At 46.5% G+C, this 70,240-nt stretch overlaps 2 protein-coding genes across 6 annotated transcripts; one reads left to right on the top strand and one right to left on the bottom strand.

Moving 5' to 3' along the window:
• The first annotated feature begins 6,499 nt into the window (after positions 1-6,499).
• Positions 6,500-24,061, top strand: PRKAR1A (protein kinase cAMP-dependent type I regulatory subunit alpha). 3 transcript variants are annotated; one of them, XM_037128114.2, is made up of 12 exons: positions 6,887-7,027; positions 9,506-9,597; positions 9,852-10,040; positions 14,664-14,834; positions 15,623-15,714; positions 15,917-15,978; positions 16,851-16,897; positions 17,588-17,746; positions 18,938-18,998; positions 20,097-20,218; positions 21,162-21,243; positions 21,591-24,061. In XM_037128114.2, the coding sequence occupies exons 3-12, from the start codon at positions 9,864-9,866 to the stop codon at positions 21,761-21,763; spliced, it is 1,146 nt and encodes a 381-aa protein (XP_036984009.1). In that variant the 5' UTR covers positions 6,887-7,027; positions 9,506-9,597; positions 9,852-9,863; the 3' UTR covers positions 21,764-24,061. The 3 variants fall into 3 exon arrangements, with proteins under 3 accessions (XP_036984008.1, XP_036984009.1, XP_036984007.1); XM_037128113.2 differs by lacking the exons at positions 6,887-7,027; positions 9,506-9,597 and adding an exon at positions 6,500-6,626; XM_037128112.2 differs by lacking the exon at positions 9,506-9,597.
• Positions 21,590-58,959, bottom strand: FAM20A (FAM20A golgi associated secretory pathway pseudokinase). Of its 3 annotated transcripts, XR_005079974.2 has the most exons (13): positions 58,467-58,959; positions 37,163-37,347; positions 36,402-36,452; positions 34,896-34,974; positions 33,722-33,814; positions 33,139-33,254; positions 32,569-32,749; positions 31,418-31,527; positions 30,527-30,608; positions 30,006-30,065; positions 28,510-28,797; positions 26,557-26,674; positions 21,590-24,376 (listed from the first exon to the last, which is right to left on the bottom strand). XR_005079974.2 is itself a non-coding variant. In XM_053655608.1 (12 exons), the coding sequence occupies exons 1-11, from the start codon at positions 58,868-58,870 to the stop codon at positions 28,533-28,535; spliced, it is 1,626 nt and encodes a 541-aa protein (XP_053511583.1). In that variant the 5' UTR covers positions 58,871-58,959; the 3' UTR covers positions 21,590-26,674; positions 28,510-28,532. The 3 variants fall into 3 exon arrangements, 2 of the variants coding, with proteins under 2 accessions (XP_053511583.1, XP_053511590.1); XM_053655608.1 differs by having other exon boundaries at positions 21,590-26,674; XM_053655615.1 differs by lacking the exons at positions 21,590-24,376; positions 26,557-26,674 and adding an exon at positions 50,229-50,656 and having other exon boundaries at positions 27,824-28,797; positions 58,467-58,516.
• Between the last annotated feature and the right edge of the window lie 11,281 nt (positions 58,960-70,240).

Consider the following 70,240-nt stretch of genomic DNA (forward strand, 5'->3'; position numbering starts at 1 on the left):
TTTCTGCCAGAAGAGCAAAGTGCTAACAAAGTGGCCGTCCAGTGGAGTACCTAAGACTGTGTAAAGACATCACAGATGTATGTTCTACCAAGGACTCGAAGAACAACCGGCCTTCTATGATTTGCTGAATTTAAGTGCAGATTGTGGAGCGCCTGTCTGCTAATTACAAGAGATGATTTCACCCACCAAATCATGGCGGAAAAAATCCTAAGAAGAGCAGTGCTTTGTGCACACAAGCCTGTTTGTCTAGAACTAAATTAAGCTCAATAGAGATGGACACTGGGAGACCGTGATGGACTTCCCTTCCACCGGTGGTTGACAGCCCAGTGACCTCTGCACCAGCTGCTGCCGAACAAGGAATTACCTTAGACCTCAGAGTTACTCCAGGTCCTTGGACCGTATTATAATAATAGAGCAGGAGGCTTGCTTGCAAAAGAGAGAGGGCAAGGTAAAAAGAAGGCATCGGTTATTTCTAGTGAGTTAAGCCTTCTAAAAATATTTCTCTTTTAGTGACCACCTGTTATTTCGACACTTTGATCTTTTACTCTGAAACAAGACCTTCTAAACTCTCTTACCTCTCTCCCCGTGTTTATCAAAGGGAGATGCTGCCTGAACCGCAGAGGTAGAGACTTCGTTTTGCAGCCGCAGCTTTTGGAGACAAGGGGTTGTGGCAAATAAAGGAGGAAACATTCTAACTAGTCTCGCCAAGGCTGAAGAGCTACATTTTCTTCATTCGAAAAAAAATTGTATTCATTCTATGCATTCTAAAGAAACATACTTTACAAGAGCTCAGTGATCAAGTCCTGTGGTCCCTACCACAGTTTAGTGTTTTCAGTGAGCTGCTGATTGATCAAAAGGAAAGAAAGGGTTCTCTCAGGAGCTAGCCAACTTTGCAATCAATTTCACATTAGTCCGACTGATGGCTGGAGCAGGCAGAGAGGACCCCCTGAGATTTTTTTGAATGCCCGCATCATTATGGAATCTTGGAAGCATAATGGCTTTCCAGGGGATTGTTTTATGAAAATCGCCTGGCTGAAGTCTGCTACAGTATCAGGAGGCTCCAGCTCTTGATTATAAGGAGATTCTTAATTCTCTTCCTCTCCTCCTTCTCCCCCTCTTCCTCCTCCCCTTTCTCCCCTCCTTCCAACAGTAGAACTTTACAGCTTGAACATTTGGGTTTCAATACCCTCCCCTCTCCCTGGCCCTGCCATCCAAGGCTGATTTCTGTTCTTATTTATGTTTTGTTCTGATCTTAGTGTTTATTCTTATTCACATTTTAATACAGTTTTATTATAGGCTTATTCATTATAATGTTCCTACAGTCCTTTTGTGGATGCAGGGTGAGGATCTAGGGTGAATGCAAGAGGATAACTCTGAAAAGATGAGAGGTCAGTCTGGACGCCGGGCAGAGAGTCTCCAGCAAGCTGGTGGCTGTTTCTGCCGAGGCAGCTGGGTTCACTCCCTCTGCCCTTTCCTCCGGGATCCTGGCAGCTCCCCACGCAGTTCTTGGAAACCTGGCAATGACCCTGATTCCATCCCCTGCTGCTGCCCCCTTGCTTCCTGGACTGGCTCTGATGTCTGCTGGCGTCATCCCCCAGTGTTAACTCCCAAACATCCTTGATTTCAATCTCACTGACATCAGAGAACATGCTGGCATCCTAGAATCTTTCTAAAGCACACTCTGATCAGGTCGCTCCCCTCCTTGAAGATTTTCACGTGTTCTCAGATGAAAGCCCAAGTTCATTAGCTTGGCTCACGGTCCTGGTATACACCCCAGACCTACTCCTTCCTTAGCTACATGACTTGGGCAAGTTATTAACCTTCTCTATGCCCGAAACTCTTCATCTGTACAATGGGAATAACAGGAGTGCCTACTGCAGGAGGTTCTGGAAGACACAAGTTACGTAAAACACGGGGACAGTCCCTGGCACAAAGTAAGCACTCTACATGTATGTCAGCTTTATTATGATGAACTCTTCAGACTCACCTTTGGCCGGTCCCCCTCACACCATGTCTGGTTCCACATGTACTGAATTACTTGCAGCTTCCCAAATACCCAGCCTGCACCCTGCTCCCTCTTACCTCTGGGTGTTTTGCATGCATTTCGTCTCCCAGAGAAGTGTCCATCCCCACTCCAACCCCCACCCTGGCCCCCAACTCTTCTCCATTCTTATCTCAGCTGGGATGACACCACCTCTGGGAAGCCATCCCTGACTACTCTTCACCTCTCTCTGTCCCCCGTGTGTATTTTTCTGTGTTCCCTAGAGACCAGGGCCTGTGTGCGGCTCACTCTTATAGGAACGATTACAGTTCCAGGTTGACTAGGTGCTCATTAAACTCTGATTGAATGAATCCATCAGAGTGATTGATTCTAACACCTATATTTTTGATCTACAATGTGCCTTGAGTTGACCCAACTCAAAGCACATTGTAGATAAAAAATGCAGGCCTTAGAATGACGCACCTCTGAAATAAGATGATGTAATAAAGTTCCAATCACCTGATGTCAAAGCTGGAGTGACTCTAAGCTGTTTCTACTATTTTCTACTTGGTAGCACTACTTTATCTGGTAACCAACAATACCCACCAGGCTGTCTCAGGATCAGTCTTAAATTAGGGGAGTGTTTCAGGAATTTGTGCTTGGCCTAAAGTGCTAACCCCATTATATACCTGCCTAAGACTGAAGAATTGATGGGTGGTAAGAACACTGGGGGAGAGTGGGGGAATGCTGGGACAGGAAACGAGACTGTACCAAGGAGCTTCGAGGATCAGGTGGGTCTGTGGGAACCAGGGTCATGGCCAGGGGGCTAGCTGAAAACCCAGAATGCCAAACTCAACTCAGAGGGCAGGGGCACCATGGAGGCAGGAGAGGGAGAAAGGAGAGGCCAAGAGGGAGATAAGACCCATTCAGCAACCGTGGATGAGAAGAGGTTCAGAAATGGGGCACCAAATTCCATCCTGGGATTCAAATCTAGGAGCAGGCAGGGCTGGGGCAGCAAGCCAGGATTCAGTGCAGAAGGGCCAGCCACAGCTGCTTGTTAAGGCTCACCAATAACCACCAGGGAGACGATTACACGTAGGATGTTTATTTCACAGTGGAAAGGGCACTGGGGTTCCTCAGTGTAGGTGCTGGAAGTTGTTCTATGCTTTCCTTCAAGTTACGGAGGAGAATTTTTGGTGCCGGTGGTCCTCACAAAGCGAGGTGGCCCCTGAGCAGAGCTCCCCGCTCCACACCGCCACCTTCAGGTGTGCGTGGGTCAACGGTGGCTAACGTGTGGCCAGCCAGACTGGGCTCCGTGTGCAGTAGTAATTATTGTCTGGGTGACCATGGTCATTCTCAGTCTTCCGTTCTTGAAGGACATGAAGACTGTACCTTAGCTAATAGGTCATTTCCTAATTATCCAAACAGGATCCCAGAGACTTAATTTTTAAAAAATCCTCACTCAAGGATATGTTTTATTGATTTTAGAGAGGAAGCGGGGGAGAGAGACAGACAGACAATGATATGAGAGAGAAACATCAATTGGTTGCCGCTCATATACACCACAATCGGGGATCGAACCTGCAACCTAGGCATGTGACCTGACCTGGGATCGAACCTGCAACCTTTTGGTGTTATGGGAGACGAGGCTTCAACCAACTGAGCCACCAGTCAGGGCTGAGGAAGATATTTTTCCTTGGAAATCTCCTTACTGTTAAACCCAAGACTGCCACTCTTCCAGTTTCTCGGTTGATGTTCTCAATTTTATTCAAGATAAACACCCATTCTCTGTTCAGATAAGCATTTGCCAGTGAGAAAGAAGGAAGACTTTTGTGATTTGCATGCTTGCTGGAACTGAGTTGGGTCTGAAACCACTACCTCAGGGTCCACAGGACACATAAATCCTCAGCTCCAGTGCATGTCACAAATAGGTGTTGAGAGTGTGAAAAGTTCCAGTGGAAATGTTAACCATAAGAAAAACTAAGAAATGGGCCACCAAGGTATTCCCTCCTTTTATGTTTTTGGTTCTTAGTTCTATTTCTGCTTGTTAAATGCACCACTGATGTTCATTTTTCAAATTGTTTGCTGTTGTTTTATAGATATTGTGACAGCAATGAAGTTGTTTTGTTTTAAAGAGAAAAGTTTACTTAAAACTCCACTACCCTGGAAATGTACTTGGTTGAGCTTTCCAAGGCCACAGGCCAAAGGACAGGCCGATGGACCTTGGAGTCAAGGGCAGAAGGCCCCCGAGAGGGGAAGGCACAGGAACTCCAGTGGAAGCGTGATCCTTTACCGAACTGTCATTTCCAAGTTTTCTCATAACCACACGGTGGCGCTGGAGCAGCGTTCACAGCACGTGGAAACCACTGAGGCTGTTGGGTTTTTCAGAACAGCTGTCTCCGTGAACTCTTCGTCCCCAGGCTCAACTATTGACTGCCCAAATCCCTTTTTGTCTTTTAAAGCCCTAGCATGAGGAGTTGGCAGCTCGAACAAGGTTGAGCACGACCGATACAGGAAATGGCCCGTGGCTGGACTGGCGCCTGAACGCAGCTGAATGGGGACACACACACCCGGGGCTTTAGCAAGGAAGCAGCTGTCACTCAAAACACTCAGTTCAATGTCACCAGCTGTGTGCTTCCTTATTCTAAGGGTCTTGATGGTCTTTGGAAGGTAACAGTAATGGTGGGACACAGTACAACTCTGTCTTGACCTTGTAGTAGGAGTAGTTCTTTAGGAAGGGCTCCGGAGGAAGTGTGGGAAGCAAACTAACATTTATTTATGTACCCCACACTGTGCTGGGCACTTTATTTCCATATTTGCTGCAAAGGAGACTGAAGAAGACCACTGCCTGCACAGGCCTGAGCGCATCCCTCTCCCGTGCCTCATTTTCCTTCTGTAACAGTAACAGTAGTAATAATACCCAGGCCACAGAGTTATTAGGAGGATTAAACTAATTATTATGTGTAAAGCACTTAGACCAGGGCCAGGAACATGGTAAGCGCTGTGTACAGGTTTGCCACTACTTTCTTTACTAGTCAATTTCCCAGAGTCCTGCTTTTCCTCTTGTGGTTGAGGAAACCGAGGCTCATGGAGATGAAGTCAATTACCGGAGATGGCAGAGCCTGAATCCAAACTCAGATTTATCTGACTGAACTGCTTTCTTCTCAGAGCGGGACGGGGCCTGCTCAACGCTATCGAATTCCCTCCCCTGCTTGCCAGCTCAGGGTTCAGTTTATTAGCTCTTCTTTGTACTGACAAGGGTGAAATCCTATCTGACGGAGGTTCTGTCTGTAATCCCCCCATTCCACTCATCCCTGGCACAAGGCCAATGGTCAACTGTGAGGGGGTAAGGGGTTGTGGGGGGAGAAACTTCCCTCCTACATCCCTGCCGTAGCCATAATGAGTTTTTCTGATATTTCGGATGCATCCTCTATCAGAAAGCAGGGGACAATGTAACTAAACAAACTATTCTAATGAGGACTCTTACTATAGCCTAGTGGATTTAGGGGGACAGTTGGCCTCCTGGATCAGTGCTGACCAAAGGAAATATAACACCAGTCATACAGATAATGAAAACTTTTCTAACAGCTACATTAAAAATAAAAAAGGTGAAATTAACTTTAACCCTATTAACCTAATATAGCCAAAATATTACTATTTCAACCAGGAATCTCTATAAAAATTGGTGAGATAAAGTTTTAAACCCATTGTGTTTACACATACTGCCCTTGACCATATACCGTGCAAGTACACCAGGTACCAGACACAAGGATATGTGTACTCCAAGGGTCTTCTGGTTTCATTTAGCGACTATATGTACATAAAACTGTCCCCTGCCCCTTTCTTCTTCCAATGGACAGATATTCTGATGAAAAAAAAATGGCTGAAGGAGTCAAGTCGCTCCCCCTCCCCCAATCATCCTCAATGAGTGCAGTTTTTGAGGTCAGGAGAGATTTTTTCGTGTGGTCACAGAACGTTTTTGCCAATCTGCATGTTTTATACTTCTCACCAGGAGGGGCTGGGTGTGATGATTCTAGAAGGACTCAGGCCAATCTTAGACCCTCACAAAATCCTCCCCAGTGTCTTGTGCCCATGGGGGCAGTGTGGCCTCTACTGACGACAGCATCCTCCGGAGGGGAGAGTAGCCCGATCTGCCAAGCAGACACCTGGCAGGGCTCGGGTTTCCTGGACCGGATGGCCGGCCGGAGCTCGGAGGCCCGCGCGGCTCTGGCGGGGCACAGGATGCACTGTCGGGCGTGCACACCCCCGAGCATCCGCCTGCGCTCAGCCCGCGGTGCAGCTGCCGCAGATCCGCGGGGGCCGCCTCCTCCTCGGGGCCTGGAAAAGGCACGAATCTCCCCGCCGGGGCCCCGTGTCCTCCCCCTGCGGGCCCACGGGGTGGAGTTGCCCACCTGTCATCCGAGACGCCCCACGTGGGCCGGGGCGGTGGAGAGGGTGGGGAGAGGGTGGGGAGTGGGAGGGAGAAAAGGCAGAGGGTGAGGTAGAAAAGGGTGAGGCAGATCGTAGCGCGAGTGAGAAGAAGTGAGGAGGCGAGGAGAGAAGGGAGCTCCTGAAAGCAGCGCGGACACAGAGTGAAGAGCAGAAGGAAGACTACAGGGAACCTGAGGCATCCAGACAGGAGAAGGTAAGGAGGGACAGGTGAACAGGAGAGAAGCGCCCGGCTAGAGTGGGAAAAGGAGAAGAGACAGGAGTAAGTAAAGGGTTGTAGAGAAGTGGGGACGTAAGATGGAAAGGAGCAGAAGGAGTAAGATTCGAGGGTGAGGTGGGGCCGGAGTCTTTCCAGGGGCCGGAGAAAAACTGGGCCTGCTGCACTTTTAAGGTTGTCAAGGCGACGGCTCTGGCCAGAGCGAGGCGCATTGACGTCAACAGCGGAGCGCTGATTGGCTGCTCCGGGGCGGTTTCCGGTAGAGCCGTCGCGGTGCCTCTTTAGCAGAGTAGAGCCGGGCTGGGAGCGAAACGCTGAGCGAGCTCAGCAAACCGCAGACTCGTACTCACAGTCCCGTGCCCTCCGCCTCCCATCTCCAGGTAAGTGCAGTCGACTAGGGGCCTTAGCGCGGCGAGCTTCGCCGCCCCGCTGCCCGTTTGGGGGCGCTGGACCGATCCAAGATGGCGTCACGGGGAGCGACCTGCAGGGGGACGGCCGCACCCCCTGCCCCTCCTCGGCCGGCGCCTCCCGCAAGCTTCAAGCCCTGGGCCGTGCCTCCGACCCAGATTCTGCACCTCCGAGGCCCCTTAGACCCCAGGAACGGCTGCTCTGGTGCCGAGCTTCCCGGCCGTCCCGCCCCCCCCCCTCCGGTCCGCGCGCTCCCCCCCACTTCGCGTAGCTCAGGCCCCCGGCCCTGCGTGGCTTTCACCGGCCCTCTGAGGCCAACGCGCCCCCGCCGCCTCCGCCCCGCGCGCCGGGGCCTCCTCGCTCGCCTTCCCACGTTTCCTGAAGGACAACAACTCGAATTTTACCGGTATTAGCCATGGATTTCCTTGACGTTTCTGGCTGATCTTGAGACCTAGCAGTTCTTGTTTTCATCTCTACTGTCTCCTCCTTCTTCTCCAGAAATCGCTTTTCCTCCTTTCCGGGTTACCCTGTCTTCCTCACTACCCTCTACGATTTTAGTCTGGTGCCTAAATTTCCTTTTTTTCTCCTCTTACACCTCCCTCCCTTTTCCGATTTTTTTCCCTCCTCCAGAGCCGACCTGGCCACCAGGGTGGCCTTAACGATTAGTGTAGGATGAAGGATCTGCCTCTCTTCTTCATTTTGTGGCCATGACTGTGGCCTAAGTGAACTGAAGGGCACTCTCCCGTCCTTCTTCTCGAAAATGCGCGGTACCTGTTAACCCCTGCAGATCAGTTCAGGTGTGATGCCAAAAGGCTTAACTGCTTGAGAGAGTCCCAGAGGGTTGGTCTTCTCAGCACAGGAAAGAAAGCTAACACTTTCTCCAGAGGACTCTATGGAAGTGATCCTCGCTGGTGGGCGCGGGGGGCGCAGGGGTGGTGCAGCCTTAATTAGCAAGAGTGTAAGTGTTTAAAATATGTCCTAGCAAGTAATTCTCTTGAAACTGCATTTTAACACTACTGGGTTTCCAAAGAAAATAATCTGTTTTGTTAGGCGTAGAGACAATGCAGTGAAAAATTTTAAAGTAATTAAATAATCTTTGGAGGGAGAAGCTACATCGTGTAGCTTTTTAGACTGAGTACAAATACAGAGTCAATCTCAGTATATTTGATTATTTTTAAGGCCATGAAGTTCGGAATTCAGGGGTTCACATGGTGACCGCAGTGTCTTTGTAATACATTACTTTATTTCAAACAAAAAGCAGTTTCATCCCTTAGACCCCTTTCTCCTTAATCTTTGAATTATTTCTCTGGTCAGTTGATACATGGGTTGATATTCCTGCAAAATGTCTGAATGTTTTAAAGTGTAAAAGATCTGCTTTATCGTTGCTCTTGGTGGCCGTCAGTATTACTAGAAATGCCTAAAAGGCTACTGAAAAATAGCCTCAGTTCATATGATTGACCCGGAAACATGTCTGGTGTTGTATACATCTGTCCTTAAGTAAATGGCTTTTTTCTTGTTAGTGTTCATTTGTGAAGTAGCAGGATGATGTTTCTGCAGCCTTGAATGTGTGTTGTCTTGAATGTGTGTTGTCCCGAGCTGCATACTTCTCAGGGTCTGTTAATTAACCTGCTCTTCATCAACCCTTAGGAAAGTTGCCAAAACAGCATGAGTAATAGTGTAGCACTTTAGCCCTTTATTTTAGTATTTTTTGTGCTTTTACACGTGCCGTTTCATCTCAGTAGTTTTGTGTGCATTGTATTTGGAAAAGTCTGATTAGTGTTGATCTTAGTTTCGGACCTGGCTTATCTTCTGATGCTACTTGTTTAGTAATTAGGAATTAGAAGGATAACAGTTTATGATTCTGTTGTTGGATTACTAAGCTTTGGATTCCAAGGTGAGGTTAATTGTCCATTGTTACAGCTGTATTTTACTTCATATCAAGGTAGTTTGAATCCTCTAATCATTAAGTGCAGTGTATCTATTGACTCATGTAAATTTAAAACTCAACGTATTTTAATATTTTCTGTCCAGATTAAAAAAATGTTTTGACATTTTCCTGTCCAGATCTTTATAGTTTACGTCATAAAATGCATATTTTTTTGTATTAAGGATTTTCCCTCTTACCAATGGGTTAAATATGTTATCATTTAGGGCTAGAATCTGGTAAAAGACTCTGGAATAAAAGATTGCTTTTAAAACTCATCTGGGGTTTCTTTTATGCTTTAAAATTTTTGATTACACTAGTAGTTGGCTGATCAGATCCTTTCCCCCAGTGGTTTGCTGGGTGATATTGGGACAGTCCCTTGGGATAGGAGTTTCATATAGGGAATGTCAGATGTTCTTCATTGTGCTTACTTGCTTTCACTTAGATCCTTGCTGTGTGCCCTTGTAATTCTCTGTCCTGTTTACCATTTACACACTTCCCACGTCATTATAATTTTTTTTTGCAGGGGGAAAACTGAATGAAATTCCCTTAAGGGCTGACTCCTCAGCAGAACACCTCTGCCGGGATAGTGGCTCATACTTCCTCCCTGGAGCTGAGGTTACCGTCTTTTGCTGTTACGGCTATGGAGTCTAGATCCTGTAGCAGGAACTGAATGAAACACTTTGGAAGAATGCAGTTTCTCTACATACCTTCTTATTTCTTAGACCCTATGTCTCTTAAAAAAAACTATTTAGGAAGGGGAAAAAAAACTTGTGAATCAGTCCTAATGAATTTGTTAAGTTAAAGGCCAGATTGGCATTTGCTCTTTATAAATAGTTTACGTGAGCACATGTGCCTTTTTTTTCTTGTAGAGAACGAGAACCATGGCGTCTGGCGGTTCTTCAGCCAGTGAGGAGGAGCGCAGCCTCCGGGAGTGTGAGCTCTATGTGCAGAAGCACAACATTCAGGCCCTGCTGAAGGATTCCATTGTGCAGTTGTGCACTGCTCGGCCTGAGAGACCCATGGCATTCCTCAGGGAATACTTCGAGAGGTTGGAGAAGGTAAAAATAAATGTGGAGACATGATGAGATGACCCAGACCATTGTTAAATGTAATGCTATAGAATGTCACTGATTTGTATCTTTTGGAAGAAAAGGAATTCTGATCAAATGAGAAGTCGACAATAGAATTTCAAAACAAATGCAGTTAAGACATTTGGCATTTGTAATTTTTATTAGAAAGCAAATCTGTATGCTGTTTATTTGGCAAACAGGGTTTCCAAGCTTATGTTTTAATCAATACATAAAAAGCTGCTAAATAAAAAAATGGACCAGATACAGTTGATCAGAAGCAGTGTAGCAGTGCTGTGGAATGGGAAATTCTGTAGGACTTGAAAGCAGTTAACGTTTCTCTTCCTCAGCAAAGCAAGTAAACTTAATAAGCCTTATCCCACCTTTTAAAACCCAGGTAATAAAACATTTGGGTCCAGCTTGTGACTGATATAGGAAAGGTAGTGAAGTCCTTTCTTTTGTAGACTAGATCTCAGATGAACTGATTGTAGAGCAGAGATCAAGGTTGATGGTTGTCAAAATTGTACTTACAGTTTTGGGCAGAACATGTTTCCTCTTAAAAAAAAGTTAAACCAGTTTTTATTCTTTGTGTTTCATCCTCACTGTGAGTATATCAGTGTGACCAAAGTATATGTATATGTTTTTCTAAAGAAAATGATAATTTTGCATGAAAGACAGTGCTTTAATTAGTTTCCTCAAGAAATGATGAATGAGAAAAGTGTGGATAGCTACATGTTTTGAGTAGTTTGTTTGATTTGCTTCTGTAAATTTGTCAGATAAATTTACAGGTTTTCTTGCAAATATTGAAGTTTTGATATGGTTCAAAATGGCTATGAACTAATTAAGAGGCATTGCTTAGGTATATAATCATTATCTAATTGTATAATGGAAATATATATCCCATTGATTTGGGCATTTCTTAATTGATATATTTATTAGTGAAAGAATTTGTTAATACTAAGGTTTTTAAAATATTTGGGTAATCAGGCATTTTCTGTTTTGTTTTTTTTTAAGCTCTTTGTTAAAATTGGTGTTTAGTACCATGATTAGAATAATTAAAAATAACTGTAACAACAAACAACTAGTTTCTATTAATGTAGCCTTGCTGTCTTAGAATTGTAGTAGAAAGCATGGCTTTCTCTTTGTCCAAGCAATGTCCAAATAATGTTATACTTTCGAGCCAGGCTGCTGTGGGTGTTTTCGTTTTGAGATTAGGTGCGTTCCTGGAGATCGGGTTCTGAAATGGGTCACTGTAAGGTGATCCCGCTCCTCTTTGGACATCAGTAGACACGATCGAACGAGGGGATGAAGTTGGTGAGACGTTATGTGTCTTTTTATGGGGAGTGTTGAGTATGTGGTGTTGGTTTCAAAGCCTGTACTTACCATAGCACTGATTAAGCATTATCAAGGGGTAAGGCAAAAAATTAATAGTCTCTTTGCAGATGGGGTTTTTAGATTTAATGTGTGTTGGCTTCTTTACCTCTCAGGGAAGGTCACAGCTTAGTAGACTTTTCCTATAATGCAAGGGTCTTTGTTCACTTGCATGCATTTCTTTAGCTAGGACTTTAGGTAACTAGATTTTCAATTTTCCAACACGTCATTTGTTCTATACACTAGGTGTTAGGTTCATATGTCTGAAATCACAGTTGTATTTGTATGTCATATGTTCCTTCCCTGTTTTAACTAGGGGTCGTATTTCTGGTATCTTCAACTGCTCTGTGCACCACAAACTCTCACAGGTGGTCCATTGAAAGCTTCTGTGTTTTACTTCACACCATAATCTGGAATTCTAGTTCACGTTTATGATTTATTTATTAGAACCTTGCCTATCTGATAGATTAGAGGAATTTTAATAGCTACAACCATTGAGTGTTTCCTGTGTGCCAGGCACCATGTGAAGCACATAACACACACACACATTCATTGAAATGTGTGTGGTAGGTGATTATTACCATTTTACAGAGGTAGCGGGTAAAATTACGGGTGATAAAGTAATATGGCTCTGATCATATAGTGTAATAGTTTTTGTTGCAGCAGAATATAACCCTCAGATTTCAGTGACTTAATACAAAAGACCTTCCTTAGGTCTCAGTCATATGCAGCTCTTCTGGGCTCAGCGCATCTTGTCCTGACTCCACATGTCTTGTTCTGGGGCTGAGTGGAAGGAGCAGCCACACTACTGGAGCATGCTGTTCTCAAGGCAGAGAGGGGCAGAAGCTGGGGGGCAGAGCCAGACCATACAAGTGGACATGGTATGGAATGTCCACTTAACATTGCATGGTCAAAAGCAAGTCATAAGGTCAAGCCCCAGGTCGGGGGTGGCAACTCTACCTACAGGGAAGAATGGACTGGTAGGGGCAAGGCGGGAACAAATAATTGTGAAAATATTAAGTGTTCAGGACAGAATCTGAACGTAAAACAGTAGAACATAATGGGGAGGGGGATTTTGGAGTGTCGTTTTAATATGTGGAAGAATGAAGAGAGAAGAGACAGAATGACAACAGCAAAAAGGAGGATATAGAAATGTGTCATAATAGGTAATTAGAAATCGATCTTGATAATGGGTCTGAGTCATGATTAGGTTATATCTGATTGCTGTTAAAGATGAGAATCCATGAAATACTGTCAAAATCAAAATGCTTTTAGTGCTTCAAAATTATGTTAAAAATTAAATTAGAGTTCCAAATGAGATGCTATTTGTGAAATTAGTGAAATTTTTGTGAAATTCCAATGACAAATTTAGGGGGTGGAATTTGTGTTTTCGTTTATACTCTTACAAACGAAACTCTGGGAGACTTGAATTTTACATTTCTGTGTTAATGTGGAATAGGAAGACCTTACCGGTTATTGCAGTTAAAAGAATAAAAATGAAGTGAGTTTTCTAGCATGTATTTTCAAGAAATGGGTTACACATTTGCACATGGTTCATAATTTACAAAAGGGCGTAACAGTGAAAAGCCTCCTCATCGTTGTCTTCCTTGGATGCAGCCGCTGGTCCATAGGCATATGGGCGTCTGCAGACAAACTCATATTTAAAAGCTGTTTGTTTTCTGATGTGTGTGTGGTATTTCATTGCATTAGAGACACTATAGTTTATTTCAAATCATTCCATTAATGACCATTTTGGTCATTTCCAGTGTTCTTTTGCACTACTAAAAACATTGATACAATGAATAACTGTATATATGTCATTTCACATATATGGATATTTTAGAGTAAATTTCCAGAAGTAGAATGACTGGATTATTTGGTCAAGAAGTAGATGCATTTATAATCAAATATACAAATATATTAAATCTACTTTTGTTACATGTTTTTCTGATTGGGTGTTTTCTTAATTGAAAATTAGAAAATCTAGAGAAATGAAAAAATAAAGCAGGCCCCATCCTTCCAAAAAAGAAAAAACCAAAAATCAGTCATAATTGTGCTGATAGAAATCAACACTATTAATACCTTGATGTGTTATTGTTCTGGACTTTTTTTTGCTGCGTGTATGTAGTTCTATTATTCGTCTTGATGCCAAAATGAGGGCTGAGTACCACAAGAGAAAAAATAGGCATCTCCTTAATTTCATTTTTATAAAAAAAGTTTTCTGAAATAGTGAATGCTAGTAAGTTCATTTTGAATTTGAAAGATGGTTTTGGAAAATAATGGTAAATAAGTCAAATGAGAAATAGTGGATGACAAATTCTTGTTTTTTCATTCTTATTTTATATCTGTCATAATAAATTCATTTTTTGCTGCAGACCTGAGGAATTTCTTTTTAAGGCTCTAGATTTGATAAATCAGAATGTTAAGGGGGGGGGGAAATAGAGACAATTGTACTTGAACAACAACAGCAACAAAAGAATATTAAATAGTTCATCTTAGTTTTTATATGAATTACTTGAACAAAAAGTTTTTAAAAGTAGGTAAACCTTAAAAAATTTAACTCGATGTGTAAACACTGAGTAAAAATTTTTGTAACTCTGCTTGCAGAAGTATTGTTATATCTGATCTAGTTTAAGTTCTTGGTTACTGTCACATCATTTCATTATTTGTTTTTTTTCTGAGACTCCCAAGTAGAAACGAATTCCATGGGCTCAGGATTCTCCCCTATTGGTTTTTGTGTTTCCCTTGCCTGAGGTAGACTTGGCCTGCAGTTCTTGAGAGTGTTTAGCGAATGAATGAAGTAACCCAGTAATCTAGGTACTCTGGATCACTTTACTGTGCTGGAGTCCATTCTGGGGGGTGGGGGGGGGCTGGTCTCACACCATCTGCAGTAGCTACTAAAACATCAATTCCCTAGGAGTTTGTTTTGTAGCTTATTACCATTGCGTGCATTACGAATCCTTGTTGTCAATGTTACCATGACTCCCTTAATTTTTTACTTGCATGTTATGTGTCCTTGTATAATGGCTTTTGTTCATTAATAAGTAAGGCATTTGTTATCATCTGAGAAACAGGCCTTTCAGAATATTTCTTTTCAAACTCCACTCCCTTTTTTCCCATTGGGAATTGACTTTCCCCCTTCTGGTAAGAGGAAGAGATTTGAAGTGACTTACCATTGGAACAGGAGAATACCGACTTCACATCCTGAAAGGTCTCATTTTGCAAATGTGTGATTTTTTTCAGGAGGAGGCCAAACAGATTCAGAATCTGCAGAAAGCAAGCACTCGTGGAGATTCCAGGGAGGATGAAATCTCTCCTCCTCCCCCCAATCCAGTGGTTAAAGGCCGCAGGCGACGAGGTGCTATCAGCGCTGAAGTCTACACCGAGGAAGATGCTGCGTCATATGTTAGAAAGGTCGTTTTGGTGTCTGAACGTTTGGGGCAGTGTTTTGGGGATCCACATGGTAGTTCTCTAGTTTCCTTTGGTGAATGTGAGTGTGGTTTTGCACAGTAAAACATAAACGTGATAGGTTGTATGTCACCCTTGGGTACTGTGGTAACACGCCAGTGGAGAGAGTAACTGACAGTGATTGTAAAACAGTGAATAACTGCATATTGGGAGTCTTGCTTTTCCATGCTATTGTTTTGCAGTAGTAGGAGGCAGTATTCCTTTTTCTCTGGAGTCATGGTTTCCATTTTTTGACATCCTGTAATTCATGTTGTGGCTTTGTAAGCTTTTATCCTATATGTAAGCTTTATCCTTAATTGGTTCTTCCTTAGAATCTGCCTGCCATTTTGAGTTACTGTTAGCTTGAAGGGGGAAGAGATTTGTCCTGGCTAGAGGCTTGTGGAACTAATAGTTCCTCGTCACAGTTAGAAAAAATGGCTATCATAAAATGTTCAGTTTTGTCTTAGAATAATGACCTTGGTTGAGGTGATTTTGGTTTGTTTCTTTAGTTATAGACTGGAAACCAGATATCACCATCCTTTAAATACTAGCCCACAGGTCTGGGAGTAGGGTAGGCATGGGGATTAATTAGTCAATGTTTGTTGAGTACTTTATTGGATCAAAAGTAGTATGTGTGTGTTATGTTGAAAATATTTTGCTCAAAGCAGTCCTTTAAATATTATAATGTGGCTTTCTATTTAATTGCATGCAGGTTGTAAGTATGAAATATTATTTGACCTCCTCTTCTTGTCTAGGTTATACCAAAAGATTATAAGACAATGGCTGCTTTAGCCAAGGCCATTGAAAAGAATGTGCTGTTTTCACACCTTGATGATAATGAGAGAAGGTAGGTACACGTTCTTTGTCGTACTGCCTTCCTGTATAGTTGTGGTCCCAGACTGGGGTCATCATTGTTGCACATTGAAGGCTCATCATTCACCTGATGACAATTCCCACTGAAAATCTAGAAGCTTGAATGTTAAGGTTAATGTTTGAAGTCCATGGAAGAGGCACATGAAATGTAACACAAGGCCTTCTGTCCCTTGCAGTGATATTTTTGATGCCATGTTTCCGGCTTCCTTTATTGCTGGAGAGACTGTTATTCAGCAAGGTAAGGGCTGCTGCTTTGTGGCTTGCAGTGTTATTCTGGGAGAGGAGACAAGACAGTGGGATTTTTAAAAATGGAGTTTGTTTTCTTCTCTCAGCCTGCCAGTTTCCTTTGGTTACACTGTGGAATTGTTGTGTTTCTTTTTAAAGTTAAAATTGTCTGAGCCAAAAGACACATTTTCTCCAAGGGACTAATATTTTATAAACAAAACATACAATTTTGTTTACAATAACTGTTAAAGGAAATTCCTGCATTTTTATTTGAATGTTGAATGGAATTTTAGAATCACATGTTCTTTATATTACTATTAACCACTTACAAAGTAGGAAATAAGCAAAACTATTTTCTTCATCATGTAGCTCATCTATTTATGAAGTTTTATACCTTCTAGTGGTTCTTAACCTTTTTGCCTATGAATACTAACATGGATCTAATCTTTTGGGTCTGCTCCCCAGCCCCCCTTTTTGCCTTTGTTATGTACTCTTGATAGTTTCATGGGTCTTTATAATCCATATTATTTTCCCATTTGTGACAGTCTGATATTTTGTTAGTTATTATTTGGGTTCTTATTTTGTTGTTATAGGTGATAGGCAGTTAATATTTTTCTACACATACATGGCTGCTTTTTAAGTTATTTTTTACAGATTTTTTTCATCGTGAGGTGACTGAAAATTTGATCAGTTTTATGATTTTAAAAATATATTGCTGGAGGTTTTTTTCCTGAAAGATTGTGTTAATTTATAACATACTCTCTTTCTCATAGCACCGCTATATAAAATAAGTTTATTATTTATATCCATTGGATAGTTTTTTTTGTTTTGTGTTTCTTTGATTTGTAAAATGCTTCTAACATTTTTTGCTCTCCCCTCCCTCAGGTGATGAAGGGGATAACTTCTATGTGATTGATCAAGGAGAGATGGATGTAAGATTTAATAAGAGCAAAAATATGTTGATAATCTTAAAAGTCAGTGTATTGATATTTATCACCTCTAAGTTTGTGAAGGGCTCATATAGCCCTTGTATGTCAAATTTTATCAGTACCTTTTGCCAAATATTTTAATGACACAGAGAAACTTTTTAAAGGTAATTTCTTTAGGTAGGCAAGAGTTCAGAACCTGCCTGGAGCAGTGGTTAAGGCGCGTGCGCTATGGAGGGAGAGGAGCGGGGAGTGGTCATTGGGGAACTGGTGCAGCTTCTCGATTCCCTGTTTTGCTTACAGATGAAGTGGGGATATTAGTGGCATTGTTCTCAGGGTTATTAGACAGTTCTGTGCCTTACACTAGTGAAACGCTTATTAATCAGCATAGTGCTCAGCCCAGTGCTCTGTAAGTGTATGTGGTTTTTATTAATGCTCGGTCCACCTTTTTGCCCTGATCCGTTAGTATAGAGTAACTTTTTCTTATCAGGTGATTAAACCAGGTGAATCACAGACCTTCTGAACTTATTTAACTCCTTGTCAGAAGTATTTTGCTCTGCTTTGTACTGAAAAGGTAGTATATTATATTTTAAAACAAAGTTCAGGGTTCTGACCCCTGAAAACGGTTTGTGGGTTTTTAATACTTAGGTGTTTATGTATGTAGAAAAAAACAATTCTTTGTCATTTGTATTTTAGGTCTATGTCAACAATGAATGGGCAACCAGTGTTGGGGAAGGAGGGAGCTTTGGAGAACTTGCTTTGATTTATGGAACACCTAGAGCAGCCACTGTTAAAGCTAAGACCAATGTGAAATTGTGGGGTATTGACCGAGACAGCTATAGAAGAATCCTTATGGTAAGACCACGGTTTTTGGCATGTGATTTGGACTACCTGTCCATGCCACTAATATTTCAATTGAATAATATCACCAAAGTAAACTGAGAATATTACTTTTAATGATTGAATGCTTTGCATTAAGCCCAATTTGGCATTATTCATTGTGTCATTTGAGACAGTGATCTTTTAGAACAAAAGTTGGGCCAGGACTAACATGGAAAACAAATGTGGTATATACAATAATGGTCAGCTCATAACCAGGACTCTCTCCATTTGCTGATCACAGATAGTCTCATAAGTGCTGCTTCTAAGTGCAAACAGTTATTTAAGGCCATTTAGACATAATCAGCTTCCCTGAACCGAAAATGGGTTATCAGTGTAATGCAATGTCACCTTTCCTTTCGCTGAAGGAACGAACAAAATAATAAAACCATTGGGACATTCTGCTGATATAGTCAGACTTTTGAGAACTTTGCAAAAAATTGATAAGGTAGCTCTGGATGTTTAAGTCCCAGCTGATGGCATTAGTCATCTTGAATGGGTTTCTAAATTAGTGTGGTGCCCATCTGGCTATTTGAGAATATGCAGTTAGATGTACTTTGAAAATTTTCTGTATTTGGGGGATGGATATATATGTGTATCAATATTTATAAGTGTCTAAATTTCCAAGGTAATTTATTGTGTTAAGGGTTTTTTATTAATAGAGGATGGTGTGGTCCCCTTTTCCTGCCAGATATATTTAACAAAATTTGCAGATAAGACAACTTGGTTAAGTTGGGTGCTGTGGCAGTTCTTTGTGCGGGAGGGTCTGTGAGTGATAGCAGTTTTTTTTAACTCTGGAAGATTGGGGTAATGTGGCAGGACCCTGGACTGAAATATATTCAGCTAGAGCCATGTCTGGTTCTCTTATTTTTACTTATTTACTTTTTTTGAGAACTGATCACTTACTTTTTTTTGCGTTTCACTAATTGGTGGTATGAGGAACCATCTTTGACTGTGGATTTGGGGTCCCTTTTAGGAGGAAGTTGCTAAGAGCTTTTTATTGAGCTAACAGAGGGGCTTGCCATCTTCACCATGGAGAAAAATAATCATGTATCAGGAAGCTGTGGTTTCTCTCTTTTAATTTACTTGAAGCTTATTTATTACTCCACAGAATGATGTGATAATACACTTTTTTTGACTCACGTTTATAACTTTTTTTTTTAATAGGGAAGCACTCTGAGAAAGCGGAAGATGTATGAAGAGTTTCTTAGTAAAGTCTCTATTCTAGGTGAGTTTGGGAAGATTGCATGGAGAATTATTAAGCTGAAGTGTTAGCAGTACTTAAGCAGAATGTATTATACTTCATAAAAATTACACTAGTTGTAAATTCTTTTTTCAGTAATAGTAATATAAAACACATGGAATATAGAGTTAAAAAGTTTGATTAAGTTAGAAGTAATTTTAGAGTGTTTTTAATTTGCTAGTATATGACAAACCTCTTGATTAGAAATGATCAGACCTGAGAAAAGCTTTCTGGAATTTTGTGCTCCTCGTTTCTCCTGGAGAGACAGAGGCAGAAAGTGTCATCCTTCTGAGTGTGGACACTCACAGTTACTCCCCTGTGACTTTGTCTCTGGTGCTCCGTCTGTGAGGTTTTGGGGTAAGGAAAGCGAGTGTTTCCGAGACTGTATTCCTCGTAGAGAGAAGGGGTGTCGTGTGCTGGCTTTCTCTGGAAACAGTGCTGTGAGTTCTGTTGAAATTTTGGAGATAGTCTCTGTATTGTTAGAACCTGTTCTTCATTGAGGGAGGGGATAGTGATTTTCATGAGCTAGAATGTCTTCTGCCATTGTTTTGTTACAGGGAATTGATTTTATTTCCCGTTACTTGTCCTTTCTCTGAAATGGTTACATTCACTTAGTGTCTTGGGTATTAACTTTTATTCCCAAGGCCAAACTATTTTTTAGTTCTTGTTGGTTTGATAAATTAATTCAACTGGAGATTTAGATAAATTGTTTCTGTAAACCTCTGGAATAATGTGGATGTGACACTGCTGCTTCTGGGTTCTGTAATCGCAGGGTGAATTTACACTGAGGGCAGTCTAGGGACCCTTAGCGACTCTGTTCCTGTATCCTTTACCACTGGGCGCAGTTAGTTTACATTAACCTGGCCATGGGGGCTGCTGCAGTCAGGGTCCGAGGTTATCTGTGAGTAGTAGGGTCTTGCCGAAACCAGAGGCCATTGAAGACGGGCACCATTTCTCACCTGAGACACAACTGGAGTATCGGACGGACATGCCTGTATGGTTGACTCTCTCTATACTTTTTGTTTTGCCAGTTTTAGCAGTACCAAATAATGTGGAGAAATTCTTTGGATTCTTGCCTTTCAGAGTCTCTGGACAAGTGGGAACGTCTCACGGTAGCTGATGCATTGGAACCGGTCCAGTTTGAAGATGGGCAAAAGATTGTGGTGCAGGGAGAACCAGGGGATGAGTTCTTTATTATCTTGGAGGTAAAGAACTCTGCAATTGATACTGTCTAAGAAGTGCACCGTAAGAGAGAAAAGGGGGTTGATTCTGATGTACACCCTTAGATTTAAAGAATATCTGACCGTTTTAATTTTAAAAATTGCCTTTCATTTTAAAATGCTGCTCTTTGGTTCTCCATCAGGCCAACACATTTTAAGTGAGTTCGAACCAGAATTCTGGAATGGGCTATTTATAAAGTAAGAGCCAGAATCTGACCTACGGAAATTAATCCTCCTCATGCAAGCTAAACAAACTATAGTGTAACAGACTAATGATTCTACATCATCTTTATTAAAATCATGTGTTTGGGCCATTTGGCAACCAAGGCTCAAAGGCAAGGACTTAAACTGCATTTTATATCTTCACAATGCATGGAAATGTAGAGATAAAAGATACAGATACTCTTGACTGACAAGTAGATCCAGAAGTGAATTTTCTATGAATGTGGCTCAGTAGACGCTGAATTGTTTTATGTAACCTGGGGGCAGGGTGGGGGGAATCAAAGGACTCTTTCTGTAAAGGGCCAGCTGGTCAGCAGTTGAGGCGTTGGGGGCCTTAGGGTTTCTGTCAAGAAGACTCAACTCTGTTGCCATAGTGCAAACGCTTTGGTATGCGCTGTAAGGGGATCGGTGGGTTGTTCCTATGAAATTTACCCCAAAAAATGGGTAGCGGGATTGGACCCCGCTGCCTCTAGTTTGCTAATCTATCTGAACCCTTTAAGTACAAGTATCCAAGTACCTTAGCTTGATGAGACAGCCCCCTAGCAGAGGCTGCTGGGTAAAGAGGAATTTAAGCTCACGCAGTTACTCTCATCAGTCCGCTTTTATCGTGTGAACACAGAGGATGTGCAATAACTCGAATCCTTTTTTTTTTCAAAGTAGCTAAATTGTGTAACATATTAAAATGCCACTGGTGATTTTATTCTAGGGGACAGCTGCTGTGCTACAGCGTAGGTCAGAAAATGAAGAGTTTGTCGAAGTGGGAAGATTGGGGCCTTCTGACTATTTTGGTATGTAGATTTCCTCAGTGAATACACAGTTTCTTTTAAGTCACCTTTCAGTGTGATCACAGTGCCATAATTTGTTTTCTCTTCAATTTTATTTCTTAATTGCAATCTTTTTTGCCTTTTGGAGAACTAGTGTGAGATTTTGACCTTACTCAGTTAATAATTTAAGTTGGTGATTGTCTCATCTATCAGTTGATTTATTTAAGCGCAGGTGTGATGTGGCCTGGACTAAATTATTAAGAGAAATACGTATTTGTTTTCTCTTTCTCAGGAGCGAGCCTCTAAGAAAATGTTTCCCATAGAAGTTAGCCCCCTCTCACGTCCCTGTTTCTCCCTTCTCCCTCCTCCAGGCGAAATAGCTCTGCTGATGAATCGTCCCCGTGCAGCCACGGTGGTGGCTCGTGGGCCTCTGAAGTGTGTTAAGCTGGACCGACCTCGATTTGAACGTGTGCTGGGCCCGTGCTCCGACATCCTCAAACGAAACATCCAGCAGTACAACAGTTTCGTGTCACTGTCTGTCTGAAATCTGCCACCTGTGCCTCCCCCTTCTCTTCTTCCCAGTCCGTGCTTCACTCTCGCAGACCGCTTCACTTTCCCTGTTCGCAGCCCTGTGTGGCCACTGGCATCGCTGCTTCTTGTCTGTTTATATTAAAAGTTGCTTTTATTGCACCGTTTTTAATTTGGAGCATTAACTGAATGCTCAGACACAGTTAAATAAATAGAGAGTTCTCCGGAGACTTTGCTGTGACTGCTTCTCTCTGTGCAGTGTTAGTATTCAGCCTGGGCAGCGCGTGCTGTTTGGTGAGGGCAGATCCCTGCACCAGTGAATTACCATGGAGGAAGGGTGCAACAGTGCAAGATTTTTTAAGTGATACGATTTTCCAGTTATCATAAATATATTTTACACTGTGGCCATATATGCCATATTTCTTTATAGAATAAATGATTTCTCATTAAGCTCTAAGGATTAGGAAAAATGGATATAGCATAACCTTAGAAAGATATCTGCCTGTATTTAAGCTAGGTTAAGGGTGGAAAAGTGCCCATTTTTGCTAATGATCAGATGGATATGATCTGTTACTTTTTTTCCTTTTTAACCAGATTTTTGTTTGTTAAGCTGATTTGCCTGGTATTGGTTATATCTTGTTTCCTCTCCAGTTCTGAAATCCATTTAGGGGTGGCTATCTATACCTGCCTTTTAAGTTTGAAACTGAATCATAGGCTGCAAATACTGATTATGGTTTAACTCCATCTGCCTCGGCTCACAAATTCTGATTAGACCTTTACTTATCCAGCTAGTGCCAAATACTGATCATCAGTTGCTGAATTGAGAATAAGAATTTAAGGTCTACTCTCTTGGTTGTTAACTTGGAGCTTTTTGGTTAGTGTCCATCTTTCTGCAGACTCCAGGATAATCTCCTGTTCGAGTTAAGCACTGACTCCAGGAGATTGGATTTGCTGGCAGTAGACAGACTGTGTGGAACAGACGTCAGGAAAAGGGAGGTGCTATTGCTAAAGGGGGAAATGCCAGGTGGACAGAGTTCATTGCTGGGGACTTTGCCCCACTGGATTCACTGGGGCAGATTTGGGAAGAAGTTTTCTACTTTGGTTTGACCTTTTTCCTCGCCTTTTTTGCATCAGCTAGAATGTATGGTGGGTTAGGGGTCGGGTAGGAATGTCTGTGTTGTTTCAAATTGGTCTAAAAGGCCACTCTGCTGACAAGTTCTGCTTTCCTCTCTAGCATTTATTTCTCTGGCAGGCTTTTTGTTTTTCTAAAGTAAGCTTCTGTTCTGAGTCTTAACTGTATCTCAGTATTTTCCAGCCTTATCAACCTATGTGTTACATTATTCCATGTGCACCAATGATACCCAACAGTTTATTTTTATTATGTTACTTTTTTTTAAACAAAATATCACAGTTCTGTAATGTAGACACTTTTATTTTCATTGTGATTTCTGTGTAATACAGGGTTATAGTTGGGAGTGACTTGCAAGCATTTTTCCGTTTGTACACACCTGGTTCTGAATACTGATCCACTCTCCTGCCCTTTCCCGGGTTATTTAAATTGGCCCCGGTAGCTTTTTTCCCATAGATTTGAACAGTTTTTTGGGTTGTTACTAGTAAGTTTGGAGTAGAAATCTGGGAAAGAGGTTTTATTTACATCTGAGTGTGGGAGAGAAAGCCACCTTATTACAAGTTTTTTATGTTTAAAAATAATCTATATTAAATGACAGTTTTCTGATCTATACTTTGTGTTTAGCTACCTTTTTATATTTAAAAAATTAAAAATAAAAGTTATATTCCTGTTAGCATAAAGCTTGATTTGATCTTTGTTTAATGCCAAAACTGTTCTTAGGTGAGTTATTTAGAATGCCATAAATTGCGGTTTCATATATGTACATAATCATGTTCCTGTGTATTAGATACAAACAATGCTTCCTAAATGAGTTTTGCTCTTAGGTCATTCGGCTTGCTGTTTACTCCCTTTTGTAGTTTTTAATCTATGAAATTTTAAGGCAAAATTTAAAAATGAACACATTTAAAGCTTTTATCTTTGTGCAATCTGATTATATGTGAGATATCACTATTGGCATAATTTGTCTTAGTTGATAATCAGGACTGTAGAAGTCATCATTTCTGGGCTTGCCAAGTGAATTTCTCGGATCTGTTGTTCTAGAAAGTATAGGTGGCCAAAGGACCATTTTGTATTGTTGCCTGGTTACTAGTCTGATTATACTGTGCGTGCTAACATACTCTATTCTTTTTGTTATAGATTGTCTTAATGGTAGGTCAAGTAATAAAAAAGATTAAATAATTTAAATTCTTAAATGAATTGGTTTTTATTTCCTTTCTCCTTTTCTTTTCCCTCCACCTCTCCCCTTGGGATGTCCCAGTCTGGTGGGCAAGAATGAAAATCGAAAGTGGATTACGGGATTCATGTTTTAAAAAGAGTCAAGTGTTTGTTAACTGATTTTCAAGTCAGTTTGTCAAAGACTGAACCTGAAAACCTTGTTTGAAAGGGAATTGAGTTACAGCAGACCCGTTCACATAGTAGTGGAAGGGAGAAAGGAACTCAAAAGATGAAGATTTCCTTTTTGTTGAAGACTGGTTCTCTGGCTTTGGAACTTTCCCAGACCTAATGGGGACACATTATTTCTGGGTCAGCATACTCTTTAGTTTAAATTTAATAGTCTCCTAGATATTTAGGTGTGTTTATATATTTTACATATATAAAATCTTATTCCTGATGTCTATTCCATAGATTTCCAGGGAGAGAGAGGATTAAGTTGTACTCATTAGTATATGAGTATTCATTTCTTTACATCCAGCGAGTTGGAGAGACATTGTATTCTAGAACAGCCTTGAATGTGCACTGCTTTGTAACCGCTTGTCCAGATTCAGTAATCCCTTCAACTAACTCACTGGAGTAGGAACAAGAGAGTTATAACAGGATACAACCAAGAAGTGTCCTAGGTTGACCATACTGGTTATAGTTTAACTCCCCCTCTGAAACACTGGCTCACATAGAAGTGTTTTGTTTTTTAATGCCTTAAATACCAACATTTAAAAATTGAAGTAATGTGATGTCAGTGTACTTCGTACTACTGTACCTCCAACTACAAATTAATAGCTGAACCTTTTTGGTAAGCCAGCCTTGAGCAGTAGTTGCCAGGTCACCATTCAATACATCTCCCAAAGTAGCTATCATTATAGTTAGTGATAAAGGCTGTACATAGAATTTAAAAGGTGGGGGGGAGGTGTGGCCCAGAGCCCGGGGCCTGCAAACCAAATTGTTAATGGTTCAGTTCCCAGTCCGGGCACAAGCCTAGGTTGCAGGCTGGGTCCCCAGTGTGGGGGATGCGAGAGGCAGCCACACACTGATGTTTCTCTCCCTCCTTCACTTCTCTGTCTGGAAATAAATAAAATCTTTAAAAATAAGATAAAAGGGGGAATCATAAATCTTTCTGCTTACCCTATGGAACTTTTACCCAGACACTGGTGTTGTCTACCTATAAAGGTAGAATTTGCTTATGGGCATAAGTTCAGAGCTGTGACTCAACTCTATTCTGCCGTGATTACTAAAACCACTAATGGGTATAATACTTTCATTTTGTGAAAGTTCTGCCAATTGAGCTCAAGTAGATTTGTGATTTAAAAATTCACCACTAGATGGAGAGCTTTTTCGTCATTTTTGTTAATCTCAAAACGAGTGAGTTCATTCTCGTCCACAGATACTGTAGCGAACTTAGCATATTTGTCCACTTGGCTAACATTTATTTGTAACCCCGGAACGAGTACTCACAGCCCATCACAGTCACTCTGAGATGTGAGTGGTGAAGACTCCATCTCCCAGCACGCACGAGCCCCGGTCAGGCTGAACAGGGCAATGCTCGGCCTGTTGTTTGGGCTCTGGGACTAGAATCAGATGTCTTTTTTTGTGGTCTATTTAATGCCCCCTTTTTTGCATTTTTGTGCTTTCTGTTGGTGATTTTGCTGTTTAAAATGGCCCCCAAATGTAGTGCTAAGGTGCTGGCCAGTATTTCTCAGGGTAAGAAAGATGTGGCGGGCCTTACAGAGAAAATGAGTGAATTAAATAAGCCTCTCTCAGGCCTGAGTCACATACAGGGCTGCGGACCACAAGCTTGGTGAATCAACACTCTCGGTTAAGGTCTCTTTAACGTACCTTACCACATAAAACCAGATTATGTATTGACTGGTTGACAAAAATGTATCCAGAGGCTCACAGGAACCTAAACCCTCATATTTCCCCAGGGAGCAAGTGGTTCAGTGTCCATTAATTCAGTGTCTGGGGACTTCACAGACCATCAAACTACCACAAGTAAGAGAACTGACCATTTTTTACACTCTTCAAACGCAAGTGTCTTCCTGACTTAAAGGACACATGAATTCTCTAAACTCCTTTTCTCTGCCAAGTGACCTGCTGCAGAAGTCCCTTTTACTTTATAGTTTGCTGTCAGTAGTAACAAGAACAACTTTTACAGAAGGACAGGAGGACTTTTATGTCGTGGGAAGTTGAACAGTGGTCCAGAATGAACCTGGTAGAAGAACTTGGTAGTTCTAAGAAGAGAGTCATGTTTTCTGCTGTTTTTGACAAATGAAAGAGCCTTAATTTTGTTGTGAGTGAAAACTTAATGGAACGTTTAAGATAAGGGAATAATTAGGTATCTGGGTACTGTACAGATTGTGGTCAAGTTCAGTTCTTTCACTGTCAAGTACACCAAATTTGTATGTAGGCCATTGGAAAACCAGTGTATTGTCACAGGCAAGGCTCTGTGAGATGGAGCTGCAGCTTACCTTTCTGAGGCTCTGCCCCTTGGAAGTCCCAGGCCACTGTGCTCTTCCGTGAACGTCTTGCGTGGACATGGTTCCTCCCGTGTGAAATTACCTGGTCCCTCCAAAGGGCATTACTGGCCTAAAGTAGGCAAACAGGTCATGATGTGGGAGGCCCTGGGCTGCAGTACTTACCTCTGCAAGGGAGGTCTCTGCCATTCAGGGCCCTCTATTAATGAGCTGACTTTTTTTCCTTCAGCCCTGGCTGGGTAACTCAGTTGGTTAGAGTATCGTCCTGATATGCCAAGGTTGCTGGCTTGCACTCTGGCCAGGACACATAGGAGAATCAACTGATGAATGTATAAATAAGTGGGGCAACAAATCGATGGGGTGTTTTTTTTCTCCCAGCCTCTCAAATAAAAAAAAATTTTTTGTGAGAAATACAACTTCATAAATTGGGCAAGACTCTGCTGGGTGTCTGTGTTACTGTGGAAAGAACACTTGGGAGTAGGGCGAAGTCCTTGAGTTGCGTGATTTGCGTCAGTCTCAGCGTGGGTTTTCTTCTGTGTGCATTGGACGTAGGGGACTCTCTCTGTTCGGGAGGACTGAGAACCTGCGTGTCCGTCCTCACGTGTGGTTAGAGCTCAGTGAGGGGTAGAGAGAGAGATGTGAGGTTCAGGGGCGGTGTGCTGTGGGGCCTCAGGGTGGGGCCAGATTCCCTTGTCCAGTCTGTGCTGTCTTTGGGCACACTGCAGAAGTTTGGGTGACTTCCCTAGTTCTTGACCTTGCACCCTGTAAGTTGATATATAATCAGGAGTTTTTACTTGCTGACGGACTCGGCACCCTATAGCATGCCTCCTTTCCTGCATTTTGTGTCTTTAGTCATGAATTACGGAATAAAAACCAGCCTCTGTTAAAGGAGTTTCCGCTGTCAGCAAGTCAGTAGGTAGAACGTGGGGGGGGCCTATGGAGGGAATCCCTGATAGGCCCGCTTCTGAGGGAGGTTTGCAACGTAAGCTCGATTTAGTCCTTTTTGAGAAATCTGCTGGCAAGGGCATCTAGCCTGCCAGACCTCCAGATGGCCCCCTGCTGCTCTCGGGGGGGCAGGTGGGGGACAATTCCTGAATCCTGGGGAAGATTGTGGTTACTGAGCTGGGGTGGAGGGCCCTGGCTTTCCCCCGCCTCAGTCCAGGCTCATGTGGCTGCTGGGCCTGGGTCTGTGCTTCCCACCTTCAATCCCACCCTTACTCCCTTTCATTAAAATTCTTCCTTGTTACTGGGTGCTAATTTTGACATACTTGATATTATTTCAATTGATATTTAGATAGTCTTGAGGTTGAAACATCCCTTTTCTGATATTCTGAGCAAATCCCTGTTACTTTTGCCTCTTGTAATAACATTTCTTAGAAATTACTTCAGAGGACCAGTTGGTAGTGATTATCGTCCTGAGGTTGGGCCGCACTGACTAGAATGTAAGTGGAAAATGTGAAGTCTACCTTGAACCAATTTGAGAGTTAGTTGTTTTAGATTTCTCTGTTTGCTTGCGATATGCCAGATGCTTTATCAGGATTGGGAATTACCCCTGTAGGTACAAAGAATCTGGAGGTTTAGTTAGGTGTCCACTGGGTGTCCTTTTATTTTATTTGTAACACTGAGTACCCTCTTCTGGGAACAAGGTCTCCAAACCTTTCAAGCCTGCCGTGTACCCAGATTTATCCCAATTTCCCAGTGGGCCCAGGAGCTGGCCTGTGACCTTGGCGAAGCTGTGCTTCCTGAGCAAGAGGGAGCCAAGGCCGTCCACTGGAGAAGTGCCAGGGAGGAAGGGCCGACGAGGCCCACTTCTTCTGCCCTTTCGGAACCATCCCGATGCCCCACCTGCTTCCCGAGCTCATGCCCCAAGACCTGCCACGTCCCCAGGGGGCACGTGAGCACGCAGTGGTCCTCACTCGGGTCCACTGCTGGCTACAGGGGTAATACCTGCAGCTGGACGTGCCCAGCCCCTAGCTTGTCACGTTAGCCTTGCCAGAGTCTGGGGCCAGCTGTTCCGCCGGGCCACTGACTATGACGCTATGCTCTCCGTGGGCCTCCACGCAGCCCTGCACTGTCCTCAGGATAATCTGGAGTCTCCGGTCCAGGGCGAGGAGGTGGGGCTCTGTGAGGACGGGGGCGAGCTGGTCCGCCAGCAGTGACTCCCGCATCACGTCGCTGAGTCTGTACTCGGCTTGGGCCAGCAGCTGCAGGTGCAGAAGTGTTTTCCTTTTTATCCTGGGAGGGCAGAGTCATAGGGGCCACATCAGTAAACGTGAAGAAAGTTAACTAACTTCCTCCACAAGAAGCCATCGTAGCTGGTACTCTGAGAGCCCCTCCCTGAATGTCTTAAGCATATCTCCGTGGAAACTGGGTCAAAAGGAATGACTGAAAGATGACCCAGTATTCTGCAGTCCTTTTCCAGTGGCCTTTTGGTCAAAGGCCTGCGGAGCCACTTATACTCTGCTGGTTGGGATGCCACCCAGTAATGCTGCACTGTGAGCATCTGGCGTCGCTAAGGAAGTCCGAAGTGATTGTGGCTTTCCAAGGAAATGTAAAGCTACGAGAGGTTTTGCCACCTCAAAAACCTGGCGACAGCCTCCCAGTTGCTCCTTGGCAACTTTATACTTTCCGGTGCCAGATTCTCAAACCAGAGGGGTGAAAGGGGGTGGGGTCAGGCTTGACCTGAGGATTTTGAGTTCACACAGAAATCCGATTTGGACTTGGATGTCTAGGCAGCCTCATTGTCCAGCCTTGGTCCTAAAAGGCTTGCCCTCCTGGGGGGGGGGGCGGGGCTGGGGGGGGGTGGGAGGGGAGCTCCTGTGCATGCACCCAAAAGTGGATACAGAAAGTTCAGGCTTCCTTCTGAGTTCCAGCGGAAAGTGAATGAGATGATTCTGCTAAGTGTGAGTCACAGATTTCTAATGAGCTCTAACTGTGGCTGAGCAGCTGGACAATCTCACAAGCCTGGGAAGACCAGGGAGGTGCAGAAGTAGGTCAGAGCTCCTCCAGAGAAATGGTGGCCAAAGGTGTCAGTGCTTCTTTCAATCTGACATGGGCTTGTGGGACTGGAGTCAGAATTTTACTTGGCTGGTGATCAAGTAGCGACATTCATGAGCTTATGTGAGCGTCGGGCGAAGCAGAGGACTGATTAGTCACATACAAGACAGGCTCTGCCGGAGTGGTGATTATTATCTGAGTGGGCTAAAGATTCAAGTTAGTGATTGAAAAGCCTTTTTTTTTTTTCTTTTAAGATCCTAATTCATCCCCATGATGAAAGATGAAAGACTCTCAGCTGTCCTTGGGGAAAATTCCGTCAGTGGTAATTCCTGTCACTCCACCCACCCATGTTCTAAAGCAGTGAAAACTGAGTAAGAGCCTCAGAACTTGGTTGCAAGCAGGATGGAGTGTCACAGTGGTGACCCGCCCATGAACTGAGAGCTCACCTGCAGCACTGGGAGAGTGGCGAGAGGATGGAGATTTCGTCACGGGAGTGTTGTCCAAACCTAGGAGAAGACACGGGTGTTTGTGGGTGGCACGCAGCCCCTCCCTTCTGAATGGGTTTTCTTCTCCCCCTCGGCCTCTTTTTTGAAGCACAGCTTGGGGTAAAATGCCAGGGATCCTGGCAGCTGCCCCTGCAGCCCCTGTCCTCAATCAGGTCACAAAATTCTCTGTCCAAAGGTGTTAAAACCAAGCAATCACCCATTCACTCATTCACCAACTGCAGAGGGCCGGACGCTGAGGACCAGCCATTGCTCTGCCTCCAGTAAAAAACCACGGAAAAGTCCAATCTATTTCCCTAGTGCTCTTGGGGTTGAGGAGACACAAGTGGTAGTTTACACAGAGAAAAACAAGTAGGGCAAGGATACAGGGAACGTGACCACAGAGCTCCTCATTCTCGGGCGGCTGGTTCCCCTGAGCAGCTGCGAGGGGTACAGCTGGGTGGGGGGGGTGGTGCGACATTTACCCTCTGGCGTTGTCAAGGTGAATAAGGAACCCATCATCCCCAAACTTGGTGAACATCTCATAATGGTGACGGTCCATATTTCCTGTAAAGGAGGAGGAAGACATTGGCCATGAGGCCCCTAGGCTATGGGGCAGGTGCTCCTGGCCTCCTGTTTGCTCTCCAGGGCATGGAGGCCTTTTAGCAGTTCGGACAAGAGTCTGAACCCAGGGCCACAGGCTGTCATTTCCCCAGGGTGATTAGGGGCGTTGTCGAGGGAGAAGGAAGCTAAGCAAGCCAACAAGCCCTAGTATGGACTTTGCAAATCTAAGGCTTTCACGGTTTCCCCCAACCCCAGGGCCTGGGACTCAAACAGTCCGCGTCAGTGTTGGCTTTCCTCGCTCAACTGAGCTCCTCAACTGAGGCTTGTAGGAAGCAGACACAGGTTAACTTCCCAAAGGGCGTGACGGTGAGTGGGGCCGGGGGCCGTGGGACTTCAGATCTGCACATGTGTGTGCTGGCCACCTTCAGAACTCTGTCCCCTTAGTCTTCCCTGGTCCCCAAGGGACTCAAAGGCAGATGAGCTGCCCCTTCCCGAGGGCTACCCACTGCCCCATTCACTGGGCGCTCTGCTCTTTCCTTCCTGGTTTCCCCTCATTTGGTCCAGGGAATCAATGACTTCGAACCTGAGGCCTAAACCTGAGGCCCGCTCGGGCCTGGCTGGCTCACGTCTCTGCCTTTCAGGAGGGGAGCATGCTGACTTCTGTCCTCTGGGACCTCCGCCACTGCTGTGGCTGTGGGCGGTGTGGGGTTATTCAGTCCTCGTGGTCCAGGCTGCAATGTGCCCCAGGTCAGGGAGAATCCCAGACCCACAGCAGAGCCCATTCTGCCAAGAGACCCAGGCAGGGGACCTACCGATGAGGAAGTCGAAGATGGCCATGTCGATGATGTTGAGCAGCCGGTTGCTGCTGTTGTATGGGTAGATCTGCTTCACGGTGTCGCAGTACAAAGGATTGACCTCCCACCTGAGGGGGAGAACCAGTCCTGGGGCTGGAAAAGCCAAGATGGCAAGGTGTTGGGGGCCCTCCTCACACCTGTCCCCCCCCACCCCGAAACCCCTGCCTGGGAATCCTGCCCTAGGCATGCAGATGGTAGCTGGGTACATTCGGGTGGACCCTGGGCAAAGACACGGGAGGCCGCGGAGTCCATGCGGTGAGAATTTTCTGGCTCCTTTGAGGACATGTTTCCTGAGTATCCGCTGTGCTGGGTGCCACAGCGATGGCCAGCGTACCACATGCCAGAGGGGCGGTGACAGGGCAGCCGGGGGCAGCCTGGCTGCATGTCCCTGACCTGCTTTCTCTGCAGCTCCTCTCACCGGGCCTTGGGCCCTACAGCTCTCCTGAGACATTCCTTGCAGCCTACAAGCCACTCTCTGTCTCTCTCACTCACGCTCCTCTGCCTGGATCCGCCCCACCTCCCCGGGCCGTGTCCCCTGCCAGTGGGTGGGCTCCTGGCCTTCTCGGGTCCTGTAGGATCTGTCCCGTCCTCCAGAACTTCACTTCTCTGGGTTTCTCATCCTCATGAATAGCACTAGGAACCTATTCATTCAGTCAGCTAACATGAACTGAGTATCTACGTGCCAGGGGTGCGCTAAGCTCTGGGATATGCCGATGGGGTCCTGGGCTTCACGGGCTTACTCGGGGGGCCCAGGCGTCTCCTGTGGGCCCTCAGTGCTTCTCTGTATCACAGCAGGTGTTGCCGTGTTCGCAGAATTGGGCTATTTCTCTGACCCCAGCTCAACCACGGAGCTTCTTGTGCATCTTTCCTTTCTGTGTCCCCCAGCACCCAGTGTTGGGTACATAGTAGGCTCTTTATAATTGAATAAATGAACTAAGGGGAGAGTAAACACAGGCCAGCTGGTCCCAGGATCTATGTGCAAAGAGGCAAAGGAAAACTGAGGTAGCTTTGGGGGTCCAAAAGCCAGGTTAGCCACAGGTCCTTGGCATAGGACTGTGGTCACTCTCAGGGACCAATGTGCCTGGCCACGCGGCTGGGGGCCAACTCACTCCTCTTTCCCCGCCAGCGTGTAGGAGCGGATCCAGGGGTTGGGCACAGACAGCCTGGGGGCCAGGTTGAGGGACGGCAGGTACGCGGAGAGGGAGCCCTCCAGCAGGTGCGGGTTGCCACAGACAGCGTATTCAGTCTTGCACATGTAGGGGCACTTGGCGAAGAAGCACACGTTGCTGGCTGGAGGATGGGGTAGGGGAGAGGAGGCAGGTCAGCTTCCTGCCCCAAGAAATCCACCTGGAGGGAAGCGACCCCTGAACTTTTCCAGATGGTGAATGCTCTTAAACCGAGCATCCTGACTACCACTTTTCTAATGTCCCAGAGCAGAGAACGTGTGGGGCCCAGCCCCACTCCCTCCTGTCCTTATGATCAGTGTTCTTTGTCCAGATAAAGCCTGATTCCAGGTAGGTCGGCACTGTCATTAGGGGCCTGCCCGGTCTCATTAGCACCTCATGCATGACCTTTTCCCATCCCCAGCTTCCCTTGTGTGAAGCTCAGGGGGACCAGGGTGGGAGTGCTGGACGGTGGCATACGCCTCCCCAGGAAGATGGCTTTGGCCAGTACTCTACCTGGGGAGACAAAGAAAACGCTCTGCAGGATTTCGTTCTTGGTGACCTCTAGGATTTCCTTGGTGACATTGATTAGCCTCCCTGCTGTGGGTGGCACGCGTCGGAAGTCCAGAATCCTGAAAGAGAGAGAGCCCTGCTCAGATCTTAGGGATGGCCAGGGAGGTCAATCGTTGCCCATTAAAATGGACTGGCATTTCTGACCACACTCAGCTGTGGGGGTCCCCGCAGGGCTGAGAGGATGGTGCCCAGGGCAAACCTACATTGAAAGGGGTGGCGGAAGGGATGGAAGAGGAATCCTCATTCCATCAAGCCTCTGGGCAAAACTTTCACTATCCGAGCTGTGTTCTAGGTTAGAGCTTCTCATATTTTAATGTGCATATGAGTCACAGGAGACCTCGTTCAAATTCAGGCTCTGATTCAGTGGCTTCAGGATGAGGCTGAAAGGCTCTCAGGTGGTGTTCATGAAGGAGTCAAAGAGCCAGAAGGAAGACATTTCGGGGAGGTCCCACCCAGTGTCTTTCCCAGTCTCCCTTCTTGAGGTTGGCCCTCGCGGTCAGGGCTCTCTCCATGGGCCAGACCCTACCTGTCCAGGTGGAAAGCCGCGATCTCAGCATTGTGTCTCTGAAAGTCGATGAAATAGAAGAAATCCGCGGGTGTCTCTTCATCTCGCTGCTGTCTGAAAAGAAGGAGGGAATCATGCCCTGGACGCAGACTTCAGCTGGGAGCCTGAGAAGTCAACTGATGAGCAGGACCGGAGGGAAAGGAAAATGCACTTTCATGATTTTAATGCATGCTACTGTACACGTAGCTGATGGATGGCAAATCGAGCCTGGCCTGTGGCTCCCCGGGAGAGCAGACTTGCTCAGCAAGAGGACCCAGGCTTCCTGCAAGACGCTGCCTTGTCGGCACCCCCAGTACCAAGTCTCCTTAAGAACTTTTTGGTGACAGAGGCTGACTATTAAAAAACCCAGTAGTTGAGAGGGAAGAAATACAGACCTTCTTTCTGCAGCTAGAAACAGAGGAGAGGGAACTGGCTAGTGAAAGCAGAACAGGAAAGACCCGGGTGCTCAGGATTGAGGGAGGTGGGGTGCAAGACAGGACTTTATAAAAGCAAAAGTGCCCTAAAGATGGAATTCCATGACTGAGGTTTGAAGGACAGAGAGTTCTGGGACTTAGGGTGATAGGGAGGAATAACTGGACTGTCTCGTCCCTCTGAGACACCTTGCTGGGTCATGAGAGTCAGCTAGCCAGAGGGTTGAGGGAGGGGGCTGGTGTAGAGGATGTGGATTTATATACGTTTTTAACTCGAATAGATTCCTAAGAAGCTTCAGCCTGCCTGCGCATGGTGGGCTGGCTGGGTGTGTCTGATCAGGAAGGTCCTTCCAGTCACGAAGGGCATCCAGGCTTCTGGCCTCAACACTAATAAACATGGAAGGATGACGACCTTTGAATAATTTTGTAATCTACAGTCTGAGATTACACCACAGCTGCAAATGCAACTTAAATATAAATAAACATAATGTTGCAGAAAGCTGAAAACAAACAGCAGCAGCCATGGAAACAGCGATGTGCATTTTTAAGTCCTGGTAAACACAGTGAGGGGTTGCCCCAAGTCCGGCTTCTATTTTGAAAGGTGTGGCCACTTGTTAAGTCCAGCCTGGGTCGAACCCGCCTCTCCTCATCATTCACTGACTTTGGACCAAAACTCCCCCAGGGCTGCCCAGGCTGCATCTGAGGCAAGGAAGGCAGTCACTTACCTCATGGGTTTGAACATGGCCTTCCCGAAGTCCGAGAACCTCAGAACCAGCTTGAGGTGGACCCCACTGGGTTTCACAACTGTCAGGGGGACAAGGGGAATTAACTATGCTTCCGGGGTAAAGTTCCGGTACCTGGCCCTTTGGTCGTTCAATAAACCCAACCCATTTCATCTCTTTTTTTCTAAAGACTAGAATCTGCTTTTGAAGGCCTGCAGCGTACATTCCATTGCATCAGGCTGAAGGGAGTGTGCCCAGAAGGTCAAGACAATATCTTCCCTGCTGCTATGGGAAAAGGGCCGACAATATAGGTTTTTCCCAGACAGGCACTCACAGAAAACCCCAGAGAACGATTCCCTAACAATCGACTTCTTCCTCTCGAGCTTCATGGGGCCTTCTAGCTCCCGAGTGTGCCATCTGCTATCTTGCATTATTAGACTAGTTTATCCATATGTCTTCCTCTTTAGGACTGTACATCTGGGATGGGACAGGGCTGCGGGCACAAGGCACCTAAGGTGCCCTCACACGACCCTGACCAGTGCAAGTTGCCTCCCGACCTGTCGTGTTGCAGGCACCTCACTGGCCCACCCTGTCCCAGTGCCACTGGGAGCCCTGTGAGGGTCACGACGATGTCTCACTCACCACTATGTTCTATAAAATGGCAAATGGCAGGTGATAAAGAAACCTCTGTCTTTCAAACCTTTAACACGTCATGACACACAGAGAAATGTCTGGTGTGTGTTCGGTCCACTGAGGTAAGCAGATGAGGCTGCTCGTGGCCAGTGGTGGCTGGTCTGGGGGCCTCGAGGCCCAGGTCTGGCCTGGCCACTCTGGGGGCTGTGTGGTGCTCGGGCACAACTGTGCCCAATTCATGACACCCTGGGAGGGGGCAGTGCTGCATCTCATGCCTGCATTTGATTCTATTAATCATTGACCCCAGAGAGGGGCATCTCGACCTCAGCTGCGTTAGAATCACTGGGAACGGTTTACAAGGCTGATGCCCAGGCCTCACCCTTTGCAACTGAACCGAAACCTGGGATGGAGGCCAGGCCTCTGCACTTTGCAGACTTGCCAGGAGACTCTGAAATGTTGTCAGGCCTGAGAACCACTCACCGTCCTTCTCCACTGGTGGTTCAACTACTGCTGGAATACACTACTTGCACAACTGCTTCTTCAGTCTGCAAATGCAGTCCACTCCCTTGAGGGCTTTGTTAACATCAGATTCTGATTCAGAAAGTCAGAGGGGGACCGGGAGCTTGCATTTCTAACAAGCTCCTTGATAATGTGAGGATGCTGCCCGGACCACACACTGAGCAGCAGGGACTTTTCTGTGGTGTGGGTGGGTGGGGAGAATTGCTGACTTCTCAGAGATTAGGCAGAGAGTCTGCCACTCCCAACCAGAACCCCCACGGAGGTGGGCCCGCTGGGCCCTTCCCACCGCTGCCCGGTGCCGGGCTCACACAACTGTGGTGGTGGAGGGCTGGGTGGAGGCAGGGCCACGTCACTTACTCTGAGTACAGTCACACACCCCAAGCAAGGCTTTCTCGTCCTGGCTGTAATCTGTGGAGCAAACGGGCAGTAAGAACGTTCAGCTGTGTTTAGCGGGGCCAACAACCAGGGGCCCCGGGGTCTGACCCAGACATTAGTGGGGACACAGTGAGGCAGCCTGGGCCCTTCCTTGCCCATTCAATAGGGGATCTCCTGCAGCCCCAGCTGGCTGCCATCTCTCGCCTTAAAGGCTCCAGGCTCGCTAGCCCTTCAGTGGACACTCTCGCAGCACCTGGTTGGGGGCCTGATGCTGGTCGCTTCAAATGTCGCAGTGCTTGACTGCACAGGCTGGGAGATGGCAGGCCTGTGTTTGAATCCCAGCTCCACTGCTGGCCTTGGCCAAGTTGTTTAGCCTCCAAGTCTCTGTTTTCCCATCAGTAAAGTGGCAATGACAACGTGCACGCCATAACCTCACTGCATAAGAGAATTGTCGGCTGAAAAAAGCTCTGGCGAGATGCTGGTTATCTTACCTTACACGGACTGACACTTCCTTATGGGCTGTGATAAGACTGTGGCTGTAAGAGCTCTTTCGAAGGGGAGCGGTCAACGTCTATAGTCCTTTCTCCCTTCCCCCACCCCCCCTTTCCCTCCCCTTCCCTTCCTTTTCCTTTCTCTATCAGGAGTCACAGTCAACCTTTTACTATTTTACTCTAGAGCCCAGCTGGTTTACTCAGCCTCTCAGGGGACAGGCAGTCCATCCTGTGTGATCCTGGGGACCTCACCTGCACTGATTGTGGGAAAGTGGCTCATGTCCTGGAGGAGTTTGCTGACGAGAGGACTGGACCGGGGGTACAGCCCGTGGCGGTTGATTCCCAGGTGGAACTGGACCCAGCTGGCCTCGGGTCGGAGCTGCAGTGGGGGGTCCAGGGAAGTGAGGTTCAGCTGCTCTCTGTATATCTTGTGTCGTCTGAAAGAGCGGGAGAGGTTTCTTATTTTTTTAACTGGAGGAACACGAATGCAAAGACCTGCTGAAATACCTCGTCTGGACTCTCATTCATTCAACAAGAGCATTAAGCATCTACCCTGTGTGGCAAAACAGCCACATGGCCCTCAGAGAGCTTACAGTCTAGGGAGTGAAACAGGCTAACAATTACTACAATACCATACATAATACAAAAATACCTAATACAAACTGTGACAAATCTTGTGCAGGAAAAGAGCAGATGTTTAAAAGTGGAATTAGGGACCTCATATAATCTGGGATCTCGGGAAGTGATCCTGAGTGTTTTTGTGCACTTTCCCATTAAAAAGTCTCTATCTTGTTAAAAAATTATATTTTATTGATTATGCTATTACAGTTTTCTTGTTTTTTCCCCTCTTCCCCCCTTCCACCCAGCACCCCTACTCCCTCAGGCAATCCCCACACCATTGTTCATGTTCATGGGTCATGCACGTAAGTTCCTTGGCTACTCCATTTCCTATACTGTACTTTACATCCCCATTGCTGTTCTGTAACTGCCTTTTTGTACTTCTTAATCCCCTCACCTCTTCACCCATTCCCCTACACCCCTTCCCATCTGACAACCATCAAAACGGTCTCTGTATCCATGATTCTGTCTCTGTTCTTCTTGATTGCTTAGTTTGTTTTTTACATTTCATTGTTGATAGAGTTGTATTTTTTCCCATTTATCGTCCATAGTTTTGATCTTCTTTTTCTTACATAAGTCCCTTTAACAGTTCATATAATAATGGTTTGGTGATGATGAACTCCTTTAGTTTTTTCTTGTCTGGGAAGCTCTTTATCTGCCCTTCAATTCTAAATGATGTCTTTCCTGAGTGGAGCAGTCTTGGCTGTAGTTCCATGCTTTTCATGACTTTAAATTTTTCTTGCTAATCCCTTCTAGCAAAGTTTCTTTTGAGAAATCACCTGGCAGTCTTATGGGAACTCCCCTGTAGGTAACTAACTTCTTTTCTCTTGCTGCTTTTCAGATTCTCTCTTTATCTTTAACTTTTAGCATTTAATTATGATGTGTCTTGGAGTGGGCCCCTTTGTATCCATCTTGTTTGGGATTCTCTGTGCTTCCTGTACTTGTATGTCTATTTCCTTCACCAAATTAGGGACATTTCCTTTCATTATTTTTTCAATTAAATTTCCAATTTCTTGCTCTTTCTCTTCTCCTTCTGGCACCCCTATGGGTGCAAATGTTGGACCTCCTGAAGTTGTCCCAGAGGCTGCTTATACTATCCTCATTTTGGGGGTATTCTCTTTTTTTCTTGTCATTCTGTTTCCCATCCAAGTACTAACCAGGCCCGACCCTGCTTAGCTTCCGAGATCAGACGAGATCGGGCGCCTTCAGGGTGGTATGGCCATAGACTCTTCTTGTCATTCTGATTGTTTTTTTTTTGCTTCCTTATTTTCCATATCAATGATTTAATTCTTGACTTTATCCACTCTGCTGTTGTTTCCCTATAAACCGTTCTTTATTTCAATGAGTGTATGCTTCCTTTCTGACTGGATCTCTTTTATGCTTTTGAGGTCCTCACTAAGTTCCTTAAGCATCCTTATAACCAGTGTTTTGAATTGATAGATTCTGCATCTGAATGATTGCTTATCTCCATTTTGTTACCTCTTTTTCTGGAGTTTTGATCTGTTCTTTCATTTGAGCCATGTTTCTTTATCTCTTCATTTTGGCAGCCTTCCTGTGTTTGTTTCTATGTATTAGGTAGAGCCGCTATGACTCTGTGTTTTGGTAGTGTGTCCTAATATAGTACGTGCCCTGTAGGGTCCAGTAGAACAGCCTCCCCTATCGCCCAAGATGGGTACTCAAGGTGTGACCTTTGTGTGGGCTGAGTACATCATCCTCTTGTAATTGAGCCTTGGTTGCTCTTGGCAGGTCAATGAGAGGGATTTACCCAGGCCAGTCAGCTGCAAGGATTGGCTGTAAACACTGACCACCAACATCTGCCCTCTGTGGAGAATCAGCTGTACAGGGGTGGGTTGGTGGTACTCTGTCGTGGTCTGTAGCCACGACAACTGGGTGCACTGGCCCGAGGGTTCCCAGGTGGTGCAGGCCAAGGTCAGCCCCTACCTGTGTTTTGCCCAGGGCCACCCTGCCTGAGCTATAAAGCAATCTGAGATGGCTGCTACTTGTGCTGGGCTTGGAGATTACCACGTGAAACCAAGCTGTGAATCTAGACTGGATGCTGCTAGTGCTGCACCTGGGGTTCACTGAGGCCAGCTGTTGCTTGTTTGATAGGATTTAGAAAGTTGTGAAGCGTGAGCCAAGACCAGCCATTCATATGGAAAAGCAGCTTGGGTGGGCCCATAATGTGGGTGGGGCAGAGTCTTTGGGGATCTCCAAGGCAGGTCAGTGTTAGCCAGGTTGATGGAGTCTCAGATATGGCACCAGCTTGTTGGCTCTGTGTGGGGAGGATTTAAAAAAGGGACAATGGCCTCTGTTGCCTTGATGCCAGACACTTCCGTTTCTCCCTGTTTACCAGCGATGCCTTTCAAGCTGCTGTCCCAGTGCTGGACCTCAAAGGGAGTCAGTCTGGATAGGTGAGTCCATGTGTGGGTTCTTTAAGAGGAACTGCTTGGGGCTCCAGAAGTTTTTTCCACTGACTCAATCCCTGCTGATTTGCTACCAAAAGTTGTGGGGACTTATCTTCCTGGCACGGGAACCCTGGGCTGGGGGGCCCAGTGTAGGGCTGGGACTCCTTGCTCCTGAGATATCCCACTTGAATTTTTATCCACCACACATGAGTGAGGGACCAGCCTGTTCCATGTCTGTGCCTCTCCTACCAGTCGGAATGGATGTGGTTTCTTTAATTCTGTCGTTGTTAGACTTCCATTCAACTCGATTTTTTATGGTTCTGAGTGATGGTCATTCTATATTTTAGTTGTAATTTTGGTGTGGTTGTGTGAAGAGGTGAGCCATGTCTGCCTGTGCTGCCATCTTGACTGGAATGAAAATGTCTCTATCTTCTATTTCCCAATATTTTCTGAACTAAGAAGTCAGAACACAGGGGAGTAAAGGTAACTGGTGAGAATGAAAAAAAAATAGAAGGTGTGGATCCTTAAGTAAAGCTGGAAGCCCAGTTTGACTAATTAATATGCTGTATAAGAAAAGAAGAATTAATTATCCACTTACTGTTTGTCCTGCCCAGGAGCCGTTTATGCCAGGGTAAAAAGAAAAGAGTAAAAAGCAATGTTGCTGATGTTGAGCGGCATGGAGTCTAGCTTGGGAGACAAGTTGTATGTCTCCAACATGATCAGAGCAACATGTAAGGCAGTTGTAAATCGACTGCTAGACCTGTGGTTTGGATGAAAACACCTTAGCGTGTTTGAGAAAGGAAAGATAGTTCTATGACAAAGCAGTCAGAAGAAGACTACAGTGGGAGAAGGTGGACTTCAGCTGCATTCTGTGGGTGGTGTCTGCATGGAAGAGGAGATGTGGAGGGTACTCTTGGATGAGGGACCGGCTGAGCACTAGGAGACACAGGCAAGGGCAGATGTACCTGAGGGTCAGAGGGCAAGGCTGAACAAATGAATGGTTGAGGAAAAGACGGAAGCCTTCTGACTAGACAGAAGGAGAACTGGCCTGATGCCCTCTGGCTAGGTAAAGCTGATGACAGAGTCAGGCTGTGGGTGTTCCTGTACATCCTCATTTCTCACACTGTGATCTTCCCCCCACCAAGGCCCCCCAGCCGCCGGAGGTCTGCAATGGAGCAGACAGCAAAACAAACACGGCTGATATACTTGGACTGTTCAGTTTTCTTACTGGTCAACAATTTTTTAAATCACCTTTCTATTAAACAGACATGTCATGGGGAAGAAAGCAGAATACACGATCATTTTTAAGATAAAACTCTAATTCTCAAAGAAAATTTCACTTGGTCACCCTCAGGCTCTACCTCCAAGAATCTAGACCCTTGGGGGTGGAGGGCGTTTTTCACCCTGCACTGCCCCTAGTGGAGGAGCTTGGGAAGTGCTGAATACCGACTGGGGTCATGGAATTCAGGCCCAAGTGCCACTGAGCTGTCCGTCACCTTCCTCTCCCCCTCTCCCACCCCTTTCTCAGCCAGTGTGGATAAAGTAACAGAGGAGGGCTGCCTCTTCTTGGGGTTTCCTGTCCTGGGTGGAAGTCAGTTGTCTTGAGGAAGAGGCACAGTTTTATAGATTGATGTGAAGGAATGGATGGATACCTGGCAGCATTTTGGTCCTGGACTTCTTCTAGGTGCCTGTCCCAGGGCCTGGTAGCTGCCGGGCATTTCTACTCTGGGAGACTTTCATCTCATATCACATCACACATATTAAAATTCACCCCACAATCAATATTTTTGCTACACTTTTTGTGAGTTTCCTTTTATCATTTTGAATTGTTCCAAATAAAGTATCTAGTAATGTGAGTCCACAATGACGCATTGTTTTGTAAACACTTAATCATATATTAATTCATTTTGATGTCCGAGTTTTCTTTTTGAGCCAACACTTTGTTGTTGTTGTTGTTCGGGTCTGGGAGCATTTTAAAATGCTGAGATTTGTTTTCCAAGATAGTGAGGCCTCTGTGGCCTTCCCACTTGGGGTGGGGAAGGGTTTGGGTCACTGAAATAATTATTTAAAGTGACACATTTTAAAGTGCTTCAGACCTAGGGCTTTATGAGAATCCAGGGAAAGGGCGAATGGTTGACTAGGTCAATAGGCCTCCTGCCAGATTTAAAAAACAAACAAACAGTATTAACATGTATTTTTATTGGAAAAAACAGTCTGACAGGCTCTATTCCCAAGGCTACTTCGAGGCTAACGCTCTGTGATGGCCGGACTCTCTGGGGAGTCTGATGGAAAGAATGCAAAGTTCCTCAGCTAAGTTCCTCACCCCGAACCAGCACAACACAGAGAATCAGGAGAAAGAGAAACAACTATTCTGGGGAAGAGGGCGGGGAGGGGCGGAGTTTCCTGAAGGGGAGCTAACAAACCAAAACACTTCCTGATCCCCTGTGAGTCAACAGGGTCGATGCTTTTTCAATAACTGCCCTTATCACTCAGGGCCTACTTAGCCCCCTGCTTCATTTCCAGACTGAGTTAGAATTCTTAGCTAGTTTGTTCATTTTCTAGACGACCCCACTCTTTTTCTCGGGCTGTTTCTAAGTCTTCAGTCCTCAAGGGCTGTCTCAAGCGCCACCTCCAGCAGGAGCACTTACTGACTCTCCCAAATAAAGAATAAACAGCACGAAAGCAGAACACGAGGCCTATTTTGGGTGACAGGGATGACAATGACAAAGTTCCACCCCTGCTGAAACGAGGTGAGCAGATGTGAATAAGCACTGCGAAGCTGAGTGAGAACTCATCAGAAGTGCAGCAGCAGAAAAGGACACGGACTTTTGTGTCACCAAGGCCTGGTCCTGCCTCCTCCTAGAATGATCTTGAGGCTTGGGCCAGGTGCCACTGACACACACATGTGTGCTGCCAGCCACCGCATCCGACACACATGCTTATGCTCAATATGCATAATGAGAAGAGCAAGGACAGGACATGGCCTTCAGAGAAGTACTTTAACCCCCCCTGAGCCTCAGTTTACCTATCGTGGAAAATGGGCATACTGACGGCTGCCTCACTGTGTTGGGAGATGAAGTGTAGTAATGTCCAGCCACAGCATGGGTGTCCATTAACAGCGGCTCTCTTCATTATTAGTGTTTATGATGACCAGACACCTGGTGGAGGATAGGTTTTCAGTGGGTAGCCAGAAACGACCAGCTTTTCATGCCAGAGCAAATCCCTCTGGAACATCCCAGAAGCAAGGGCATAACACCCACGTCACGCCGTTGCGTTAGACGCCACCACTGCTGTGCCTTGGCATGTCTGGGATCGTCCAGGAATGAGACCTGAAATCCTGCCGAAGCCTGTCTGCGCTCTCGCCACACACAGACTAAGTACAAATCGTCCTCGAATGTTCAGGCAGGCCTGGCCTCGGGGGCATCTGCTGGCGCGGGGCGGGGTGAGGAGCCTGGAGCTGGGCACTTCAGCTGCTCCTGGTGGGCTGAGTGGGGACCTGGGGTTTTCTTCCTGGGATGTGGGGAGCTGAGAGCATGTGGACGGGGACAACCCGTACCCCAGTCCCTTCTGGGATCCTGCGGACAGAGCCCCTGAGGTGCAGCATTAATCAGCCAGGTGCTACAGATAAGCCTGGCAAGGAAGCGGGGCAGCTGCGACTCAGAGGGTCCCAGGAGAACCGGACCCCCATCACCTAGTCACCAGAACTTACAACGTTGGTCTGAAAGCACTCTGTTCTAAAGAAAATTGAAAACGCATTATAGTGAACTTCTACGGGAATGGGCTCTTGAATGAAATCTGTGCATCCGTTCAATCCACCTGTCTGTTTCAATAGTCTTTCTCTTGACATTTGTTTCAGGAGGAATATTTCTCAGAGTTGTTTTTATCATGGTGGTGATAAGTTCGGAAAGTTCCTCCTTTGTGATGTCTTCTCCCTCCTGTGACCAAGAAGGTTTAGTAGGGCCTGGTGCTTAGGCAAGTGGGGGGACCATTTTACAGAAACAAAGTACGAAACTATAAATACAAACGGAGGCATGAGAATGACTATTTAGACTGAGAAAAGATGTCAACAAGTTACATCTAGTGCCTTGAAGGTTTTGGTCCCTCTCTTCTGAGATTTCATACTTATGTGGAAATACCTCGCCTGCTCTCCCTATCAGCTTCCCTCCCCACCCGACAGTGCTCTGCACCCGCAGGAAGGCAGAGACCCTGGGCTGAAGCTTTATCAGTTTCATGGAAAATATGCCTGGGAATCGTGCAATTTACAACCCAGAAATACCTACTGAGTCCCCTGTATGTCACTTCCAGGCCCTTTATTTTAGGGAAGTAGGGGCTTTATCTCCTGGACCTTCTTGGTTCTCCTGAGTGTGAGAATGTCAGAACAGCAGCACTGAGTGGCCATGACTGAGGCCAGCGAGGACATGGGCTTCTGGAAATGCTTTTTCCATTCACCATGTGGATGGACTTGATTTCTGAGACCAAGCACTGAGCTCCTGCTGGGTGCGTGCACTCACTACAGACTTGTGTGGAACAAATGACCAACTATCCCCCTGGGAAGTTAACCCTTCCCAGACTGGTTAACTCACCATCAGAATCCTGTGGCTCATCATGAACAGGCCACAGAATGCTGACCAAGTCTCCCTGCCACTCTATCCCATGAGCTCAAAGGGCATGTCTCCGATGTCGTCCATTCTGTTCATGTACCTCCTCATCCGTTTTTACATCTGTGCCCTGGAGGCTGAGGGCAGCCCACGGCAGCTGTGAGACAACGTTAGGGAGCCAGAGCTGAAGCCATCTGGCAGACATCACAGTGAGCTCCCTAATTGCTCCTCATTTCACTTCCCCAGGCAGAAATAGAGTCACCCTCTGCCTCTGCACACTGCAGCTCTGGAGGCTCCCCTCTGACTTCCCGAGCTCCATTCCCCCGCCTCCACCCCAGGGAGAGGGTCCTAACAGCCCCAAAAATGCAGCCAGGAGGCTTAATCCAGGCAGGGAGAGCATTACTATACACAGAGGTCAAACACTTGGAGGGTATCACAGAAGACGTTAGCTACGGTGCAGCTGGGGACTTGGGGATAAAGTGTGATCGTTTCTTTTCACAGTCTTAGCAAAAGGGCTACATTTGTCCTTTGCACACTTGGTTCATACGGGATGACCTAACAGAATGAGCTGGATGCCTAACACAAGCTGGGAGGGACGTTCGAGGACCTGGGACTATGATCTCAGTGAGACACCTGCTTCTCCATCTTCAAAACAACTTCCGGACCAATTGCTGGAAGTCGTAAGTGAAGTGGACACCCTGGAGGAGAAGGCAAGAATGATCCCTAACTAAAGGCATCCTCAGAGTCAAGGCAGGGCACTAGCAAATGACTTCTAGCCGGGCCAAGTTGCCCAGATTCTATTCCTGGGCCTAGAGCAAAGCACCAGAAATGACTAACAAACATCACTCGTTGCACGCACATAAATTTGGAAAGAGCTGCAAACGGCAGGCCCTCTTGGAGGGTCACAGTTACCTAATGGCAGTAAGGGCTCTGAGAAATCCCGCAGTCAGAGAACATTTGAAAACTTCCTTTCCACAGCACCTGTCGATGTACCTTAGATTCTGTGTCACACACAGTACTTTTGGGAAACACTAAACATTAACACTGGACCGAGAGTCCCCTTAACTGAACCCTGGTGTGAGGATCCACAGAGTACGGGTCCCAGGGCTGCAGACTGTTTCCCCTCCCAGGACAGCCACCTCCCTAGTGCAGACCAGAGGTTCTCAATTCGGGGCGGCTTCGCCCCTCAGGGCTCACAATATTGAGAGGCAGTTTTGTGTCATAGTCAGTGGGGGAAGTGCTCAGCGATGCTGCTGTACATCCTCTGATGCACGGGGGAGCCCAGCGCCACAGAAATTACCTGGCCCCAGGTGTCAGTAGTGCCGAGGCTGAGAAACCTGGGCTGGAGCCACAGACTGATGAGCAGACAAAGCACTTAACGCTCTGAGGGTGACCTGGAAATGCCTATGATGGATTCTGGACTCTGCAATTTAGTGGTTTCCATAGATAGCACGAGAGCCCTCCTCCGGGCCTCCTGAGCTCTTTCCGTACCTTCAGTGCAGCAAAAACTGTAAATGTGGCTTAACTGTTTAAAACAACAAATGCGAGTCACACTCGCTTGTCATCAGACCAACCTGATAAGCATATTGATAAAATGCAAACACGTGTTAATTGCAAATGATGTGATACTGATCCACTTAAATGTCATAATTTTGGTTCTTTTCAATTCTCCAACTGTAAGTCCTAAGATAAACATGTTTCACATGTGCCCATACATACACATTACACATACCACACACAACACACACATATACACATTACACATGTATAGCCCACACATTATATACTGTACACATCACATACACCACACATGTGCACACACATTGCACCTACCAGATACACACCACACAAATTACACACATGTACGCACCACACACATACATATTGCACACACCACACATACACACACTCTGTCGGCAAACGACACTGGAGAATGTGTGTCCTCTTTCTCATGTACCATTTTCCCAAGTGCAGAAAGCAGCAGCACTCAGGGTGGGTCAAGAAAAAGGAGGAGCTTTATGGTTCCCACCTGGGGTCCCCTAATAATCAAGGGTTTGCCAGGATATATGTATTTGTAAAAGTACTTGAACGTTGCCTTGCTGCCTGTCACGCAGGCACGAGAATTTGAAGGAGACCTGCATGTAGAGGGATTGGAGTGCATGGGGCTGCAATGGGGGGTTGGGCCCGGGTGCACATTTTCATGGTTCATAAGCCCATTTCCTGGTGGCCCTTCCACAGATGAAATTCTTTCAGGTCCTTGGCCTGTGAGTTAGTGCTAATTTGCATGGTATGATTTTCCCCTCTGATTTACAAACTGAAGGATTGCAGAGCCTGGCCCGTCTTCCTCCTCGGCCTGAGCAGTCAGCCACAGAGCGGGGTGATTTATTGAGACATTAATGGGTGTTTCGTTCTTATGGAATTTCACAGACCCCTGTTCTAAGGAGGTGGCAGGTGTTTGCGTCTCGCTGTCTCAGAGGGTGTTTATGACCCGGGACCGAGCAGATGTTTAGCCGGGTTACCCTGCTCCTTCTCTGGCTTTGTTTTTTTATTCCTGGAAAGCCAATGTACTAGACTGGGGTTTAACAAACAGTAGAACACACCTACAGAAGCACAGACTTTGGGGAAAGCAAGCAGATACTCCAAGGTCAGGAGCAGGAAGTTGGTTGGGGGTCATGTGTCTGTCCTGGAGGTGAGCCAGGGTGGCGGGCAGTGGCTGTGCACCGTGCAAATAACCCTAATCCTGGGCCCGAGGTTGGCATGGAAACAATGCCACTCCCCCGCATGAGGCCAGGTGATGGAATGCGGAGAGAGGGTTTTTTTGGGTTGTTCTTCTACCTAAAGCTCTAAATACATCCCCCCAACACTAGGGAATTTGGGGGAAGGAGCTCCCGTGACTATTGGGTTTGAATTTCTACTCTGCCTCACGGAAAGGGGGCTTAAGTGCCATTTGGTTTAATTTTAGAAAAAAAAATCAGTGTCATGTTTCTTTCACACTTGGGTTTGTGAAGTGAAGTCAGGTTCTGCTAGAGTAACAATTTAATCCTGAAGTCTCAGTGGCTTAACACAACCAAGGCTTCTCTCCTTCGTGCTAGCTGTCAAATGAAGGTGGGGATTCTGCTGAGTGACTCAGGGACCCAGCTGGATGGACGCACCAGCATCCCAGAATGTGGTCTTCACGGTCATCAGGGCAAGGAAAGGAGGACACCGGTTAAGTACTGGCTCTTAAGTGCTTTGGCCAGGAAGTGATGTAGGTCATTTCAATTCACGCCGTTGACTAGAGCTAGTCACATGCCCCCCACCCGCACCCCCCTGCAGCGTGCTAGGACACGGGGAATTTGATGCCTCTGCCACAGCCTCGTGGTACTTATTTAATGTAGGATGCGTTTTTTTTTATTAAATGTGATTAATAACTTGTATTTGTGTAGAGCTCATTACAGACGTCTTTTGGGGATTCTTTCCATGCGTTCTCTTACCGGAGTCCCCTCCAGTTCTGTGAATAGATCACCCCTCGGATCCGCAGGGGAGGAAATGAAGGTCCACACAGCGGAGGTGACAACAGAATAAGTGCAAAGGAGGAACTAACAGTCAAGAGTTTCCGACCTGGATCTTTTCTACTTTTCTGCAGAGGCTGCCGAGAACGCGATGCTTTGTCAAACAGTTATTAGACTACTGATGGAACCTCCCTGAAGACCAGGGTGGTGGTGCCATGACTATACCAAGATGTCAGTGCAATTTCACCAAACCGGCTGATTTCCCAACCCAGACTCATTTCCCTTCTGGTTGAAATACAATCACTTCCTCCCCTTGGAACTGCTTTCATGCTATGTTGCAAGAGACTACTTGTGTCCACTCTGGGCTAACTGAGCCCCAACCCCGTCCCGACCTTATAGAGTCACTGCTCTGGCTTAGCAGTTGAGTAAGACCTGTCTGGAGAGCGGCCTGAGGGTCCAGATTGGACAACTATAGAAGGAATGTGAGGAGAGACTGAGAGCCAGTTTTTCACCTTTTGACCTCAAAAATCATCTCCGGAAGAAGGGGGAGCTTAAAGGCCAGCCATAAACAGATTAAGAAGAGAACAAATGAAGAGCTAAGCACTTGGCCCCAGGAGGGGACTGAGGCTGTCTTGTCTGAGAGTCAGGGAGGCCGAAGAGGCTTGATGAGGAGGCCCGAGGCCTTTGGAAGCCAGGAGCAGGGGGGCTGTTTCAGAGGTGCTTTTGCCTTTGTGGGTCTGCTCGGGCTGCCGGAACAAAAACAATAGGCTGAGTGGCTTAAATGACAGACATTGGTTTCTCACAACACTGGAGGCTGGAAGTCCAAGATCAAGGTGTTGGCAGCACTGAAGCCTCTCTCTCTTTGGCGTGCAGATGCCTGCCTTCTCACGCTGTCCTCAGATGGCAGACACATCCCTGGTGTCCCTCCTTCTTCTAAGGACACCACCCTTATGACCTCATTTAATTGTAATTGCCTCTCTAAAAATCCCAACTCCAAATACAGTCACAATCTGAGGTGTGCCGTGGGTTAGAATTTCAGTGTTTGAATTCTATGGGAACACAGTTTGGTCTATCACGGCTTGGTTAGATTCGTGAAGGGCATATTAGATTTCTTTCTCATTGACATACGGGAAGGGCTCCCACCACCAACAGCTGCCTGTCCGTGGCCCAGCAACTCACCAGCACACAGAAGCTTCCTGGGCCTTTGTTTGTAGGATAGTACTAATTGTATAGACACCTTCCTCTTCCATAGCAGAACCTCCCCAAATGGCTTTGATCTATTCTGATCAATAACATGGCAGAAGTGACGTTTAGGAGGCCCTGGCTACGACCTCAAGGGACTGTGCACACTTCCACTCTTTCTCCGTAACCTGCTGCTGCCGTGTGAACACGACCGATTAGCCAAATGGGGGATAAGAGGCCATGTGAACCTGAGGTCATCATTTCAGTCAAGGTCTGGACATGGGACCCCATGGGAGGGCGTACATCCCCGATCAGCAGAGCTCAGGGAGCAGCTGACCACAGATGCCTCAGTGAGCCCACCAGAGACCAGAAGAACCACTCAGCTGAGCCCAGCCCAAATTGCTGGCCTGCAGAATCGTGAGCTAAGTAAATGGTTCTTGTTTTAGGTCACTGCGTTTTGAAATGATTTGTTAGGCAGCAAATGTAAACCGTACTCAGGATCTAAAAGATGTTGTCCTGTGCACAAGGGGCCAGAAGCACTGATAAAGGCAGTGGGGAGCTGGTGCTTGTCCGAGGGTGTGCACCACACTCTCATTGGTGACAATGGCTGGGGCTGAGGGCCACGGGAGACGGGGACTTGGGTTGTAGGCGCATGAAGCGTATTCTATTTCTACACATTCCAAATCAGCGGAGTTTCTTTTTGGAAAAGCAGAACCTTCTTTTCAAGAGAAATCCTACACAGAATCCCCAATGTGTGTAAAATAGTTACAATGCTTTCATTATTTCTACAAATCTAATTTAGATAATCAAATATGTAAAATTCTTTTAAAAAGCTAATCAGTAAGAACAAAAGAGATAATAGGACTATGAACTCAAGCATTGAAAACCAGAGGTCAAGGAAGGGAGGAAGGGTCTTGTTTCTGAACCCAATTAATTTCTGCACATTATTGTGGTAGCAGAGTGTACACAATCCTGATAAGCACACGTCAGTGGTTGGGGCTGGAAATGGTTTTTAACAGCTCACCTTGTCATCTCAGGATAATCCTCAACCGCACAGAGGCAGGAGGAGACGTCCCCACATGATACGTGTGGCAGGCTCAATGTGCTGCCATGTGCATGCCGCAACCCACTGAGACTCTTCTCGTCAAAATTACCCGAAGGTACACTTTCTCAGGATGAAATGTAACCAGCCATTCGCACAAGCCACGAAGTGCCTCCCAGGACCCTGTAAGTCCACGAAGCACATTGGAAAATGTCCCCTATTTTCACACCGACAGCCTCCAAAAAGAAATTCTGGTTGTAGACGTGCAAAACTTGAAAACCAGAGCATCAGAAGGCTTCAGGGACCACAGAGTCACCCTCTTGATTTCAAAAGGAGAAACAGGGTCCTGAAGAAGGAACGTGCTGCCCTCAGGATTAAAACGTAGGTATCCGGGCTCCAAGAGCAATCTCCTTTCAGAAGAAAGAGACATGAGTCTGTGAATGAGCTGGGTTTACATTAATATCTTCTTTAGACTCTCCTGGAGAGAGTAAAGTTGATTTAAGAGAAAGCCCTATACAGATTCTTATCCCAAGAGGATAAGAATCTAAATGGTTTAAAAAATCTGCACATTAGGAATTTGTTATGAATGAATTTGTTTTTAAAAAGTCTCATTAAAACTCCAGAACAGTAGCTATAGGAGTCAGATACTGTGGCAGGCATAAGTTGAAAAACTTTCCAGCAGGTCACAGCAGTTCTGTGCCCCCACCCAGGTTTTGGGGAAACTGCTGTTCCCCACATTGATCCACGTGGCTGAGTGGAGAGCTGAATGGTGAGTTTCCAATGCCTCCACTTCCCTGGGGTCAGTGATTAGTTGATTTACCTCAAGCTGGGCCAGTCATAGCCTTCTATAGTCTGGCTGTGTTCCCAGACGTGGTCTATCAGCATCTTTGTAAAGGGTCTTTTTTCTGGGAAATTGGAGAAGCCCTTTGATCGCTGTGGTCCCAGGGCTGCTGGGATTTGAAACCGCAGAAGGGATTAAGACAAGCAGATGAACTACGGAGGAGAGTAGAGATAGCTGCCCTGCATGGATTTCGGTTTCTTGAATCTGTACATTTCCTTCCTGCTTGTGTTAGTTTGAGTTGGATTTTGTCACTTGAAACCAAAGTATCCTGATGATGTAGTCCATGCTTTGCAAAAATAATGAAAATAAACACATGCACAGAAAGCAAAATTTAAGGAAATTGTAGACCTTATCGCTTGAACTAAGTGAGGTCCAATGTCCCCATTAAAAAAAAAGCCCTACAATGAAACACTGGGGCTTGAGTTGCTTATGGAATAGTGGTTGGTCAATCTGACTTTCTCTAGTATCTCTGAACGCTCAGGGGAGCACAGAATGTATAAATAAGCAGCTACTGGTTGCGCATAATTCTTAACTCGGTGAAAGAATGAGCTGAGTTGGGTGTGCAGACAAATACACCTTCCCTATAGGATTTGTAACTATGCAGCCACAGAAGAAAATGAGCCAGAGATATAAAAATCCTGTTTGAGTGAAACTGAGACCCCACAGGACACTTGAGCTGTCCAGGAGAGACATTTTGTCCCTCCCTATGGGCCCCATTCTGGTCAGCAGCATCATTAGTATTGACTCATCAGCAGCATCATTAGTATTGACTCATGACCCTCTGAATTTGACCCAGGCATTTGACCCTCTGAATTTGACCACTGAAGGCAAGTCCCCTATGGGAGACTTGCTTCGCAGGCTAAACAGCTTATTTTCTTCTGCCAGGAGAGCTCTTTTCTAACCCATCAACCTTGCCCAAGTTTTTGAAAATCCCATCCCTTCCCAGGTCACCCTGTATTTTATGGTCCAGCTTCTCCATCCATGTGCCCCTGTGCCAACACCTTTTAAAGTTTCTCTTTTACTTTCTATATTTTGCTGAGTTTTATTACAGGTTCCTGGCTATTTGGGAACGACACTCCTCTACTATTTTCTATTTCCTGTGGCTCCCACAATTTATGTGGTTTATTACTAGTGAACCCAATAAAATAGGCCATTTGCTGCTTCTCAACTTGGCCTCTTGCTCAAGCCAAGTTCTGCTGGCTGTCTCCAGGCCCTGGCCTCAAGGTCGGGCTCTAGGGAGGGCTGCCAGCATCTGCAAGGCACTCCGACTCAGTTCTGTCCTGATTTCACATTTCCACCACGGGACACCCTGCCAGGGGACAGGCCACAGAAAGGACCGAGTCTCCCGCCAACCCCACGCTATGGTTTTCATTAGATTCTTACGTGTGTGCCTGCCTGTAATAACAGGTACGCAGATGCTCCCTGCCTGGTGATTTCTGCTCCACCACCACTGTGGCTTTTTAGAAAGCTCTCCCCACTTGGCTTTCAGCAGTCTGTGAGCGAGCCGGCTTCAGCAGAAGCCTCCCGCTTAATGAATAATCACAAGGAAAACACAAGCCAGCACCTGCTCCTGGGAAGGGCAGGGGTTGCTTTGGTGAAGTCAGGGTCTCTGTGTTGCCCACTTTTCTTCCACACAAGCCCCTGTGGCTGCTCTTTCTCTGAAAGCCCAGGGAAGCTGAGGACATTTCCTTTTGTTGGCAAATAGCACTCTCCCAACTTTCCTTTGGGGCGTTTTTTTTTCATAGATTTTATTTAGACTACTGCAATGGGGAGAGAACCCCAGATCCAAATTTTAGAATGGTTCAGGAAGGTGATTTCCCCTCATATGTTCATAGGGAGCAGTAGACAAGTTATAGGTGGGGTGATTTTATAGTGGAATTTTGTTGAAGGCTTTTGCTATAGGAGATAATAGACCATTGACTGACAGCTAGCCTCCCCCCCCAAATCCTGAAGTCTTCTGTTCCCAGTTATTTGTTCCACAGATACTTGCTCTGGCGCTCCCCAATGGGACAGCACAAAACAGATGTGTCAGTATGACCGCATGCAAGCTGGGGGCTTTTCAGGCCAGGAGCAAGTGGTTATTTATTGTCACCTGAGGCTCCAGACAGCTGCTATGAAGCTGGACAGTGCGTGGTCATAAAAAGCAATATGGGATTTTATGGAGAGGGTGGGTCCATCAGGGTAGGGGCCGGGGCAGGGTGGGGGCAGGCCGAAAAGCCTTTCCAGAAGAGGAAAAGTGAGGACCTTGGACATCAGAGATGCCTGGTGGTGGAGCCGCTGGTCAGAGAGTGGATTCTGGAGCCAGACCCTCTGGATACAAAGCTTGCCTGTGGTTTGCTCGCTGCCTGACATTAGAAGGCAAATTATATAACCTCCTCCCTAGTTTCCTCTATAAAATGAAGTAAACAGCGGTACTGGATTTGTTTTCTATTGCTGTGTAACAACTCACCGCAAACCTAGTGGCTTAAAACGACACCCACGTATTAGCTCACAGAGCTGTGGGTCAGAAATTCTCGTGTGGCTAGGCTCTCTGTGCAGGGCTGAAGGGAAGCTGTTGGGAGGCTTGGGGGTGGGGGGAAGTCTGCTCATTTCTATTGTTTGCAGAATTCATTTCCTTGTTGTTGTAGGACTGTGGTCCCTGTTTCCTTGCTCACCACCCTTGCCGTGTGGCCCCTTCTCTCTTCAAGTCAGCAAATCCTTATCATACTTTAAATCTCTCACTTCCTCTTCTTCCATCAGCAGGAGGAAACTCTGCTTTTAAAGGGCTCATGTGACTAGACCAAGCACACCTGGGTAACGCTCCTACCTCCAGGTCAGCTGCGCTTTATGGCAGTATGTGGATCAGCATTTGATTGAATACTCAGGGGACCAACTTGGAATCCTGTCTCCCACACACACCTGCTTCTGGGGCAGTTGTGAGGCCCGAGGTAGGAAGTGTAGGTCAAGTACTTAGCACATATCTGGTATGTTTCAAGTAGAGATTTGTACGCAAAGAATTAGCCAGTTGAGTTCCCAGGACTGATGAGGATTTGGGGGGGGGGTAAAAGAAGAGGGTAAGGGGTTGAAAACAATGGGACAGCGGAGGGGCCTGGCTGGGGCACTTCATTTCGGTATATTTGGAAACAGGAAGTGCCTGTCCCTCTTGGGTGAACAGCATGGTCTCTGGTTTTGCTGTGGTAATGGCAGTGAGGATGGGCTTCGGAATGATGGACAAGCGGCTTCTGGATCAGCTCTCTCAGAAACCATCTGCTCAGAGACTTTGATTTTCAGGAGAGTGAAGAGGTTCCCTCCAGCTATAAGTCTGGGGATTCAGAAACCACTAAAACAGCAGCTTTTTCCAAACCAGCCAGTAAGGATCTAACCGGGGGAAGTGGGAAAGAGGAGTCAGGATTCCCGCTCCCTCTGCTAACCACACACAGGTCGTGGCTGAGGCCCATCTGAAATTGAGGAAGGCCATTTCCTTTCTCAGCCTGGCATCCCTGGCAGAAGCATCAGACAATGGACCAGGACCCCGCTGACCCTGGGGAAAGGCTGACCCCTGAGTAACATCTGGGCTTTGATCCGCTCTGTGGGTTGAACTGCCTGCTCCCAATAAATCTATGTTCCCAATGGTCTGGGGCCAGCATGAAATAAGCAGGGAAAAGATTAAAAAAAGAAAATGGGGCTGAGGGGAGAACGAGGGGGTGAGAATAAAAAGATTGTATTTTTCATTCCAAAGAAGCTCTTCTTTCAAAAATGCCTCCACTAGACAATTCTCATTTCCAGCTGGGTGCTTTTCCCTCCCCCCTGGCCCTTTCTCCCCCCTCTCCTCTATCTGCCTCTGCTTCCGGATCTTCTCAAAGCTCCCCCAGAGAAAAACTTGGGCCAGTGAACTCCCTGTGAACAACTGTCATTTTTTAAAAGCCGCCCAGTCTCTTTGCTGCGATTTTCAAAGACTGACTCAGGGTTAGACTTTCTTTCATTGGGAGCAAAGAGATAGCAGCAGAGGGGAAGTCAGGGGCTGACGATGGTAAGAAAAACAGACACGTAACACGGACACTTCTGGCAGATGCTGGGTTTGTAACTGCAGGGAAATATAACTCTTCTGATACCCGAGGAAGATGTCAAGAAAGCAAAGCAGAGAGGAGGAAACTCATGTTTGTGTTATAGCTGCTGGAGTTTCGACGTCAGCGAGGCACCACCCGGTTTGACCTTGCCTGTCAAGACCAGAGGGATCTGGAGGTGCCAACCAAAGATACGTGAACAAAACTGGCCGAGCTGGCCAGTTTTGATATGTCAAAGGACAGATGTCTTCTGATTCAGGCAGCTGGTGGGCAGAGAAGAAATCTAAAGGTCAGCCTCTGAGGTGTAAGGATAGCAACAACTTGGATGGTTACCTGGGCTCCTGGCAGACCCTGCCTCCCATCATCTCTCTGAAAGGAACAGGCTTGGTCTGGCTGGTCGGTTTACAGCCTGAAACAGGGAAGACCACGTGTGCCTTGCTCACTGTTCTCTCTCTCGCCTCTTCACTACTCAAGACAGGTGTCACCGTATGTGATGGAGCCTGGTGCCGGCTCACTCACGATGATCCGTGGTTGATGACTTGACAGAAACACTTCCCCTGATTACGTTTTAACCTGGACTGTGCCACGTTTAGCTACATTTTGAGGGGGAAACAGAGGAAGGGAGGGAAGGACAGCGGGTTGAGGACGAAGGCAGAGAGCCTGAGTGCGGGACAGCACGCAGACAGCCCACCCCGCACATGACGTGTCTTTCACACTTTAACCTCACTAATTATTGACACCCAGTGAGCAAACATTGATTGAGCACCTAAAACATTCAAAACAATGTATAAGCTCCATCTTCCATGCTGTGAAACCCAAAAGGAATGACCAGGAAAAAAGATGGGCCATTACCTGTCTCCCATTGCTAATGAGCTGAAGTTACAGAAAGATAATTTCCAGTTTCAGCTTCATACCATTACTTATTAGAGTGATGGTAAAAAAAACCAAACCAAAACAAAAAAGACCCACTCAGACTAATGAATGGTCTCTCCTGCCAGTGGTGAAGAATGCTGATCTGGCTTATTTCACTACCTGCTCCTCTTTTGGTTTGGCAGATGGTTTGCTGATGTGATTATTTTGGATAGCAATTAATGTTAGGTAATTACTGACATGGCAGCCTCCACATATGTCCACCAATCCCTGTGGTTTAAATATTGGCTGGACTGTGGCTACAAACAAGGATGGTTTATGCAAAAGATAAACAATTAGCAAGGCCCTTCACTGTTTCTTCCTTTGCTGCCCGTTCTAGTTACTTGTCTACACTGAGAGCTGCAGCCTTCACTGGCCCAGCACGTGACAGCAGGCCTGTGGGCATCCTCAGTGCTCCAGGCAACCAGCTTCGGTCTCTTACAATAGAGCTCAAGGGTGATTCCCATTCACGCTGGCTGATGAGTCTTCCACGTTCCATTTGTAACCTCGCTCACTACATGTAACAATGCACGTGCCTACTAGTAGCATCCTGTGGATGTCTACAATGTGGTTTGGGTGCAGGGACAGTGTTTCCCGCCTCTGAGTCCTGTCTCCCTGCTACAGCCCGCAGATCTCACTTGGATATCAAGTATTAGAAGGAAGTGATGACTAAATGTCACAACTGTCACGTTCAGCCAACCACACCAAACTACTCTGTTCCTTCTTAACACAGCAGGGTCACCGGCCTGCCCATTGATCTTCGGCTACATGACCAAGACAATTTCTGATCAGGAAATGTTTTTGTGACACATCCCGGTGTAGAAACAAAGCCCGATATTGACTGTCGGACAGATGGTGGAGAAAGAGGTTTGCTTTTCTGCTAAAATACTCCTCTGGGATTTCCTTCAGGACCAAAGGAACATGGGGGAAGTTTAAGGCCACAGCAATGAAAGCTGACCAAGTGAAAGCTGATCTACACTCACGAAAGCAAGCGACTCTGCCCACAGCCCCTCATTCTTAAACCTTCGACAGGCAAAATTTTTAAGGGCAAAATTTCCTAGTTCACTGACCCAGACCCCCGCATTATGGATGCAATAAGGGTAATGCTGGAAGTGACAATGTCTGAGAAGCAACCACAAGTTATTATTTTTTTTTTTTGCACACAATTAATGATAGAATTGAGAACCACTTTTTTTTTCCTAATAGAAAATCATTAGCCATAGACTTGCAATTGAAATTCACCAGAGTGATGTCAGCCAATAACTCTCTTTTTAATTTCTGGAGGTTTGTCTACCCCAGGCAGTCTCAGCGCTCCAGAATAATGAGCAAACTGTTACTCGGGGCGAGCACTCAGATTTATGGTCTCCCGTGCTCCTGAGGGACTGTTTCCCCGATGACATCTCACTCTGAAATCTCTCATATTAAGAAAATTGATGGGTGTGGCGCCAAAGCGAACGCTGGATGTGAGTGATATTTAGACAAGTCTGTACTTCAAAACAGAGCCCCCAGCTCACACAGCAGCTCTCTGCCGTTGGCTGGGGATCTTAGCATTGACCACCTCATCTTCTCCAACACTACTGTCCCCCCTGCCCTTTTCCAAAAACATCCTTCTTACCTGTATCCTAAATATGTTTGGTATCTTTTCCTTCTACAGGCTACCTTGGCTTTTAAAAGCTTCCAAGTAGATTTTTATTTCTTCTGTGAAAGCATCAAGCCTTAGATCCTTGTCAGCTCAAATCACCAGGATACTAAAACTACCTTCCCGTCATAGCACTCGACAGAAACCGACGAATCAGGTTTTAAGTAAAACAGAGAGGTGACCTTATCAGGGAGCTGAAGGTTGCCTTTCTGCCCTGGGCTGACCTCTCACCGGGGCAGAGAAATAAGTAAAGGGAAATAGCTGGGTTTTCAGGGAGTAGCCTTGCTCTCTGGAAGGCGCCCAGGTCCGCCCAAAGAGCGGAGTGCCGACTTCGAACCAGCCCTGGAGTTAAGTCTTTGGAAACCTCATTCTGGAAAGCCGAAGTCCAACAGTGGCTTCCCGCGTCAGGGCAAAAGAAAGAGGGCGGAAATGGCCAGGGACAGAAGTTGGGCTAAGCAGTGAACAAGGAGCTTAAGGGCGAGAGGCTGGGAGGATTTCTCGGCCATGCTGCTCCGCAGAAACTTTATCTTGCACTGAGCTCTGTCTACTTGGAGCTGACATCAGAGGTCCATAACAGGGAACCACTCAGGGAACCTCCAAGGTCCCTGGTATTGTCTGGGTACCGAGTGCACTCCGAGCCCAAGGACAGGTTTTGTGAGCTGGGCAACGCTGCCAGGGCCAGGCGCCGGGCGAGGGGCAAGGGGGTGCAGGGCTGCCGCCCGCTGAACCACCCCCCCCCCCCCCCGCCCCGGCACAGCTCTCTCCGGCTTGGCGGATGGGGTCCTTACCTGTTCCAGCGGGCCACCTTCCTCCGGTAATACCGCAGCGCCTCCGGGCCAGCCAGCAGCACGTCTTCCGGCCCAAGGACAGGCGGCTCCTCTGGGACGCTGTACAGCGGGTGGGCGAAGAGGGCCTGCAGCTTGGAGCCCGGGCCACTGCGGCTGCTGCGGTCCTGCTCAGTCCCCGGCCGGGCTCGGGAAAAGTTGTGCGCCGCCGTGTGGGGGTCCGAGGGGCCTGCGGCAGAGTCCAGGTCCGGGGAGGAGGCGCGGCGGGCGCACGGGCAGCGCGGTGGGCGCTCCCGGGGCCGCAGCTGCCGCTGCACCTGGGGCCAGAGGTGGAAGTAGAGGTCGGCGGACAGAAGCGCGCCCAGCCCCAGCAGGATAAGCAGGCGGTCCCGGCGCAGTCCGGGCATGGCCCCTCCGGGCGCTCAGGCGACACCGGGGACCCGGGGGGTCTCTGAGTGCAGAGGGCCGCTTGCACTCCAGCCGGCCGGCTGCGGTCACTGCGGTCAGTAGGGCCGGAACGCTCACCACTGTGATAGCTCCGGTTTTGAAGGGTGTCGCTCTTGAACTTGGGGACCGGGTGCAGGGAGCACAGGGGCTCGTGTCAGTGGGCGTCTCTGCCCTGCGCGTGGTGGAGACCAGAGGATGGTGTCTCCCAGGTCGCTGGATCTCGCACCTTCCCCACCCCCGCGCCTGCCCACCCAGGAGCGCGCGGCAGGTGAAGGGCCGGGTGCTAGTCTGGCTGTCCCCGCGAGCGGACGGGCGGTGGGGCCCCAGCGGGCAGGAGCGCGGGTACCGGCGGCAGCAGCGCTCGCCTTTGGGAGGAGCGAGACAGCCGCGGAGCCTGGAGTGTCTCTTCAGAGGATGCAGTCGCCCCGAAGCTGCCGTGACTGTTCCGGGGCTCCTTCTGTGGGCGGCGGGACGCCCGTGCCCCCGGCTCCTCCCGACTCCTAGAGGTCTGCGCGCCCGACTCCTAGAGGCAGAGGTAGTGCCGGCTCCCCCGCCTGGCCGCGCGCCGGCACCTCCGCCCACTCCCAGCTGGCACCTGCCTCTGGCGCGGCTCGCCAGCCAACTCCGATCCCTCGGCCGGCTTTGCCCTTCCACCTTGTCACCGATCCTCTCCTCGCGCCTGCCCCCCTCACCCCAGGCCTCCCGCTTTCCCTGTCTACGGTTCAGTCCAGGCCGTTCTGGGGACCCAAGTGGTGTGTGTGAAAAACCTTTGCTATTTTCTTTCTTTCTTCTTTTCTTTTCCTTCTTTCCTCCCTCCCTCCCTTCCTTAATTTTTAAAGAACAAAAACTCTCCGGAAAGCCTTTCTCCTGTGAGATCGGTCAGGTGTGTGTGCATGTGTGTTTTGTCTGTTTATTCCCACGGGACACACACTAGATGCATAACAGCCACTGTCATGTGGGGAGCACAGGATGGGCACTGAGGAAACACCACCTTAGTGAATAAAAAAGTTTGACCTTTACAAACAAGGCGCCAGTTTTACCTAGAATCTTGGTGATTTCCTGTCTGGATGGAGTTTGATTCCAACTGGGCCTGTGCTTCACAAAGAGGAAATTTGGGGTCCACCCAAGGAGGGAGGGGCCCTGATGACCCCACTCTGAACTTTTGTATGTAGTGGGGCGGGAAAGTAGTTCCCACAAATGCGTCACTGGAGGACATATGGTAGACTCTCCTGGTCTCCTGAGAAGTAACTTCTACCCTCTACCCCATTCTCCTTTTGAGAAAGAGGGAAGGGGAGGTGCGAGCCCAGCCCTGAACTCCTGGTTCTTTTAGTTAATGAGTTAGTAGGAGAACGAAGGCTCAGCCTGACGGGGTTGGTGGCCCCATCCTCCTCAATGTTCAGAAAAATACATCTTTGCCTAGAGCTGCTTGTCCAGGTGGCGAAGCTTCCCCTGGCTGTTCATCCCACTCTTTCCCTCCTTCCCTGGGTGGAGGCAAGACCCTCAGACACACCTGCACTGGTGAGTTCAGACCAGAGTTCTTCCCACCTTGGGTTCAGCGAGGGATTCCTGTGGCCTGGGCCAGCCCCTCATTGGTAAAGGAAGGCAGTAACAGAACTTTCTCCATAGGGTTATTGTGTGGCTTAAATGAGTTAAAGTGTGTAACGTGCTTAGAACAACCAGCCCCAGAACAGTGTGAAATGTGTTTGCGAGAAATATGCCTACTTCTTGGTTTCTGTAGTACACTGTGGTAGGACAGACTGTTCGTGAGTGGAACAAAAACAGCAAAGTCTGGGAAAGGAATATACCAGGAAGGGACCCTTTTCAGGAGCACGCTGTGGCCTGACTTCCAAGTCCAAGTGCGAAAGCCCAAGATGATAGGACTGCCAGCTGCTCCATTCAGCTGGGTACAGTGAAGGGCATCTTCAGGGTTTCTTGAACCCCTTCCTTCTTTATATCTAGAATTAAATTTTAACTGGTCTCTAGTATCTTTTCAGCCTCTAACCTGTCTTGGCCCGTGGATGAGGGAGTCAGGCACTGAACTAGGTGGTAAACGGATTTACATTTTCCTGGGCTGGCCAGGGACATGGGTGTGAAGCCATCACAAGTCTTGTGACTTCTATTAACCCTGTCCCTGGGTTCATGCTCCTTGGGGATTCTCTCATCGGGCCTCAGTTCAGGAAAAAAAATATTCCTCACATTTTCCCTGCCCTCTAAAGGTCAAGGGCAAGACTGTATGTGGAAGTCAGATGTCAAGTGTAAATTCGGTTGGGGTGGGAGAGTGGAAATACTAGCAGCAGGATGGGCCACTCAGATGCCACGCTCCTCAAGGTTTAAATCTCTCCTTTTCCCTCCCAGAAATGAGCCTTTCCCTTCTGTCCCTACTCCGATCCCCCCCTATTTGGCTCCTGGCTTCTCTGCCGGCCTCATGTTCACACCCTAGTTATTCCTGGTGGCTGTTTCCTAGGACCCATCATTCTGCTTCAAGCTTCCCATTGCAAATTTGTCCCCCCTTTCCACTTCTCTTGCTCTTGAATGTCCCCAGGGCCTCATTTCTTTCTTAGACTCTTGCAAAGAGGCTCCTAACTGGTCTCACATACAACATGCCTCCCGCGTACCAGTATCTTTTATGATTGTTAGAGAAACATAACCTCTCTGTAACTATGAGACAATTAAGAAAAAATACCAGGTAGGTCACTGAGCTGATTAAGGATCTGTGGCAGGCGGGCTTTCGTATGTCTTCAAAATGGCCCATTTCCCTGCCCACCCTGTGTTCTCATATAATCGGAATGCTCGCCAGAGTGACCTTTGCAGCATGCAGGCACAACCACGATGTTCTCAAGGCTGAAAAGTCATCACGACTTCTCCTTGCCTCTGGATTAGTCACTCTTGATGTGACTTGCCATGGTTTGGCCTTTGTCTGCTTTTCCAGCCTCGTCTCCCACACGTCCTCTATATGACCCCCAGTATCCTCCCCATAATACTTCCTGTACTTCCCCAGGTGCTTTGTATTCTCACAGATGTGCCTTTAGCCCAAAGCTCTTTCCTATTTCTCCATCTGGGGAATGTCCATGGTCTATGCAAGCATTAGCCACTTGTCCCATTTCTCTGACACTCAGTGTGATGTGTGGTCATGAACCCTCACAGCTGTTTGCACGCCCTCCTGTCAAAGCATTGACTGTGTTGTGATTAGTTGTTTGTATGTGTTATGGGTTGATTCATATCCCCAAATGTGATGTTGAAATCCTAACTCTTAGAACAGAATGTGATTTTATTTTGAAATAAGATTGTGGCAGATGTCATTAGTAAAGATGGGGTCATACTGCAGGACAGGGAGCCCTAAATCAAATATGACTGGTTGTGGGGGCAACTTTGCCTGCAAAGTCCCCCCCATCCACCATGGATGAAAGTAAAACTACCAAGACATGATCTGCTTGGGGAGGAGAGGTGGCCAGTCCCTCAAAGGAGAAGGGCCAAGAGCCCCTTCCTCAAGGGGCTTTTATTGGGTTCCTTTGCACAAGAATCCAGGTAAGGATCAAATAATAGATAGCATTCAAAGAACTATGAGGGCTTATTCCCAGTCAGGGTCTAAAGAGCCATCAAACTTTGAGGAACCAACTTCTTGCTTGGACTCTTATCATTTAAATGAGGGCATTCTAAACAAAGCAGGTTTCACAGGATTTTACATATTCTTTCTCAGGACTTGATCACCTGGGTAGCCCACCCTTTCCAGCACAGGGCTGCACTGCCTTCCCCATCATAGGCTTTTAAGTGGATTAGAACCAGGAAGCGCTTCTCCCTGAGGACATGGGGCCTCGGGCTATGTCAGAATAGCCAGAGTGGGGGGAAGGGTGCGTGAGGGTCCGTCACTCCCTCTTTGTCACAGCCCCCGGAGTCCTTCTATGATGGCCCCCCAAGTGATCATGTCTGGCTTAGGTTGCCCCTTGCTGTGAGGAGTCTTACCCATCATGGATATCGACCATGCTTTGGTGGCGGGAGAAGGAAGCTGAGGCAGTGTTTGCTACCAGACACAAGCTTTGTCTCCTTTTGGTTTGCATTTCGAAGGTTGCTCACTCATCCTTAGCCATGGGAGGTAGTTACAACTCCTGAAACCAGGCAGAGCGGTTCCCAACAACTGGTGTCCCTATATAAAGGGGGAAGTTTGGACACCAGCATATGCACACCGGGCAAAGTCAGCTGTGTGAAGATGAAGGCAGAGACCAGTGACACTCCTGCAAGCAAAAGAATGTCAAAGATTGGCAGCCACCTCTCAGAGGTTAGGCAGTGGGCCTGCAATAGATTCTCCCTCAAGACCTAACTCGGAAGAGACCAACCCTGCCAACACCTTGACCCTAGGCTTCCGTCCTCCGGGACTGGGAGACAATACATTTCTGTTGTTTCTGCCACTCACTTTGTGGTGCTTTGTTGCTGCAGACTTTGCGATCTAATACAGTGCACACGTCTGCCTTCCTCACTGGAGAATGACCTCTTCAGTGTGGGGGGCAAGTGCTACTTACAGCTCCAAGGACAAGCCCTATCACCCGGGGAATGCTCAAGAAATTTTAGCTGAGTGAATGGAGGGATCTGAGGCCATATCTGCAATGGTAGCATCTTCCACAGGGCCGTGTACACAGTAGGGGCTAAACTTTTAGTGACAACAAAATAACGTATTTTGGACCCTGGGGGAGACATAGAAGAAATAAACAACATGCCTCCTGCCTACCAGCATCTTTTATGATCGTTAGAGAACCAAAACCTCTCTGTACCTATGAGACGATTAAGAAAAAAATACCAGGTACGTCACTGAGCTGATTAAGGATCTGTGGCACGCAGGCTTTCATAGGGGCGAGTGCCAAGGGCACTCGCTAAATACCGTGCTCTCTACCTCCAGGAATTCGATCACGAAAACGACAAAGTCAACAGTCAAACCCAAGAGTTCCTCAGTACATTCTGTTTCTGTCTTGCGTATGTTCACATGTTGCTTAAAAAAGACTGTTTCTTGTTTGTGCAGTTGGACTGAAATTCCTCAAGTACAAGGCCAGCAGGCTTTCTCCTCCCTTTTCCTGCTTTCCTAGGACCTTGTACACAGAAAGGTGTACCGCCAAGAATGAACAAATTTCTGTAGAGTAAATGGTCTTTGTGTAGGCGGGTGTCTGTGTGCTCAGGGACGGGTGGAGTGGTTTAAAAGGGGTAGTTAAAATAAAAATCTAGCCCCAGATAAATGTTAGCTATTATATTTAGTTGGACTGTCTGAACCTCAGGACGCATAGTGGACTTACAGAAAGCGCAATAGGTAAGAGACATAAAGTAAAATAACTGTGCCAACTGCAGACAGCTCTGTTCCTCAGGTTTTCTCACTGTACGAATGCGTGTGAGGGCAGTGCTGCCTTTACCTGCTGGCTGTCTCAGTCATGAGTGAGGGAGGAGGAAGTTCAAGTGCCGTACGTGATAGGTCCAGAATGGAGTGCAGTGCACAGCCTGGTACGGAGTTAGCGTTGTACCTGGTCTCTTCTCTTATTCTGAACTAGAAAGTCCAGAAGTTTCTAGTCATGAGCAAAACATGATGCCTGGGCATAGGCCAGAGTTGTCTCAAAGCACTGTCTGTGGACCTGGGTTACCTGGTGGCATTTATAAAAATGCAAATTCCAATGTCACACCCTGGATCTAGTGAATCAGAAGCTTTGGAAGAGAAGCCTGGAATGAGCAATTTCAACATGTGGAGGCTTATAAGCTTATAAGCTTCTGTATACCCTGAAGTCTAATTAGAATACACACGGAAGCTTGGGGGATCACTGGTTGAGGGGATAGTGCTAAAGAGAGCAGAGTCATAGATATGATTACAAATTGTCTAGCTAGGATCTATTGTCTAGTTCTGACTTGAGTCATGAGGTCATAATCAGGCTTGAGAGAAAATGTGTGTTTGGCCCAGCATAGTCCTCACACTTACTGGGGAGAACCAAACAACTCGTCCAGCAATAACCAACCAACACACAGCCCCGTTGTCTGCTCTTTGCAAATGGTGGGCGTGCAGTGCTGTTTTGCTGCAGGAAGCCGTGGCTGCACTTACCAGTGCCTTTCCTGGGCCTCAGCTTCCTCATCCGAAACACAAACCCTGGACATGAGTGACACATGCACTGGCTCACAGTACCCACGGTGTCAGGGGTGAGACATGAGACAAATTCACACGGACTACTGAGTCCTGTGGAGGAAAAGGGACCACACGGCTGCTCCCTCAAGGGGGGAGCACTCTGACCCTAGCCTAGACAGCCTTTTATTGTTTTTTTTTGCACAGGAGTTCAGGTACAACTTATTAATCATTGTCAGGCAGTAAACAATAGATAGCATACAAATAACTATTGGGGTTTCTTCTAAGTCAGGGTCTATGAGCTAAAAGGGTATAAAACTTTGGGAAAACTAACTCATTTTCTGCCTGGGCCTTATCATTTAACTAAGAGCATTCTTAGCAAAGCAGGCTTCACAGGATTTTACATGTCCTTTCTCAGGCCTAATCACCTGGGGAGTCCGCCATTCCCAGCACAGGGCTGCACCACCCTCCTTCATTGTTTCAGGCTTAAGTCAGGTAGAGAAGGCAAATAGCCAAGGAATTTTCGGAGACTTCTCTTGGACTCTGGGGAGTCAGGCTTCGTCAAAGCCAAGGGGTGACGGTCCATCACCCCCTTTCTTCATAGCCCCCCAAGTCCTTCCCTGGGGCCTCCACGTGATCGTGCCTGTCTTAGGTCGTTCCCCCCTTGGGGAATCTTACCATCATTGACTAACCGACCAAGCACTGGAGGCCAGCTATGGAAAAAGGAGCAGAAGCGGTGCTACTGCCAGGGAGATAAGCTTTGTCTCCTTAGTGCTTATGGTCTAAAGTTTTGCTCACTCAGCCTCAGCCATGGGGGTTATAGCTCCTGAAACCAGGCAGGGTGGTTTCCAACACACGACCCATGTCTAAGGTCCCTTTCAGTTCTAAAAAAAATGATCATTTTGCAATTTTTTATTGTACTAGCACGTAATAACCAAGATGGCTTTGCACAGCGTTGTTTCCGGCCTCACCCACACGGCTGAGATTGTGTGCACAGAGTAAGAGCACTGGCTGGGAGTCAGAAAGCTGAGACTGTGGTCCTGGCTCCGTCAAGAACCAGCTTGGTGACATTTCACGTCTCCGCCTTCATTGTCCTCACACGTCAAATGAGTCCTTTAAGCTAAATAATTTCAATGTCCTCTTCCAGAATTAATTTCCTTCAGGAATAATGATGTGCTATGAATGAAATTTAAGGGATTCATTGCCAGCAATGAAGGACATGAATACTTATGTATGACACATATGTGTGCATGTATATATGTGTACAGCAGTATGATACTATACTGGTAAATTTCAAAACTGGCAAAATATTTATTGGTATTTTTTTAGGTTTTATTTTTAGAGAGGGGAAGGGAGGGAGAAAGGGGGAGAGAAACACTGATATGAGAGAGACACATTGATCGGTTGCCACTCATAGGTCCCCGACTGGGGACCTGACCTGAAACCCAGGCATGTGCCCTGACCAGGAATCAAACTGGTGACCTTTCGGTTTGCAGGCCAGTGCTCAATCCACTGAGCCACATCAGCCAGGGCTATTGATATTACTTATGGAGAAATACATATGTAGTAAAATTATAAAAACATGCATGAGAATGGTGAACACCCAATTCAATACAGTAGGTGGAGAGGAGGCTGAAGTGAGAGAAATGGGACTGTTGATCAGACACGGGTTCCAATGGTGTCTGTAATGAGTTATTTCTCAGAAAAGCAGTCTGAAGAATGTATTACAGAATGTTATAATTTGACAAACTTGGGTGGTAAATACATGGGGCTTGGTTGTATTATTCCCTAAACTTACAAGATTTCATTAAAAATGACTCAATCTTCCTTGTGGCCTCATATCCCAGCCTCATAGTCTAGCTTCTTAAAGAGATGATTGAACTAAACTGTGGAGCTTTGACTCTACAGTGAGGCAGGTTAATAAAGGTCAGCAGCCAAGAAATTTACACCCCCGCTTTTTTGAAATGGGATATATGATAGAGGGCAAAGAATATGCATAAGAATAACCTTGACTTAAATGAACTGTATTTATGTTTTGAATCTGAAGAAATTCTTACACTCACATGTAGCTGCATTCAAATGACGTAATTCTTAGCAGCACCCTGTATGTGTTATGTGAGCTTTATACACCAGATGAACAGCTGATGGGTTTTCTTTGCTTCAGTTTCTACTACCTTGACAGCATGCCTATTTTCAGAAGGTGGGAAGCTGGGACTTTGGAAGTCTTTAGAGAGTCACGTCTTACAGCATTTTAACTGTTGTGTAGCAGTCATAATCCAATATACAAATTCATAGCTAGTGGGTGAGACACACATTAGACAAACATTACACAAATAAATATCTTGGCCTGGCTCAAAGGTCAATCTCAGAACATCAATACAGCTAAAATAAATAGAAAAGACTCCTTTGAGAATTAACATAGGTCTTGACTTCGGAGTGGGTGGGGAAGTGAGAATTCTGCTAGTGAGGTATGCGATGACCCTCTATCTTTCTAAACATCCTTAATACGTCTCTCTCTCTCTCTCTCTCTCTCTCTTCACAGAGTCTTTGCTGTACAGTCTCACCTTCTACCCTTCTTCCTCTCTACCCCCACCCCACCGCTCCACCCCACCCAACTCCCTCCTGGGTCCTTTCAATTGTAGGGCAATCTGTTCCTCTCCCGCTGGCTGCCATTCTCAGTTCCCTCTTCATTTCTTACATAATTCAGTCCAGCAGAGGTCGAGGAGCTGGCTGGTAATTAAAGAATTCTTCCTTTCTAAATGGAGGACTTCAAATATTTGTGATACGCTATTACAATAGGTTAGCCCCATCAGACCAAAACAACAACAACAACAAAAACCCCAAAACAACAAAAACCCAACCAGTCGTGATAAGTTCAATGATATTATCTTATCTCTTCATGCTGCTTTTGTTTTTTAATTTGGAATCAAGGACGAAAGGTGTGAAAGATGATTTGCCATTCTGAAAACAAGTAGATAACTGTAGCCCCCTCCTGTGTTGCACGGGTCACCCCCTCTTGTCTCTGGGTGAGATTACGTCCCGCATTTCACAAGCTTTGGCTGTGCTCACCCAACAGTCAGGAAAAGGCAAATGGCCACTCTCCTTCGGTTCTTCCCAAGATGTATGGTGACCATATTTTATGAACTAAAACATCTGAACTTAGGATCCAACTCGTGGTTCTACGCGTGCTCTTACAATGAGGAGGAGCGTGAAAGAAAAGCATGATTCTCCTATCTCTGAAAATACAGGACCGATCACTGCCGCGGCCAGGCCCACACACCAAGCCCTCATTTCCTTCCAGATCCTAGGTGCAGCCTCAGGGAGATGAGTCAGTGATCAGGAATGGAGCCTGTGGCTGTCGGTCCAGACAAGCCATGTCCAGAGGTGAGTGCCCGGCTCTGCTGAAGGAGGCAGCAACTCTGACTTGTGGATCTCCTGTGTCATCCATCAAAGAAGGCTCTGCTGCACCTAACTCCCATGATGCAATATTTAATTATATGAACAATACACAAATGTTGTATAATGTTTGCACAATACACAAGGTCTAAAGGGAGAAGTGGAAGCCCTTCTCTTTCTTGTCTTTCTCTCTCATTTCCTTCCCCAGAGGTAAACACCATTGGTTGGATACAAACCCTTTCTTTTTTCTGCTTTTAAAAAAAAAAAATTATACTTTATTGTTTACGCTATTACAGTCGTCCCAATTTCCTCCCTTTACCCCCTCCACCCAGCCGCCCCCAACTCCTTTCAATATGTTGTCTACTTGAATAGTTGCTCCTCTGCCTAACCAGAAATTTAAGAAAAGCAAGTGAAAATAATTGAAAGGAATAATTTCTCTTTATCGTATTTTCATTGCTGCAGATTTGGAAGTATCCAGAATTCGCTAGGGCTTGGGAAGGAATTTTAAATGGGAGCCTCGGTTCTGAAAGTTAATTTGGTACTGTAAATGCATTTAGATTTTATGTCAGTCAGGGTCAGTCAGGAGACTGAAAACACACCAGTTATTTGAACAAGAAAAATTTAATCAGAAGAACTGTTAACTAATGAAAGTGATAAGACATCTCTAGAGGATCCAGAAGTCACCTGTGAAGAAAAGAAGCTCTACTTCCAGGCTGAGAAAAGTGGACAGTGAGGAATTAAGGGATCAGGGGCTTCCCACGTCTTCAACCCAAGGCTGAGATTTAGACTCCTTTGAAGACCTTGGGTCCACCCCTGGGAAGCCCAGCCACAGGTAGTAAAGAGACGTTCCACACAGCAGTCACACGGATCTGCAGGTGTGCCCGTGGGAAGGGGATGTAGGGCCTGAGGAGGTGGTGGCCAGAGCTACCGTGGAAACAGCTACACAGTGTGGGGGGTGTGGCCTGAGAGTGTGTGTGTGGTTGGAGCACATTCTTGAGGGCTGCTGGGCTCCCAGGCCTCATAAAAAGATGGAGGATGGGGACCTGCAAGGGATGTGGCTTCCCGTCCCCCTTGGGTTGCACTGTTCCTCCAGCCCCCCTATTAACAATGCCTGTCATTGTGCCAACACGCAGAGAACTATTTGCAGCGTCCAGCTCCTGGTTCATGGAGCCTGGAAAGAAGGGTCAGTTTGGAGCTGAGGGACAATAACTTGAAAACTGGCATGGACTTTGACTTCAGAATTCCACTTTTAAGAATGTAAGGAGATAATTAAAAGTGTGCATAAGATTTAGATAAAGAATTATCTTTGCGGTATAGAAAAAACGGAAGCAAACTCAATGTACAACAATTAAGAACTGCTTGATCAAAATATGCTCATCTGCGAGATATAATAATCAAGCCAGACTCCTTGATTATTAGGTGAAAAATGTGTGTTAATAACTTTTGTATTATGACTCATTAAAATATATTTGTACGTATATTTCTATGTATGCATAGGGAAAACTTTGAAAGGTGTGGTGTCTTATTCATCAGCTCCTTGGTTCAATACATGGCTCATAGTTATTCTATAAATATTTACTGAGCAAACATGTTTTCTCAGCTTCTCAGGGCTGCTCCAACACTCACTTGGTAGCTTGAAATAACAGAAATTTATTCTCTCACAATTCCAAACACCTGAAGTCTGAACTCAAGGGCCACGCTCCATTGGGGGGGCTGTGGTGGAGAATCCTCTCTCACCTCTTCCACATTCTGAAGGCTCCAGGCTTCCCTTGGCTTGTAGCCCCATTGCTCCAAACGCTGCCTCCTTCTCTGCATGGCCTTTTCCTCTGTGGAATTTCTTCTTATAAGACCT

This window comes from Artibeus jamaicensis, unplaced genomic scaffold (assembly GCF_021234435.1).
Source record: "Artibeus jamaicensis isolate MK-2021 breed Jamaican fruit bat unplaced genomic scaffold, CSHL_Jam_final contig_1998, whole genome shotgun sequence".
NCBI lineage: Eukaryota > Metazoa > Chordata > Mammalia > Chiroptera > Phyllostomidae > Artibeus > Artibeus jamaicensis.

Bases quoted from the DNA above. Each gene is read 5' to 3' on its own strand.
- FAM20A (XM_053655608.1), bottom strand. From the start codon at position 58,870: ATGCCCGGACTGCGCCGGGACCGCCTGCTTATCCTGCTGGGGCTGGGC. The intron at 34,975-36,401 runs GTAAGTGACGTG...TCCCCCTGACAG, and splicing joins GGTGTGTGACTGTACTCAGA to TTGTGAAACCCAGTGGGGTC. The intron at 30,609-31,417 runs GTAGGTCCCCTG...CCTCCTTTACAG, and splicing joins CATCTTCGACTTCCTCATCG to GAAATATGGACCGTCACCAT.
- PRKAR1A (XM_037128113.2), top strand. From the start codon at position 9,864: ATGGCGTCTGGCGGTTCTTCAGCCAGTGAGGAGGAGCGCAGCCTCCGG. The intron at 18,999-20,096 runs GTGAGTTTGGGA...CTTGCCTTTCAG, and splicing joins TAGTAAAGTCTCTATTCTAG to AGTCTCTGGACAAGTGGGAA. The intron at 20,219-21,161 runs GTAAAGAACTCT...ATTTTATTCTAG, and splicing joins AGTTCTTTATTATCTTGGAG to GGGACAGCTGCTGTGCTACA.